Source organism: Papaver somniferum, chromosome 10 (assembly GCF_003573695.1).
Source record: "Papaver somniferum cultivar HN1 chromosome 10, ASM357369v1, whole genome shotgun sequence".
NCBI classification, from domain to species: domain Eukaryota; kingdom Viridiplantae; phylum Streptophyta; class Magnoliopsida; order Ranunculales; family Papaveraceae; genus Papaver; species Papaver somniferum.
The window spans coordinates 111380450-111446237 of NC_039367.1; the positions used below are offsets into that span (position 1 = coordinate 111380450).

The 65788-nt window shown below is 31.0% G+C and overlaps 1 protein-coding gene, 2 non-coding genes and 1 pseudogene across 3 annotated transcripts; 1 reads left to right on the top strand and 3 right to left on the bottom strand.

Moving 5' to 3' along the window:
• Positions 1-47976: 47976 nt before the first annotated feature.
• On the bottom strand, positions 47977-48612 carry LOC113316086. The gene has a single exon (XM_026564317.1). The coding sequence runs from the start codon at positions 48610-48612 to the stop codon at positions 47977-47979; it is 636 nt and encodes a 211-aa protein (XP_026420102.1).
• A 5114-nt stretch (positions 48613-53726) lies between these two features.
• Positions 53727-58008, bottom strand: LOC113316087 (annotated as a pseudogene).
• On the bottom strand, positions 55973-56045 carry TRNAT-UGU. The gene has a single exon. It is a non-coding gene; the product is annotated as a tRNA-Thr (tRNA).
• A 2320-nt stretch (positions 58009-60328) lies between the features above and the next one.
• TRNAF-GAA lies at positions 60329-60401 on the top strand. The gene has a single exon. It is a non-coding gene; the product is annotated as a tRNA-Phe (tRNA).
• The last annotated feature ends 5387 nt before the right edge of the window (positions 60402-65788 follow it).

Genomic DNA, 65788 nt, shown 5'->3' on the forward strand with positions numbered 1-65788 from the left:
AAAAAAAGAGTTCAAAAATGTTGAATTTTATATAAGTTAACTCAAAAAAGGCTACACCCTTCGTTATAAGTCTGAAATTGATTTCTGAAACTAAATTGTAAACTAGATAAACTCATCATTAACAAAAAAAAAACTTTGAAAAATGTTTTTAATCCCAAATAATATGTTCTAAGGCATTACGTCTAGTAAAAATTGCATTTTTATGTACGTTGATTCAAGAAAATATGAAGGAAGTCAAATTTCACAATAGAAGAAGGATGAAAGACCAGGCATAACTAATCCAAATCCTAACAAATTTCATCTATCTTGAATCAAATAGAAAGACAAAGCCAACACAAATGGAAGAGTTCATAAAATTTTGAATTTTATATACGTTAACTCAAAAAAGTCTACAAGTCGGAAATTGATTTCTGAGACTAAATCGTAAACTAGATAAACTCATCTTTAACAGGAAAGTTTGAAATTGTATTGTAATCACAAAAATATGTTTTAAAGCATTACGTCAAGTAAAATGGCATTTCTATGCACGTTGATTCAAGAAAATATGAAGGAAGCAAATTTCACAATAGAAGAAGGATGAAAGACCAGAAGAACTAATCCAAATCCTAAAAATTTCATCTATCTTGAATCAAATAGAAAGACAAGCCAACACAAAAAGAAAGAGTTCATAAAAATGTTGAATTTATATACGTTAACTCAAAAAAGCTACACACTTCGTTATAAGTCTGAAATTGATTTCTGAAACTAAATTGTAAACTAGATAAACTCATCTTTAACAGAAAAAGTTTGAAAAATGTATTGTAATCACAAATAATATGTTCTAAGGCATTACGTCTAGTAAAAATTGCATTTCTATGTACGTTGATTCAAGAAAATAAGGAAGGAAGTCAAATTTCACAATAGAAGAAGGATGAAAGACCAGCAGAACTAATCCAAATCTAACAAATTTCATCTATTTGAATCAAATGAAAGACAAAGCCAACACAAAAAAAGAGTTCATAAAAATGTTGAATTTTATACGTTAACTCAAAAAAGTCTACACACTTCGTTATAAGTCGAAATTGATTTCTGACTAAATTGTAAACTAGATAAACTCATCTTTAACAGAAAAAGTTTGAAAAATGTATTGTAATACAATTAATATGTTCTAAGGCATACGTCTAGTAAAAATTGCATTTCTATGTACGTTGATTCAAGAAAATATGAAGGAAGTCAAATTTCACATAGAAGAAGGATGAAAGACCAGTAGAACTAATCCAAATCCTAAAAATTTCATCTACTTGAATAGAAAGACAAAGCCAACACAAAAAGAAAGAGTTCATAAAAATGTTGAATTTTATATACGTTAACTCAAAAAAGTCTACACACTTCGTTATAAGTCTGAAATTGATTTCTGAACTAAATTGTAAACTAGATAAACTCATCTTTAACAGAAAAAGTTTGAAAAATGTATTGTAATCACAATAATATGTTCTAAGCAATGTCTAGTAAAAATTGCATTTCTATGTACGTTGATTCAAGAAAATATGAAGGAAGTCAAATTTCACAATAGAAGAAGGATGAAAGACCATGCAACTAATCCAAATCCTAAAAATTTCATCTATCTTGAATCAAATAGAAAGACAAAGCCAAACAAAAGAAAGAGTTCATAAAATTTGAATTTTATATACGTTAACTCAAAAAAGTCTACAAGTCGGAAATTGATTTCTGAGACTAAATTGTAAACTAGATAAACTCATCTTTAACAGAAAAAGTTTGAAAAATGTATTGTAATCACAAATAATATGTTCTAAGGCATTACGTCTAGTAAAAATTGCATTTCTATGTACGTTGATTCAAGAAAATATGAAGGAAGGTCAAATTTCACAATAGGAAGGATGAAAGACCAGAAGAACTAATCCAAATCCTAACAAATTTCATCTATCTTGAATCAAATAGAAAAGAGCCAAACACAAAAAGAAAGAGTTCATAAAAATGTTGAATTTTATATACGTTAACTCAAAAAGTCACACTTCGTTATAAGTCTGAAATTGATTTCAAACTAAAACTAGATAAACTCATCTTTAACAAAAAAGTTTGAAAAATGTATTGTAATCCAAATAATATGTTCTAAGGCATTACGTCTAGTAAAAATTGCATTTCTATGTACGTTGATTCAAGAAAATATGAAGGAAGTCAAATTTCACAATAGAAGAAGGATGAAAGACCATAGAACTAATCCAAATCTAACAAATTTCATCTATTTGAATCAAATAGAAAGACAAAGCCAAACAAAAAAAAGAGTTCATAAAAATGTTGAATTTTTATACGTTAACTCAAAAAAGTCTACACACTTCGTTATAAGTCGGAAATTGATTTCTGAGACTAAATTGTAAACTAGATAAACTCATCTTTAACAGAAAAAGTTTGAAAAATGTATTGTAATCACAATAATATGTTCTAAGGCATACTCTAGTAAAAATTGCATTTCTATGTACGTTGATTCAAGAAAATATGAAGGAAGTCAAATTTCACAATAGAAGAAGGATGAAAGACCAGAGAACTAATCCAAATCCTAACAAATTTCATCTATCTTGAATCAAATAGAAAGACAAAGCCAACACAAAAAAGAGTTCATAAAAATGTTGAATTTTTATACGTTAACTCAAAAAAGTCTACACACTTCGTTATAGTCGAAATTGATTTCTGAAACTAAATTGTAAACTAGATAAACTCATCTTTAACAGAAAAAGTTTGAAAAATGTATTGTAATCACAAATAATTTCTAAGGCATTACGTCTAGTAAAAATTGCATTTCTATGTACGTTGATTCAAGAAAATATGAAGGAAGTCAAATTTCACAATAGAAGAAGGATGAAAGACCAGCAGAACTAATCCAAATCCTAACAAATTTCATCTATCTTGAATCAAATAGAAAGACAAAGCCAACACAAAAAGAAAGAGTTCATAAAAATGTTGAATTTTTATACGTTAACTCAAAAAAGTCTACACACTTCGTTATAAGTCTGAAATTGATTTCTGAACTAAATTGTAAACTAGATAAACTCATCTTTAACAAAGAAAAGTTTGAAAAATGTATTGTAATACAATTAATATGTTCTAAGGCATACTCTAGTAAAAATTGCATTTCTATGTACGTTGATTCAAGAAAATATGAAGGAAGTCAAATTTCACATAGAAGAAGGATGAAAGACCATGAGAACTAATCCAAATCCTAAAAATTTCATCTATCTTGAATCAAATAGAAAGACAAAGCCAACACAAAAAGAAAGAGTTCATAAAAATGTTGAATTTTATATACGTTAACTCAAAAAAGTCTACACACTTCGTTATAGTCGGAAATTGATTTCTGAACTAAATTGTAAACTAGATAAACTCATCTTTAACAGAAAAAGTTTGAAAAATGTATTGTAATCACAAATAATATGTTCTAAGGCATTACGTCTAGTAAAAATTGCATTTCTATGTACGTTGATTCAAGAAAATATGAAGGAAGTCAAATTTCACAATAGAAGAAGGATGAAAGACCATGCAAACTAATCCAAATCCTAACAAATTTCATCTATCTTGAATCAAATAGAAAGACAAAGCCAACACAAGAAAGAGTTCATAAAATTTGAATTTTATATACGTTAACTCAAAAAAGTCTACAAGTCGGAAATTGATTTCTGAGACTAAATTGTAAACTAGATAAACTCATCTTTAACAGAAAAAGTTTGAAAAATGTATTGTAATCACAAATAATATGTTCTAAGCATTACGTCTAGTAAAAATTGCATTTCTATGTACGTTGATTCAAGAAAATATGAAGGAAGGAAAAATTTCACAAAGAAGGATGAAAGACCAGAAGAACTAATCCAAATCCTAACAAATTTCATCTATCTTGAATCAAATAGAAAAGAGCCAACACAAAAAGAAAGAGTTCATAAAAATGTTGAATTTTATATACGTTAACTCAAAAAAGCTACACACTTCGTTATAAGTCTGAAATTGATTTCTAAACTAATAGATAAACTCATCTTTAACTAGAAAAAAGTTTGAAAAATGTATTGTAATCACAAATAATATGTTCTAAGGCATTACGTCTAGTAAAAATTGCATTTCTATGTACGTTGATTCAAGAAAATATGAAGGAAGTCAAATTTCACAATAGAAGAAGGATGAAAGACCAAGAACTAATCCAAATCCTAACAAATTTCATCTATTGAATCAAATGAAAGACAAAGCCAAACAAAATAAAGAGTTCATAAAAATGTTGAATTTTATATACGTTAACTCAAAAAAGTCTACACACTTCGTTATAAGTCGGAAATTGATTTCTGAGACTAAATTGTAAACTAGATAAACTCATCTTTAACAGAAAAAGTTTGAAAAATGTATTGTAATTCAAAATAATATGTTCTAAGGCATACGTCTAGTAAAAATTGCATTTCTATGTACGTTGATTCAAGAAAATATGAAGGAAGTCAAATTTCACAATAGAAGAAGGATGAAAGACCATGAGAACTAATCCAAATCCTAACAAATTTCATCTATCTTGAATCAAATAGAAAGACAAAGCCAACACAAAAAAGAAAGAGTTCATAAAAATGTTGAATTTATATACGTTAACTCAAAAAGTCTACACACTTCGTTATAAGTCGGAAATTGATTTCTGAGACTAAATTGTAAACTAGATAAACTCATCTTTAACAGAAAAAGTTTGAAAAATGTATTGTAATCACAAATAATATGTTCTAAGGCATTACGTCTAGTAAAAATTGCATTTCTATGTACGTTGATTCAAGAAAATATGAAGGAAGTCAAATTTCACAATAGAAGAAGGATGAAAGACCAGCAGAACTAATCCAAATCCTAACAAATTTCATCTATTGAATCAAATAGAAAGACAAAGCCAACACAAAAAGAAAGAGTTCATAAAAATGTTGAATTTTATATGCGTTAACTCAAAAAAGTCTACACACTTCATTATAAGTCTGAAATTGATTTCTGAAACTAAATTGTAAACTAGATAAACTCATCTTTAACAAAAAAAAGTTTTAAAAATGTATTGTAATCCCAAATAATATGTTTTAAGGCATTACGTCTAGGAAAAATTGCATTTCTATGTACGTTGATTCAAGAAAATATGAAGGAAGTCAAATTTCACAATAGAAGAAGGATGAAAGACCATGCATAACTAATCCAATCCTAACAAATTTCATCTATCTTGAATCAATTAGAAAGACAAAGCCAACACAAATGAAAGAGTTCATAAAATTTTGAATTTTATATAGTTAACTCAAAAAAGTCTACAAGTCGGAAATTGATTTCATAGACTAAATCGTAAACTAGATAAACTCATCTTTAACAGGAAAAGTTTGAAAAATGTATTGTAATCACAAATAATATGTTCTAAAGCATTTCGTCAAGTAAAAATTGCATTTCTATGTACGTTGATTCAAGAAAATATGAAGGAAGGAAAATTTCACAGTAGAAGAAGGATGAAAGACCAAGAAGCACTAATCCAAATCCTAATAAATTTCATCTATCTTGAATCAAACCGAAAGACAGAGCAAACACAAAAAGAAATAGTTCATAAAAATGTTGGATCTATATAAGTTAACTCAAAAAAGGCTACACACTTCGTTATAAGTCTGAAATTGATTTCTGAAACTAAATTGTAAACTAGATAAACTCATCTTTAACAGAAAAAGTTTGAAAAATGTATTGTAATCACAAATAATATGTTCTAAGGCATTATGTCTAGTAAAAATTACATATCTATGTACATTGATTCAAGAAAATATGAAGGAAGTCAAATTTCACAATAGAAGAAGGATGAAAAACCAGCCAAAACAAATCCAAATTCTAACAAATTTCATTTATTTGAATCAAATTGAAAGACAAAGCCAATACAAAAATAAAGATTTCATAAAAATGTTGAATTTTTTATACGTTAACTCCAAAAAGTCTACACACTTCATTATAATCGGAAGTTGATTTCTGAGACTAAATCGTAAACTAGATAAACTCATCTTTAACAGAAAAAGTTTGAAAAATGTATTGTAATTACAATTAATATGTTCTAAGGAAATAGCTCTAGTAAAAATTGCATTTCGATGTACGTTGATTCAAGAAATATGAAGGAATTCAAATTTCACACTAGAAGAAGGTTGAAAGACCATGTAGAACTAATCCAAATCCGAACAAATTTAATCTATCTTGAATCAAATAGAAAGATAAAGCCAATACAAAAACAAAGAGTTCATAAAAATGTTGAATTTTATGTACGTTAACTTAAAAAAGTCTACACACTTCGTTATATCACAATTAATATGTTCTAAGGCATTACGTCTAGTAAAAATTGCATTTCTATGTACGTTGATTTAAGAAAATACGAAGGAAGACAAATTGCACAATAGAAGAAGGATGAAATACCAAGAATAACTAATCCAAATCCAAACAAATTTCATCTATCCTGAATCAAATAGAAAGACAAAGCCAACACAAAAAGAAAGAGTTCATAAAAATGTTGAATTTTATATACCTTAACTCAAAAAAGTTTACACACTTCGTTATAAGTCTGAGATTGATTTCTGAAACTAAATTGTAAACTAGATAAACTCATCTTTACAGAAAAAGTTTGAAAAATGTATTGTAGTCACAATTAATATGCTCTAAGGCATTACGTCTAGTAAAAATTGCATTTCTATGTACGTTGATTCAAGAAAATATGAAGGAAGTCAAATTTCACAATGGAAGAAGGATGAAAGACCATGCATAACTAATCTGAATCCTAACAAATTTCATCTATCTTGAATCAAATAAAAAGACAAAGCCAACAAAAAAAGAAAGAGTTCATAAAAATTTTGAATTTTATAAACCTCAACTCAAAAAAGTCTACACACTTCGTTATAAGTCGGAAATTGATTTCTGAGACTAAATCTTAAACTAGATAAACTCATCTTTAACAGAAAAAGTTTGAAAAAATGTATTGTAATCACAAATAATATATTCTAAAGCATTACGTCTAGTAAAAATTGCATTTCTATGAACGTTGATTCTAGAAAATATGAAGGAATGAAAATTTCCTAATATAAGAAGGATGAAACACCAAGAAGAACTAATCCAAATCCTAACAAATTTCATCAGTCTTGAATCAAACAGAAAGACAAAGCCAACACAAAAAGAAGGATTTGAGTTCATAAAAATGTTGAATTTTATATACGTTAACTCAAAAAAGTCTACACACTTCATTATAAGTCTGAAATTTATTTCTGAAACTAAATTGTAAACAAGATAAACTCTTCTTTAATAGAAAAAGTTTAAAAAATGTATTGTAGTCACAAATAATATGTTCTAAGGCATAACGTCTAGTAAAAATTACATTTCTATATACGTTGATTCAAGAAAATATGAAGGAAGTCAAATTTCACAATAGAAGAAGGATGAAAGACCAAGAAGAACTAATCCAAATCCAAACAAATTTCATCTATCCTGAATGAAATAGAAAGACAAAGACAACACAAAAAGAAAGAGTTCATAAAAATGTTGAATTTTATATACCTTAACTCAAAAAAGTCTACACACTTCGTTATAAGTCTGAGATTGATTTCTGAAACTAAATTGTAAACTAGATAAACTCATCTTTACAGAAAAAGTTTGAAAAATGCATTGTAGTCACAATTAATATGTTCTAAGGCATTACGTCTAATAAAAATTGCATTTCTATGTACGTTGATTCAAGAAAATATGAAGGAAGTCAAATTTCACAATGGAAGAAGGATGAAAGACCATGCATAACTAATCCGAATCCTAACAAATTTCATCTATCTTGAATCAAATAAAAATACAAAGCCAACAAAAAAAGAAAGAGTTCATAAAAATTTTGAATTTTATAAACGTCAACTCAAAAAAGTCTACACACTTCGTTATAAGTCGGAAATTGATTTCTGAAACTAAATCTTAAACTAGATAAACTCATCTTTGACAGAAAAAGTTTGAAAAAATGTATTGTAATCACAAATAATATATTCTAAAGCATTACGTCTAGTAAAAATTGCATTTCTATGAACGTTGATTCTATAAAATATGAAGGAAGGCAAATTTCCTAATATAAGAAGGATGAAACACCAAGAAGAACTAATCCAAATCCTAAAAAATTTCATCTATGTTGAATCAAATAGAAAGACAAATCCAACACAAAAATAAAGAGTTCATAAAAACGTTGAATTTTATATACGTTAACTCAAAAAAGTCGACACACTTCAAAATGTTGAATTTTATATACGTTAACTCAAAAAAGTCTACACACTTCGTTATATGTCTGAAACTAAATTTTAAACTAGATAAACTCATCCTTAACAGAAAAAGTTTAAAAAATATATTGTAAACACAAATAATATGTTCTAAGGAATTATATCTAGTAAAAATTGCATTTCTATGTACGTTGATTCAAGAAAATATGAAGGAAGTCAAATTTCACAATAGAAGAAGGATGAAAAACCATCCAGAACTAATCCAAATTCTAAAAAAATTCATCTATTTGAATCAAATTGAAAGACAAAGCCAATACACAAATAAAGAGTTCATAAAAATATTGAATTTTTTATTCGTTAACTCAAAAAAGTCTACACACTTCGTTATAAGTCGGAAGTTGATTTCTGAGACTAAATTGTAAAGTAGATAAACTCATCTTTAACAGAAAAAGTTTAAAAAACATATTGTAATCACAATTAATATGTTCTAAGGCATTACGTCTAGTAAAAATTGCATTTCTATGTACGTTGATTCAAGAAAATATGAAGGAAGGCAAATTTCACAGTAGAAGAAGGATGAAAGACCAAGAAGAACCAATCCAAATCCAAACAAATTTTATCTATCTTGAATCAAAAAGAAAGACAAAGCCAACACAAAAAGAAAGAGTTCATAAAAATGTTGAATTTTATATACCTTAACTCAAAAGTCTACAGACTTCGTTATAAGTCTGAGATTGATTTCTGAAACTAAATTGTAAACTAGATAAACTCATCTATACAGAAAAAGTTTGAAAAATGTATTGTAGCCACAATTAATATGTTCTAAGGCATTACGTCTAGTAAAAATTGCATTTCTATACGTTGATTCAAGAAAATATGAAGAAAGTCAAATTTCACAATGGAAACAGGATGAAAGGCCATGCATAACTAACAATCCAAATCCTAAAAATTTCATCTATCTTGTATCAAATAAAAAGACAAAGCCAACAAAAAAAGAAAGAGTTAAAAAAATTTGAATTTTATAAACGTCAACTCAAAAAATCTACACACTTCGTTATAAGTCGGAAATTGATTTCTGAGACTAAATCGTAAACTAGATAAACACATCTTTAACAGAAAAAGTTTGAAAAAATGTATTGTAATCACAAATAATATGTTCTAAAGCATTACGTCTAGTAAAAATTGCATTTCTATGAACGTTGATTCTAGAAAATATGAAGGAAGGAAAATTTCACAATATAAGAAGGATGAAACACCAAGAAGAACTAATCCAAATCTTAAGAAATTTCATCTATCTTGAATCAAACAGAAAGACAAAGCAGACACAAAAAGAAAGATTTGAGTTCATAAAAATGTTGAATTTTATATACGTTAACTCAAAAAAGTCTACACACTTCGTTATAAGTCTGAAATTGATTTCTGAAATTAAATTGTAAAAAAGATAAACTCATCTTTAATAGAAAAAATTTGAAAAATGTATTGTAATCACAATTAATATGTTCTAAGGCATTACGTCTAGTAAAATTTGCATTTCTATGTACGTTGATTCAAGAAAATACGAAGGAAGGCAAATTTCACAATAGAAGAAGGATGAAAGACCAAGAAGAACTAATCCAAATCCAAACAAATTTCACATATCCTGAATCAAATAGAAAGACAAAGCCAACACAAAAAGAAAGAGTTCATAAAAATGTTGAATTTCATATACCTTAACTCAAAAAGTTTACACACTTCGTTATAAGTCTGAGATTGATTTCTGAAACTAAATGTAAACTAGATAAACTCATCTTTACGAAAAAGTTTGAAAAATGTATTGTAGTCACAATTAATATGTTCTAAGGCATTACGTCTAGTAAAAATAGCATTTCTATGTACGTTGATTCAAGAAAATATGAAGGAAGTCAAATTTCAGAATAGAAGAAGGATGAAAGACCATGCATAACTAATCCGAATCCTATCAAATTTCATCTATCTTGAATCAAATAAAAAGACAAAGCCAACAAAAAAGAAAGAGTCCATAAAAAGTTTGAATTTTATAAACGTCAACTCAAAAAAGTCTACACACTTCGTTATAAGTCGGAAATTGATTTCTGAGACTAAATCTTAAACTAGATAAACTCATCTTTAACAGAAAAAGTTTGATAAAATGTATTGTAATCACAAATAATATATTCTAAAGCATTACGTCTAGTAAAAATTGCATTTCTATGAACGTTGATTCTAGAAAATATGAAGGAAGGAAAATTTCCTAATATAAGAAGGATGAAACACCAAGAAGAACTAATCCAAATCCTAACAAATTTCATCAATCTTGAATCAAACAGAAAGACAAAGCCAACACAAAAAGAATGATTTGAGTTCATAAAAATGTTGAATTTTATATACGTTAACTCAAAAAAGTCTACACACTTCGTTATAAGTCTGAAATGGATTTTTGAAATTAAATAGTAAACAAGATAAACTCTACTTTAATATAAAAGTTTAAAAAATGTATTGTAGTCACAAATAATATGTTCTAAGGCATAACGTCTAGAAAATTTGCATTTCTATATACGTTGATTCAAGAAAATATGAAGGAAGTCAAATTTCACAATAGAAGAAGGATGAAAGGCCATGCATAACTAATCTGAATCCTAACAAATTTCATCTATTGAATCAAATAGAAAGACAAAGCCAACACAAATGAAAGAGTTCATAAGATTTTGAATTTTATAAACGTCAACTCAAAAAGTATACAAGTCGGAAATTGATTTCTGAGACTAAATTGTAAACAAAATAAATTCATATTTAAAGAAAAATTTGAAAAATGTATTGTAAACACAGATAATATGTTCTAAGGAATTACGTCTAGTAAAAATTGCATTTCTATGTACGTTGATTCAAGAAAATATGAAGGAAGTCAAATTTCACATAGAAGAAGGATGAAAGACCAGCCAAAACTAATCCAAATTCTGACAAATTTCATCCATTTGAATCAAATTGAAAGACAAATCCAATACAAAAATAAAGAGTTCATAAAATATTGAATTTTTATTCATTAACTCAAAAAAGTCTACACATTTCGTTATAAGTCGGAAGTTGATTTCTGAGACTAAATTGTAAACTTGATAAACATCTTTAACAGAAAAAGTTTGAAAAATATATTGTAATCACAATAATATGTTCTAAGGCATTACGTCTAGTAAAAAATTGCATTTCTATGTACGTTGATTTAAGAAAATACGAAGGAAGGCAAATTTCACAATAGAAGACGGATGAAAAACCAAGAATAACTAATCCAAATCCAAACAAATTTCATCTATCCTGAATCAAATAGAAAGACAAAGCCAACACAAAAGAAAGAGTTCATAAAAATGTTGAATTTTATATACCTTAACTAAAATTTTTTTACACACTTCGTTATAAGTCTAAGATTGATTTCTGAAACTAAATTGTAAACTAGATAAATCATCTTTAAAGAAAAAGTTTGAAAATGTATTGTAGTCACAATTAATATGTTCTAAGGCATTAGTCTAGTAAAATTGCATTTCTATGTACGTTGATTCAAGAAAATATGAAGGAAGTCAAATTTCACAATGGAAGAAGGATGAAAGACCATGCATAACTAATCCGAATCCTAACAAATTTCATCTATCTTGAATCAAATAAAAATACAAAGCCAACAAAAAAAGAAAGAGTTCATAAAAATTTGAATTTTATAAACGTCAACTCAAAAAGTCTACACACTTCGTTATAAGTCGGAAATTGATTTCTGAAACTAAATCTTAAACTAGATAACCTCATCTTTGACAGAAAAAGTTTGAAAAAATGTATTGTAATCACAAATAATATATTCTAAAGCATTACGTCTAGTAAAAATTGCATTTCTATGAACGTTGATTCTATAAAATATGAAGGAAGGCAAATTTCCTAATATAAGAAGGATGAAACACCAAGAAGAACTAATCCAAATCCTAAAAAATTTCATCTATGTTGAATCAAATAGAAAGACAAATCCAACACAAAAATAAAGAGTTCATAAAAACGTTGAATTTTATATACGTTAACTCAAAAAAGTCGACACACTTCAAAATGTTGAATTTTATATACGTTAACTCAAAAAAGTCTACACACTTCGTTATATGTCTGAAACTAAATTTTAAACTAGATAAACTCATCCTTAACAGAAAAAGTTTAAAAAATATATTGTAAACACAAATAATATGTTCTAAGGAATTATATCTAGTAAAAATTGCATTTCTATGTACGTTGATTCAAGAAAATATGAAGGAAGTCAAATTTCACAATAGAAGAAGGATGAAAAACCATCCAGAACTAATCCAAATTCTAAAAAAATTCATCTATTTGAATCAAATTGAAAGACAAAGCCAATACACAAATAAAGAGTTCATAAAAATATTGAATTTTTTATTCGTTAACTCAAAAAAGTCTACACACTTCGTTATAAGTCGGAAGTTGATTTCTGAGACTAAATTGTAAAGTAGATAAACTCATCTTTAACAGAAAAAGTTTAAAAACATATTGTAATCACAATTAATATGTTCTAAGGCATTACGTCTAGTAAAATTGCATTTCTATGTACGTTGATTCAAGAAAAATATGAGGAAGGCAAATTTCACAGTAGAAGAAGGATGAAAGACCAAGAAGAACCAATCCAAATCCAAACAAATTTTATCTATCTGAATCAAAAGAAAGACAAAGCCAACACAAAAAGAAAGAGTTCATAAAAATGTTGAATTTTATATACCTTAACTCAAAAAAGTCTACAGACTTCGTTATAAGTCTGAGATTGATTTCTGAAACTAAATTGTAAACTAGTAAACTCATCTTTACAGAAAAGTTTGAAAAATGTATTGTAGCCACAATTAATATGTTCTAAGGCATTACGTCTAGTAAAAATTGCATTTCTATATACGTTGATCAAGAAAATATGAAGAAAGTCAAATTTCAATGGAAACAGGATGAAAGGCCATGCATAACTAATCCGAATCCTAACAAATTTCATCTATTGAATCAAATAAAAAGACAAAGCCAAAAAAAGAAAGAGTTCATAAAAAATTTGAATTTTATAAACGTCAACTCAAAAAATCTACACACTTCGTTATAAGTCGGAAATTGATTTCTGAGACTAAATCGTAAACTCGATAAACTCATCTTAACAGAAAAAGTTGAAAAAATGTATTGTAATCACAAATAAATGTTCTAAAGCATTACGTCTAGTAAAAATTGCATTTCTATGAACGTTGATTCTATAAAATATGAAGGAAGGAAAATTTCACAATATAAGAAGGATGATGAAACACCAAGAAGAACTAATCCAAATCTTAAGAAATTTCATCTATCTTGAATCAAACAGAAAGACAAAGCAGACACAAAAAGAAAGATTTGATTTCATAAAAATGTTGATTTTATATACGTTAACTCAAAAAAGTCTACCCACTTCGTTATAAGTCTGAAATTGATGATGAAATAAATTGTAAAAAAGATAAACTCATTTAATAGAAAAAAATTTGAAAAATGTATTGTAATCACAATTAATATGTTCTAAGGAATTACGTCTAGTAAAATTTGCATTTCTATGTACGTTGATTCAAGAAAATACGAAGGAAGGCAAATTTCACAATAGAAGAAGGATGAAAGACCAAGAAGAACTAATCCAAATCCAAACAATTTCACATATCCTGAATCAAATAGAAAGACAAAGCCAACACAAAAAGAAAGAGTTCTATAAAAATGTTGAATTTCATATTACTAACTCAAAAAAGTTACACACTTCGTTATAAGTCTGAGATGATTTCTGAAAACTAAATTGTAAAACTAGATAAACTCCTCTTTACAGAAAAGTTTGAAAAATGTATTGTAGTCACAATTAATATGTTCTAAGGCATTACGTCTAGTAAAAATAGCATTTTTATGTACGTTGATTCAAGAAAATATGAAGGAAGTCAAATTTCAGAATAGAAGAAGGATGAAAGACCATGCATAACTAATCTGAATCCTAAAAATTTCATTTATCTTGAATCAAATAAAAAGACAAAGCCAACAAAAAAGAAAGAGTCCATAAAAGTTTGAATTTTATAAACGTCAACTCAAAAAGTCTACACACTTCGTTATAAGTCGGAAATTGATTTCTGAGACTAAATCTTAAACTAGATAAACTCATCTTTAACAGAAAAAGTTTGAAAAATGTATTGTAATCACAAATAATATATTCTAAAGCATTACGTCTAGTAAAAATTGCATTTCTATGAACGTTGATTCTAGAAAATATGAAGGAAGGAAATTTCCTAATATAAGAAGGATGAAACACCAAGAAGAACTAATCCAAATCCTAACAAATTTCATCAATCTTGAATCAAACAGAAAGACAAAGCCAACACAAAAAGAAGGATTTGAGTTCATAAAATGTTGAATTTTATATACATTAACTCAAAAAAGTCTACACACTTCGTTATAGTCTGAAATGGATTTTTGAAATTAAATAGTAAACAAGATAAACTCTACTTTAATAAAAAGTTAAAAAATGTATTGTAGTCACAAATAATATGTTCTAAGGCATAACGTCTAGTAAAATTTGCATTTCTATATACGTTGATTCAAGAAAATATGAAGGAAGTCAAATTTCACAATAGAAGAAGGATGAAAGGCCATGCATAACTAATATGAATCCTAACAAATTTCATCTATCTTGAATCAAATAGAAAGACAAAGCCAACACAAATGAAAGAGTTCATAAGATTTTTGAATTTTATAAACGTCAACTCAAAAAAGTATACAAGTTGGAAATTGATTTCTGAGACTAAATTGTAAACAAAATAAATTCATATTTAATAGAAAAAGGTTGAAAAATGTATTGTAAACACAGATAATATGTTCTAAGGAATTACGTCTAGTAAGAATTGCATTTCTATGTACGTTGATTCAAGAAAATATGAAGGAAGTCAAATTTCACAATAGAAGAAGGATGAAAGACCAGCCAAAACTAATCCAAATTCTGACAAATTTCATCCATTTGAATCAAATTGAAAGACAAATCCAATACAAAAATAAAGAGTTCATAAAAATATTGAATTTTTTATTCATTAACTCAAAAAAGTCTACACATTTCGTTATAAGTCGGAAGTTGATTTCTGAGACTAAATTGTAAACTTGATAAACTCATCTTTAACAGAAAAAGTTTGAAAAATATATTGTAATCACAATTAATATGTTCTAAGGCATTACGTCTAGTAAAAATTGCATTTCTATGTACGTTGATTTAAGAAAATACGAAGGAAGGCAAATTTCACAATAGAAGACGGATGAAAAACCAAGAATAACTAATCCAAATCCAAACAAATTTCATCTATCCTGAATCAAATAGAAAGACAAAGCCAACACAAAAAGAAAGAGTTCATAAAAATGTTGAATTTTATATACCTTAACTAAAATTTTTTTACACACTTCGTTATAAGTCTAAGATTGATTTCTGAAACTAAATTGTAAACTAGATAAACTCATCTTTAAAGAAAAAGTTTGAAAAATGTATTGTAGTCACAATTAATATGTTCTAAGGCATTACGTCTAGTAAAAATTGCATTTCTATGTACGTTGATTCAAGAAAATATGAAGGAAGTCAAATTTCACAATGGAAGAAGGATGAAAGACCATGCATAACTAATCCGAATCCTAACAAATTTCATCTATCTTGAATCAAATAAAAATACAAAGCCAACAAAAAAAGAAAGAGTTCATAAAAATTTTGAATTTTATAAACGTCAACTCAAAAAAGTCTACACACTTCGTTATAAGTCGGAAATTGATTTCTGAAACTAAATCTTAAACTAGATAAACTCATCTTTGACAGAAAAAGTTTGAAAAAATGTATTGTAATCACAAATAATATATTCTAAAGCATTACGTCTAGTAAAAATTGCATTTCTATGAACGTTGATTCTATAAAATATGAAGGAAGGCAAATTTCCTAATATAAGAAGGATGAAACACCAAGAAGAACTAATCCAAATCCTAAAAAATTTCATCTATGTTGAATCAAATAGAAAGACAAATCCAACACAAAAATAAAGAGTTCATAAAAACGTTGAATTTTATATACGTTAACTCAAAAAAGTCGACACACTTCAAAATGTTGAATTTTATATACGTTAACTCAAAAAAGTCTACACACTTCGTTATATGTCTGAAACTAAATTTTAAACTAGATAAACTCATCCTTAACAGAAAAAGTTTAAAAAATGTATTGTAAACACAAATAATATGTTCTAAGGAATTACATCTAGTAAAAATTGCATTTCTATGTACGTTGATTCAAGAAAATATGAAGGAAGTCAAATTTCACAATAGAAGAAGGATGAAAAACCATCCAGAACTAATCCAAATTCTAAAAAAATTCATCTATTTGAATCAAATTGAAAGACAAAGCCAATACAAAAATAAAGAGTTCATAAAAATATTGAATTTTTTATTCGTTAACTCAAAAAAGTCTACACACTTCGTTATAAGTCGGAAGTCGATTTCTGAGACTAAATTGTAAAGTAGATAAACTCATCTTTAACAGAAAAAGTTTAAAAAACATATTGTAATCACAATTAATATGTTCTAAGGCATTACGTCTAGTAAAAATTGCATTTCTATGTACGTTGATTCAAGAAAATATGAAGGAAGGCAAATTTCACAGTAGAAGAAGGATGAAAGACCAAGAAGAACCAATCCAAATCCAAACAAATTTTATCTATCTTGAATCAAAAAGAAAGACAAAGCCAACACAAAAAGAAAGAGTTCATAAAAATGTTGAATTTTATATACCTTAACTCAAAAAAGTCTACAGACTTCGTTATAAGTCTGAGATTGATTTCTGAAACTAAATTGTAAACTAGATAAACTCATCTTTACAGAAAAAGTTTGAAAAATGTATTGTAGCCACAATTAATATGTTCTAAGGCATTACGTCTAGTAAAAATTGCATTTCTATATACGTTGATTCAAGAAAATATGAAGAAAGTCAAATTTCACAATGGAAACAGGATGAAAGGCCATGCATAACTAATCCGAATCCTAACAAATTTCATCTATCTTGAATCAAATAAAAAGACAAAGCCAACAAAAAAAGAAAGAGTTCATAAAAAATTTGAATTTTATAAACGTCAACTCAAAAAATCTACACACTTCGTTATAAGTCGGAAATTGATTTCTGAGACTAAATCGTAAACTAGATAAACTCATCTTTAACAGAAAAAGTTTGAAAAAATGTATTGTAATCACAAATAATATGTTCTAAAGCATTACGTCTAGTAAAAATTGCATTTCTATGAACGTTGATTCTATAAAATATGAAGGAAGGAAAATTTCACAATATAAGAAGGATGAAACACCAAGAAGAACTAATCCAAATCTTAAGAAATTTCATCTATCTTGAATCAAACAGAAAGACAAAGCAGACACAAAAAGAAAGATTTGAGTTCATAAAAATGTTGAATTTTATATACGTTAACTCAAAAAAGTCTACACACTTCGTTATAAGTCTGAAATTGATTTCTGAAATTAAATTGTAAAAAAGATAAACTCATCTTTAATAGAAAAAATTTGAAAAATGTATTGTAATCACAATTAATATGTTCTAAGGCATTACGTCTAGTAAAATTTGCATTTCTATGTACGTTGATTCAAGAAAATACGAAGGAAGGCAAATTTCACAATAGAAGAAGGATGAAAGACCAAGAAGAACTAATCCAAATCCAAACAAATTTCACATATCCTGAATCAAATAGAAAGACAAAGCCAACACAAAAAGAAAGAGTTCATAAAAATGTTGAATTTCATATACCTTAACTCAAAAAAGTTTACACACTTCGTTATAAGTCTGAGATTGATTTCTGAAACTAAATTGTAAACTAGATAAACTCATCTTTACAGAAAAAGTTTGAAAAATGTATTGTAGTCACAATTAATATGTTCTAAGGCATTACGTCTAGTAAAAATAGCATTTCTATGTACGTTGATTCAAGAAAATATGAAGGAAGTCAAATTTCAGAATAGAAGAAGGATGAAAGACCATGCATAACTAATCCGAATCCTATCAAATTTCATCTATCTTGAATCAAATAAAAAGACAAAGCCAACAAAAAAGAAAGAGTCCATAAAAAGTTTGAATTTTATAAACGTCAACTCAAAAAAGTCTACACACTTCGTTATAAGTCGGAAATTGATTTCTGAGACTAAATCTTAAACTAGATAAACTCATCTTTAACAGAAAAAGTTTGATAAAATGTATTGTAATCACAAATAATATATTCTAAAGCATTACGTCTAGTAAAAATTGCATTTCTATGAACGTTGATTCTAGAAAATATGAAGGAAGGAAAATTTCCTAATATAAGAAGGATGAAACACCAAGAAGAACTAATCCAAATCCTAACAAATTTCATCAATCTTGAATCAAACAGAAAGACAAAGCCAACACAAAAAGAATGATTTGAGTTCATAAAAATGTTGAATTTTATATACGTTAACTCAAAAAAGTCTACACACTTCGTTATAAGTCTGAAATGGATTTTTGAAATTAAATAGTAAACAAGATAAACTCTACTTTAATATAAAAAGTTTAAAAAATGTATTGTAGTCACAAATAATATGTTCTAAGGCATAACGTCTAGTAAAATTTGCATTTCTATATACGTTGATTCAAGAAAATATGAAGGAAGTCAAATTTCACAATAGAAGAAGGATGAAAGGCCATGCATAACTAATATGAATCCTAACAAATTTCATCTATCTTGAATCAAATAGAAAGACAAAGCCAACACAAATGAAAGAGTTCATAAGATTTTTGAATTTTATAAACGTCAACTCAAAAAAGTATACAAGTTGGAAATTGATTTCTGAGACTAAATTGTAAACAAAATAAATTCATATTTAATAGAAAAAGGTTGAAAAATGTATTGTAAACACAGATAATATGTTCTAAGGAATTACGTCTAGTAAGAATTGCATTTCTATGTACGTTGATTCAAGAAAATATGAAGGAAGTCAAATTTCACAATAGAAGAAGGATGAAAGACCAGCCAAAACTAATCCAAATTCTGACAAATTTCATCCATTTGAATCAAATTGAAAGACAAATCCAATACAAAAATAAAGAGTTCATAAAAATATTGAATTTTTTATTCATTAACTCAAAAAAGTCTACACATTTCGTTATAAGTCGGAAGTTGATTTCTGAGACTAAATTGTAAACTTGATAAACTCATCTTTAACAGAAAAAGTTTGAAAAATATATTGTAATCACAATTAATATGTTCTAAGGCATTACGTCTAGTAAAAATTGCATTTCTATGTACGTTGATTTAAGAAAATACGAAGGAAGGCAAATTTCACAATAGAAGACGGATGAAAAACCAAGAATAACTAATCCAAATCCAAACAAATTTCATCTATCCTGAATCAAATAGAAAGACAAAGCCAACACAAAAAGAAAGAGTTCATAAAAATGTTGAATTTTATATACCTTAACTAAAATTTTTTTACACACTTCGTTATAAGTCTAAGATTGATTTCTGAAACTAAATTGTAAACTAGATAAACTCATCTTTAAAGAAAAAGTTTGAAAAATGTATTGTAGTCACAATTAATATGTTCTAAGGCATTACGTCTAGTAAAAATTGCATTTCTATGTACGTTGATTCAAGAAAATATGAAGGAAGTCAAATTTCACAATGGAAGAAGGATGAAAGACCATGCATAACTAATCCGAATCCTAACAAATTTCATCTATCTTGAATCAAATAAAAATACAAAGCCAACAAAAAAAGAAAGAGTTCATAAAAATTTTGAATTTTATAAACGTCAACTCAAAAAAGTCTACACACTTCGTTATAAGTCGGAAATTGATTTCTGAAACTAAATCTTAAACTAGATAAACTCATCTTTGACAGAAAAAGTTTGAAAAAATGTATTGTAATCACAAATAATATATTCTAAAGCATTACGTCTAGTAAAAATTGCATTTCTATGAACGTTGATTCTATAAAATATGAAGGAAGGCAAATTTCCTAATATAAGAAGGATGAAACACCAAGAAGAACTAATCCAAATCCTAAAAAATTTCATCTATGTTGAATCAAATAGAAAGACAAATCCAACACAAAATAAAGAGTTCATAAAACGTTGAATTTTATATACGTTAACTCAAAAAAGTCGACACACTTCAAAATGTTGAATTTTATATACGTTAACTCAAAAAGTCTACACACTTCGTTATATGTCTGAAACTAAATTTTAAACTAGATAACTCATCCTTAACAGAAAAGTTTAAAAAATGTATTGTAAACACAAATAATATGTTCTAAGGAATTACTCTAGTAAAAATTGCATTTCTATGTACGTTGATTCAAGAAAATATGAAGGAAGTCAAATTTCACAATAGAAGAAGGATGAAAAACCATCCAGAACTAATCCAAATTCTAAAAAAATTCATCTATTTGAATCAAATTGAAAGACAAAGCCAATACAAAATAAAGAGTTCATAAAATATTGAATTTTTTATTCGTTAACTCAAAAAAGTCTACACACTTCGTTATAAGTCGGAAGTCGATTTCTGAGACTAAATTGTAAAGTAGATAAACTCATCTTTAACAGAAAAAGTTTAAAAACATATTGTAATCACAATTAATATTTCTAAGGCATTACGTCTAGTAAAAATTGCATTTCTATGTACGTTGATTCAAGAAATATGAAGGAAGGCAAATTTCACAGTAGAAGAAGGATGAAAGACCAAGAAAACCATCCAAATCCAAACAAATTTTATCTATCTTGAATCAAAAAAAGACAAAGCCAACACAAAAAGAAAGAGTTCATAAAAATGTTGAATTTTATATACCTTAACTCAAAAAAGTCTACAGACTTCGTTATAAGTCTGAGATTGATTTCTGAAACTAAATTGTAAACTAGATAAACTCATCTTTACAGAAAAAGTTTGAAAATGTATTGTAGCCACAATTATATGTTCTAAGGCATTACGTCTAGTAAAAATTGCATTTCTATATACGTTGATTCAAGAAATATGAAGAAAGTCAAATTTCACAATGGAAACAGGATGAAAGGCCATGCATAACTAATCCGAATCCTAACAAATTCATCTATCTTGAATCAAATAAAAAGACAAAGCCAACAAAAAAGAAAGAGTTCATAAAAAATTTGAATTTTATAACGTCAACTCAAAATCTACACACACTTCGTTATAAGTCGGAAATTGATTTCTGAGACTAAATCGTAAACTATAAACTCATCTTTAACAGAAAAAGTTTGAAAAAATGTATTGTAATCACAAATAATATGTTCTAAAGCATTACGTCTAGTAAAAATTGCATTTCTATGAACGTTGATTCTAGAAAATATGAAGGAAGGAAAATTTCACAATATAAGAAGGATGAAACACCAAGAAGAACTATCCAAATCTTAAGAAATTTCATCTATCTTGAATCAACAGAAAGACAAGCAGACACAAAAAAAGATTTGAGTTCATAAAAATGTTGAATTTTATATACGTTAACTCAAAAAGTCTACACACACTTCGTTATAAGTCTGAAATTGATTTCTGAAATTAAATTGTAAAAAAGATAAACTCATCTTTAATAGAAAAAATTTGAAAAATGTATTGTAATCACAATTAATATGTTCTAAGGCATTACGTCTAGTAAAATTTGCATTTCTATGTACGTTGATTCAAGAAAATACGAAGGAAGGCAAATTTCACAATAGAAGAAGGATGAAAGACCAAGAAGAACTAATCCAAATCCAAACAAATTTCACATATCCTGAATCAAATAGAAAGACAAAGCCAACACAAAAAGAAAGAGTTCATAAAAATGTTGAATTTCATATACCTTAACTCAAAAAAGTTTACACACTTCGTTATAAGTCTGAGATTGATTTCTGAAACTAAATTGTAAACTAGATAAACTCATCTTTACAGAAAAAGTTTGAAAAATGTATTGTAGTCACAATTAATATGTTCTAAGGCATTACGTCTAGTAAAAATAGCATTTCTATGTACGTTGATTCAAGAAAATATGAAGGAAGTCAAATTTCAGAATAGAAGAAGGATGAAAGACCATGCATAACTAATCCGAATCCTAACAAATTTCATCTATCTTGAATCAAATAAAAAGACAAAGCCAACAAAAAAGAAAGAGTCCATAAAAAGTTTGAATTTTATAAACGTCAACTCAAAAAAGTCTACACACTTCGTTATAAGTCGGAAATTGATTTCGGAGACTAAATCTTAAACTAGATAAACTCATCTTTAACAGAAAAAGTTTGAAAAAATGTATTGTAATCACAAATAATATATTCTAAAGCATTACGTCTAGTAAAAATTGCATTTCTATGAACGTTGATTCTAGAAAATATGAAGGAAGGAAAATTTCCTAATATAAGAAGGATGAAACACCAAGAAGAACTAATCCAAATCCTAACAAATTTCATCTATCTTGAATCAAACATAAAGACAAAGCCAACACAAAAAGAAAGATTTGAGTTCATAAAAATGTTGAATTTTATATACGTTAACTCAAAAAAGTCTACATACTTCGTTATAAGTCTGAAATTGATTTCTGAAATTAAATTTTAAACAAGATAAACTCTTCTTTAATAGCAAAAGTTTGAAAAATGTATTGTAGTCACAAATAATATGTTCTAAGGCATAACGTCTAGTAAAAATTGCATTTCTATATACGTTGATTCAAGAAAATATGAAGGAAGTCAAATTTCACAATAGAAGAAGGATGAAAGGCCATGCATAACTAATATGAATCCTAACAAATTTCATCTATCTTGAATCAAATAGAAAGACAAAGCCAACACAAATGAAAGAGTTCATAAGATTTTTGAATTTTATAAACGTCAACTCAAAAAAGTATACAAGTTGGAAATTGATTTCTGAGACTAAATTGTAAACAAAATAAATTCATATTTAACAAAAAAGTTTGAAAAATGTATTGTAAACACAGATAATATGTTCTAAGGAATTACGTCTAGTAAAAATTGCATTTCTATGTACGTTGATTCAAGAAAATATGAAGGAAGTCAAATTTCACAATAGAAGAAGGATGAAAGACCAGCCAAAACTAATCCAAATTCTGACAAATTTCATCCATTTGAATCAAATTGAAAGACAAATCCAATACAAAAATAAAGAGTTCATAAAAATATTGAATTTTTTATTCATTAACTCAAAAAAGTCTACACATTTCGTTATAAGTCGGAAGTTGATTTCTGAGACTAAATTGTAAACTTGATAAACTCATCTTTAACAGAAAAAGTTTGAAAAATATATTGTAAACACAGATAATATGTTCTAAGGAATTACTTCTAGTACAAATTGCATTTCTATGTACGTTGATTCAAGAAAATATGAAGGAAGTCAAATTTCACAATAGAAGAAGGATGAAAGACAAGCCAGAACTAATCCAAATTCTAAAAAATTTCATCTATTTGAATCAAATTGAAAGACAAAGCCAATACAAAAATAAATAGTTCATAAAGATATTGAATTTTTTATTCTTAACTCAAAAAAGTCTACACACTTCGTTATAAGCAGGAAATTGATTTCTGAGACTAAATCGTAAACTAGATAAACTCATCTTTAACAGAAAAAGTTTGAAAAAATGTATTGTAATCACAAATAATATGTTCTAAACCATTACGTCTAGTAAAAATTGCATTTCTATGAACGTTGATTCTAGAAAATATGAAGGAAGGAAAATTTCACAATATAAGAAGGATGAAACACCAAGAAGAACTAATCCAAATCTTAAGAAATTTCATCTATCTTGAATCAAACAGAAAGACAAAGCCAACACAAAAAAAAAGATTTGAGTTCATAAAAATGTTGAATTTTATATAAGTTAACTCAAAAAAGTCTACACACTTCGTTATAAGTCTGAAATTGATTTCTGAAATTAAATTGTAAAAAAGATAAACTCATCTTTAATAGAAAAAGTTTGAAAAATGTATTGTAGTCACAAATAATATGTTCTAAGGCATAACGTCTAGTAAAAATTGCATTTCTATGTACGTTGATTCAAGAAAATATGAAGGAAGTCAAATTTCACAATAGAATAAGGATGAAAAACCAGCCAGAACTAATCCAAATTCTAACAAATTTCATCTATTTGAATCAAATTGAAAGACAAAGCCAATACAAAAATAAAGAGTTCATAAAAATATTGAATTTTGTATTCGTTAACTCTAAAAAATCTACACACTTCGTTATAAGTCGGAAGTTGATTTCTGAGACTAAATCTTAAACTAGATAAACTCATCTTTAACAGAAAAATTTGAAAAATGTATTGTAATCACAATTAATATGTTCTAAGGCATTACGTCTAGTAAAAATTGCATTTCTATGTACGTTGATTCAAGAAAATACGAAGGAAGGCAAATTTCAGAATAGAAGAAGGATGAAAGACCAAGAAGAACTAATCCAAATCCAAACAAATTTCACGTATCCTGAATCAAATAGAAAGACAAAGCCAACACAAAAAGAAAGAGTTCATAAAAATGTTGAATTTTATATACCTTAACTCAAAAAAGTTTACACACTTCGTTATAAGTCTGAGATTGATTTCTGAAACTAAATTGTAAACTAGATAAACTCATCTTTACAGAAAAAGTTTGAAAAATGTATTGTAGTCACAATTAATATGTTCTAAGGCATTACGTCTAGTAAAAATAGCATTTCTATGTACGTTGATTCAAGAAAATATGAAGGAAGTCAAATTTCACAATAGAAGAAGGATGAAAGACCATGCATAACTAATCTGAATCCTAACAAATTTCATCTATCTTGAATCAAATAAAAATACAAAGCCAACAAAAAAAGAAAGAGTCCATAAAAAGTTTGAATTTTATAAACGTCAACTCAAAAAAGTCTACACACTTCGTTATAAGTCGGAAATTGATTTCTGAGACTAAATCTTAAACTAGATAAACTCATCTTTAACATAAAAAGTTTGAAAAAATGTATTGTAATCACAAATAATATATTCTAAAGCATTACGTCTAGTAAAAATTGCATTTTTATGAACGTTGATTCTAGAAAATATGAAGGAAGGCAAATTTCCTAATATAAGAAGGATGAAACACCAAGAAGAACTAATCCAAATCCTAACAAATTTCATCTATCTTGAATCAAACATAAAGACAAAGCCAACACAAAAAGAAAGATTTGAGTTCATAAAAATGTTGAATTTTATATACGTTAACTCAAAAAAGTCTACATACTTCGTTATAAGTATGAAATTTATTTCTGAAATTAAATTGTAAACAAGATAAAATCTTATTTAATAGAAAAAGTTTGAAAAATGTATTGTAGTCACAAATAATATGTTCTAAGGCATAACGTCTAGTAAAAATTGCATTTCTATATACGTTGATTCAAGAAAATATGAAGGAAGTCAAATTTCACAATAGAAGAAGGATGAAAGGCCATGCATAACTAATATGAATCCTAAAAAATTTCATCTATCTTGAATCAAATAGAAAGACAAATCCAACACAAATGAAAGAGTTCATAAGATTTTGAATTTTATATACGTTAACTCAAAAAAGTCTACAAGTCGGAAATTGATTTCAGAGACTAAATTGTAAACTAAATAAACTCATCTTTAACATAAAAAGTTTGAAAAATGTATTGTAAACACAAATAATATGTTCTAAGGAATTACTTCTAGTACAAATTGCATTTCTATGTACGTTGATTCAAGAAAATATGAAGGAAGTCAAATTTCACAATAGAATAAGGATGAAAGACAAGCCAGAACTAATCCAAATTCTAACAAATTTCATCTATTTGAATCAAATTTAAAGACAAAGCCAATACAAAAATAAATAGTTCATAAAGATATTGAATTTTTTATTCTTAACTCAAAAAAGTCTACACACTTCGTTATAAGCAGGAAATTGATTTCTGAGACTAAATCGTAAACTAGATAAACTCATCTTTAACAAAAAAAGTTTGAAAAAATGTTCTAAAGCATTACATCTAGTAAAAATTGCATTTCTATGAACGTTGATTCTAGAAAATATGAAGGAAGGCAAATTTCACAATATAAGAAGGATGAAACACCAACCAGAACTAATCAAAATTCTAACAAATTTCATTTATTTGAATCAAATTGAAAGACAAAGCCAATACAAAAATAAAGATTTCATAAAAATATTGAATTTTTTATTCGTTAACTCAAAAACGTCTACACACTTCGTTATAAGTCGGAAGTTGATTTCTGAGACTAAATTGTAAAGTAGATAAACTCATCTTTAACAGAAAAAGTTTTAAAAACGTATTGTAATCACAATTAATATGTTCTAAGGTATTATTTCTAATAAAAATTGCATTTCTATGTACGTTGATTCAAGAAAATATGAAGGAAGGCAAATTTCACAGTAGAAGAAGGATGAAAGACCAAGAAGAACTAATCCAAATCCAAAGAAATTTTATCTATCTTGAATCAAAAAGAAAGACAAAGCCAACACAAAAATAAAGAGTTCATAAAAATGTTGAATTTTATATACCTTAACTCAAAAAAGTCTACACACTTCGTTATAAGTCTGAGATTGATTTCTGAAACTAAATTGTAAACTAGATAAACTCATCTTTACAGAAAAATTTCGAAAAATGTATTGTAGTCACAATTAATATGTTCTAAGGCATTACGTCTAGTAAAAATTGCATTTCTATGTACGTTGATTTAAGAAAATATGAAGAAAGGAAAATTTCACAATAGAAGAAGGATGAAAGACCAAGAAGAACTAATCCAAATCCTAACAAATTTCATCTATCGTGAATCAAATAGAAAGACAAGGCCAACACAAAAATAAAGAGTTCATAAAAATGTTGAATTTTATATACCTTAACTCAAAAAAGTCTACACACTTCGTTATATGTCTGAAATTGATTTCTGAAACTAAATTTTAAACAAGATAAACTCATCCTTAACAGAAAAAGTTTGAAAAATGTATTGTAAACACAAATAATATGTTCTAAGGAATTACGTCTAGTAAAAATTGCATTTCTATGTACGTTGATTCAAGAAAATATGAAGGAAGTCAAATTTCACAATAGAAGAAGGATGAAAAACCAGCCAGAACTAATCAAAATTCTAACGAATTTCATCTTTTTGAATCAAATTGAAAGACAAAGCCAATACAAAAATAAAGAGTTCATAAAAATATTGAATTTTTTATTCGTTAACTCAAAAAAGTCTACACACTTCGTTATAAGTTTGAAATTGATTTCTGAAACTAAATTGTAAACTAGATAAACTCATCTTTAACAGAAAAAGTTTGAAAAATGTATTGTAGTCAAAAATAATATGTTCTAAGGCATAACGTCTAGTAAAAATTGCATTTCTATATACGTTGATTCAAGAAAATATGAAGGAAGTCAAATTACACAATAGAAGAAGGATGAAAGACCATGCATAGCTAATCTGAATCTTAACAAATTTCATCTATCTTGAATCAAATAAAAAGACAAAGCCAACAAAAAAAAGAAAGAGTTCATAAAAATTTTGAATTTTATAAACGTCACCTCAAAAAAGTCTACACACTTCGTTATAAGTCGGAAATTGATTTCTGAGACTAAATCATAAACTAGATAAACTCATCTTTAACAGAAAAAGTTTGAAAAAATGTATTGTAATCACAAATAATATGTTCTAAAGCAATATGTCTAGTAAAAATTGCATTTCTATGAACGTTGATTCTAGAAAATATGAAGGAAGGCAAATTTCAAAATATAAGAAGGATGAAACACCAAGAAGAACTAATACAAATCCTAACAAATTTCATCTATCTTGAATCAAACAGAAAGACAAAGCCCACACAAAAAGAAAGATTTGAGTTCATAAAAATGTTGAATTTTATATACATTAACTAAAAAAAGTCTACACACTTTGTTATAAGTATGAAATTGATTTCTGAAGTTAAATTGTAAACAAGATAAACTCATCTTTAATAGAAAATTTTGAAAAATGTATTGTAGTCACAAATAATATGTTCTAAGGCATAACGTCTAGTAAAAATTGCATTTCTATATACGTTGATTCAAGGAAATATGAAGGAAGTCGAATTTCACATTAGAAGAAGGATGAAAGGCCATGCATAACTAATCTGAATCCTAACAAATTTCATCTATCTTGAATCAAATAGAAAGACAAAGCCAACACAAATGAAAGAGTTCATAAAATTTTGAATTTTATATACGTTAACTCAAAAAAGTCTACAAGTCGGAAATTGATTTCTGAGACTAAATTGTAAACTAAATAAACTCATCTTTAACAGAAAAAGTTTGAAAAATGGATTGTAATCACAATTAATATGTTCTAAGGCATTACGTCTAGTAAAAATTACATTTCTATGTACGTTGATTTAAGAAAATATGAAGGAAGGAAAATTTCACAATAGAAGAAGGATGAAATACCAAGAAGAACTAATCCAAATCCAAACAAATTTCATCTATCTTGAATCAAATAGAAAGACAAAGCCAACACAAAAAGAAAGAGTTCATAAAAATGTTGTATTTTATATACCTTAACTCAAAAAGTCTACAAACTTCGTTATAAGTCTGAAATTGATTTCTGAAACTAAATTGTAAACTAAATAAACTCATCTTTAACAGAAAAAGTTTGAAAAATGGATTGTAATCACAATTAATTTGTTCTAAGGCATAACGTCTGGTAAAAATTGCATTTCTATATACGTTGATTCAAGAAAATATGAAGGAAGTCAAATTTCAAAATAGAAGAAGGATGAAAGACCATGCATAACTAGTCCGAATCCTAAAAAATTTCATCTACCTTGAATCAAATAAAAAGACAAAGCCAACAAAAAAAGAAAGAGTTCATAAAAATTTTGAATTTTATAAACGTCAACTCAAAAAAGTCTATAGACTTCGTTATAAGTCGGAAATTGATTTCTGAGACTAAATCGTAAACTAGATAAACTCATCTTTAACAGAAAAAGTTTGAAAAAATGTATTGCAATCACAAATAATGTGTTCTAAAGCATTACGTCTAGTAAAAATTGCATTTCTATGTACGTTGATTCTAGAAAATATGAAGGCAGGCAAATTTCACAATATAAGAAGGATGAAAGACCAAGAAGAACTAATCCAAATCCTAACAAATTTCATCTATCTTGAATCAAACAGAAATACAAAGCCAACACAAAAAGAAAGTGTTGAGTTCATAAAAATGTTGAATTTTATATACGTTAACTCAAAAAAGTCTACACACTTCGTTATAAGTCTGAAATTGATTTCTGAAACTAAATTGTAAACAAGCTAAACTCATCTTTAATATAAAAAGTTTGAAAAATGTATTGTAGTCACAAATAATATGTTCCAAGGCATAACGTCTAGTAAAAATTGCATTTCTATGTACGTTGATTCAAGAAAATAAAAAGGAAGTCAAATTTCACAATAGAAGAAGGATGAAAGACCATGCAGAACTAATCCAAATCTTAACACATTTCATCTATCTTGAATCAAATAAAAAGACAAAGCCAACAAAAAAAGAAAGAGTTCATAAAAAAATTTGAATTTTATAAACGTTAACTCAAAAAAGTCTACACACTTCGTTGTAAGTCGGAAATTGATTTCTGAGACTAAATCGTAAACTAGATAAACTCATCTTTAACAGAAAACGTTCGAAAAATGTATTGTAATCACAAATAATATGTTCTAAAGCATTACGTCTAGTAAAAATTGCATTTATATGTACGTTGATTCAAGAAAATATGAAAGAAGGCAAATTTCACAATATAAGAAGGATGAAAGACCAAGAAGAACTAATCCAAATCCTAACAAATTTCATCTATATTGAATCAAATAGAAAGAAAAATCCAACACAAAAAGATAGAGTTCATAAAAATGTTGAATTTTCTATACGTTAACTCAAAAAAGTCTACACACTTCGTTATAAGTCGGAAATTGATTTCTGAGAATAAATCGTAAACTAGATAAACTCATCTTTAACAGAAAAAGTTTGAATAATGTTTTGTAATCACAATTAATATGATCTAAGGCAGTACGTCTAGTAAAAATTGCATTTCTATGTATGTTGATTCAAGAAAAATTGAAGGAAGTCAAATTTCACAATAGAATAAGGATGAATGACCATGCAGAACTAATCTAAATCCTAACAAATTTCATATATCTTGAATCAAATAGAAAGACAAATCCAACACAAAAACAAAGAGTTCATAAAATTTTTGAATTTTATATATGTTAACTAAAAAAAGTCTACACACTTCGTTATAATTCGGAAATTGATTTCTGAGACTAAATCGTAAACTAGATAAACTCATCTTTAATAGAAAAAGTTTGAAAAATATATTGTAATCACAAATAATATGTTCTAAAGCATTACGTCTAGTAAAAATTGCGTTTCTATGTACGTTGATTCAAGAAAATATGAAGGAAGGGAAATTTCACAATAGAAGAAGGATAAAAGACCAAGAATAACTAATCCAAACAAATTTCATCTATCTTGAATCAAATAGAAAGCAAAGCCAACACAAAAAGAAAGAGTTCATAAAAATTTTGAATTTTATTTACGTTAACTCAAAAAAGTCTACACACTTCGTTATAAGTCGGAAATTGATTTCTGAGACTAAATCGTAAACAAGATAAACTCATCTTTAACAAAAAAAGTTTGAAAAATGTATTGTAATCACAATTAATATGTTCTAAGGCAGTACGTCTAGTAAGAATTGCATTTCTATGTACGTTGATTCAAGAAAATATGAAGGAAGTCAAATTTCACAATAGAAGAAGGATGAAAGACCATCCAGAACTAATCCAAATTCTAAAAAATTTCATCAATTTGAATCAAATTGAAATACAAAGCCAATACAAAAATAAAGAGTTCATAAAAATAATGAATTTTTTATACGTTAACTCAAAAAAGTCACACACTTCGTTATAAGTCGAAAATTGATTTCTGAGACTAAATCGTAAACTAGATAAACTCATCTTTAACAGAAAAAGTTTGAAAAATCTATTGTAATCAAAAATAATATGTTCGAAGGCATTACGTCTAGTAAAAATTGCATTTCTATGTACGTTGATTCAAGAAAATATGAAGGAAGTCAAATTTCACAATAGAAGAAGGATGAAGGACAGCCAGAACTAATCCAAATTCTAACAAAGTTCATCAATTTGAATCAAATTGAAATACAAAGACAATACAAAAATAAAGAGTTCATAAAAATATTGAATTTTTTATATGTTATCTCAAAAAGGTTACACACTTCGTTATAATTCGTAAGTTGATTTCTGAGACTAAATTGTAAACTAGATAAAGTCATCTTTAACAGAAAAAGTTTGAAAAATGTATTGTAATCACAATTAATATGTTCTAAGACAGTACGTCTAGTAAAAATTGCATTTCTATGTATGTTGATTCAAGAAAAAATGAAGGAAGTCAAATTTCACAATATAAGAAGGATGAAAGACCAAGAAGAACTAATCCAAATCCTAACAAATTTCATCTATCTTGAATCAAAAGGAAAGACAAAGCCAACACAAAAAGAAAGAGATCATAAAAATGTTGAATTTTATATACATTAACCTAAAAAAGTCTACACGCTTCGTTATAAGTCGGAAATCGATTTTTGAGACTAAATTGTAAACTAGATAAACTCATTTTTAACAGAAAAAGTTTGAAAAATGTATTGTAATTACAATTAATATGTCCTAAGGCAATAAATTGAGCAAAAATTGCACTTCTATGTATGTTGATTCAAGAATATATGAAGGAAGTCAAATTTCACACTAGAAGAAGGATGAAAGACCATGCAGAGCTAATCCAAATCCTTCCAAATTTCATCTATCTTGAATCAAATAGAAAGACAAAGGCAACACAAAAAAAAGAGATCATAAAAATGTTGAATTTTATATACGTTAACTCAAAAAAGTCTACACACTTCGTTATATGTCTGAAATTGATTTCTGAGACTAAATCGTAAACTAGATAAACTCATCTTTAACAGAAAAAGTTCGAAAAATGTATTGTAGTCACAAATAATATGTTCTAAGGCATTACGTCTAGTAAAAATTGCATTTCTATGTACGTTGATTTAAGAAAATATGAAGGAAATCAAATTTCACAATAGAAGAAGGATAAAATACCAGCCAGAACTAATCCAAATTCTAACAAATTTCATCTATTTGAATCAACTTGAAAGACAAAGCCAACACAAAAAGAAAGAGTTCATAAAAATTTTGAATTTTTTATACGTTAACTCAAAAAAGTCTACACACTTCGTTATAAGTCGGAAGTTGATTTCTGAGACGAAATTGTAAACTAGATAAAATCATCTTTAAAAGAAAAAGTTTGAAAAATGTATTGTAATCACAATTAATCTGTTCTAAGGCAGTACGTCTAGTAAAAATTGCATTTCTATGTATGTTGATTCAAGAAAATATGACGGAAGTCAAATTTCACAATAGAAGAAGGATGAATGACCATGAAGAACTAATCCAAATCCTAACAAATTTCATCTATATTGAATCAAATAGAAAGACAAAGCCAACACAAAAAGAAAGAGTTCATAAAAATATGGAATTTTATATACGGTAACTCAAAAAAGTCTACACACTTCGTTATAAGTCCGAAATTGATTTCTGAGACTAAATTGTAAACTAGATAAACTCATCTTCAACATAAAAAGTTTTAAAAATTTGTTGTAATCACAAACAATATGTTCTAAAGCATTACGTCTAGTAAAAATTGCATTTCTATGTACGTTGATTCAGGAAAATATGAAGGAAGGCAAATTTCACAACAGAAGAAGGATGAAAGACCAAGAAGAACTAGTCCAAATCCTAACAAATTTCTTCTATCTTGAATCAAATATAAAGAAAAAACCAAAAGAAAAAGAAAGAGTTCATAAAAATGTTGAATTTTATATACGTTAACTAAAAAAAGTCAACACACTTCGTTATAAGTCGAAAATTGATTTCTGAGACTAAATCGTAAACTTGATAAACTCATCTTTCACATAAAAAAGTTTGAAAAATGTATTGTAATCACAAATAATATGTTCTAAAGCATTACGTCTAGTAAAAATTGCATTTCTATGTACGTTGATTCAAGAAAATATGAAGGAAGGCAAATTTCACAATAGAAGAAGGATGAAAGACCAAGAAGAACTGATCCAAAACCAAACAAATTTCATCTACCTTGAATCAAATAGAAAGACAAAGCCAACACAAAAATAAAGAGTTCGTAAAAATGTTGAATTTTATTTGCGTTAACTCAAAAAAGTCTACACACTTCGTTATAAGTCTGAAATTATTTCTGAGACTAAATTGTAACTTAGATAAACTCATTTTTAAGTTAAAAAGTTTGAAAAATGTATTGTAATTACAATTAATATGTTCTAAGGCAATGCGTCTAGTAAAAATTGTATTTCTATGTACGTTGATCCAAGAAAATATGAAGGAAGTCTAATTTCACAATAGAAGAAGGATGAAAGACCAAGAAGAACTAATCCAAATCCTAACAAATTTCATATATCTTGAATCAAATAGAAAGACAAAGCCAACACAAAAAGAAAGAGTTCATAAAAATGTTGAATTTTATTTACGTTAACTCAAAAAAGTCTACACACTTTGTTATAAGTCGTAAATTGGTTTCTGAGACTAAATTGTAAACTAGATAAACTCATTTTTAACAGAAAAAGTTTGAAAAATGTATTGTAATTACAATTAATATGTTCTAAGGCAATACGTCTAGTAAAAATTGTATTTCTATGTACGTTGATCCAAGAAAATATGAAGGAAGTCTAATTTCACAATAGAAGAAGGATGAAAGACCAAGAAGAACTAATTCAAATCCTAACAAATTTCATCTATCTTGAATCAAATAGAAAGACAAAGCCAACACAAAAAGAAAGAGTTCATAAATATGTTAATGTTTTATACATTAACTCAAAAAAGTCTGCACACTTCGTTATAAGTCGGAAATTGATTTCTTAGACTAAATGGTAAACTAGATAAACTCATCTTTAATAGGAAAAAGTTTGAAAAATATATTGTAATTACAATTAATATGTTCTAAGGCAATACGTCTAGTAAAAATTGTATTTCTATGTACGTTGATTCAAGAAAATATGAAGGAAGTCAAATTTCACAATAGAAGATGGATGAAAGACCAAGCATAACTAATCTAAATCCTAACAAATTTCATCTATCTTGAATCAAATAGAAAGAGAAATCCAACACAAAAAGAAAGAGTTCATATAAATGTTGAATTTTATGTACGTTAACCCAAAAAAATTTACACACTTCGTTATAAGTTGGAAATTGGTTTCAGAGACTAAATTGTAAACTAGATAAACTCATCTTTAATAGAAAAAGTTTGAAAAATGTATTGTAATCACAAAAAATATGTTCTAAGGCATTACGTTTAGTAAAAATTGCATTTCTGTGTACGTTGATTCAAGAAAATATGCAGGAAGAAAAATTTCACAATAGAAGAAGGATGAAAGACCAAGAAGAACTAATCCAAATTCTAACAAATTTCATCTATCTTGAATCAAATAGAAAGAGAAAGCCAGCACAAAAAGAAAGAGTTCATAAAAATGTTGAATTTTATATACGTTAATTAAAAAAGTATGGAGAGACCCTTTTTTCTTTCATCTATAGAATTGCCTCATCATCCAGGCCATCTTAGGATGCGTCAGGATGATTGAAGCACTTGTTAATGATCCTAGCACCTCTAATCAGAGTCATGCTAAGAAGCTTTCGTTTGCTGATACAGTTAAGAAGAGGGTAACCCTAAATCCAACATCTGTTGATATTTCAAAGCTACCTAACCCTACTTTGGTTGATGGAGAACCTGCTCTTGAGATTCCTAATGATTTCTTCCAAGAGGGTTGTAAACCTTTTCAAAACAGTTTTATTGCTAGGTTAGATGCTACGGGTTTAAAATTCAATGATGTTAAGCAAAACCTAGAAGATCAATGGAAGCTTGGCGTGAATAGGTGTAAGTTTGTGCCAATGAGTAAAGGTTTTTTTTTGTTATTATGTTATCTAGTTCAGATGATAAGGAGAAGATTCGTGCTTCAAACTGGTTTGTCAATCATCATGCGTTGAAGTTAATAGATTGGTACCCAGGGTTCAATTCAGAAAAGCAAAAGACTTCTCAGGCAGCTGTGTGGGTGCGTTTTTCAGGGTTTCCAATGGAGTTATGGACAGAAAACTCGCTTCTTTCAATGGGAAAAACTTTTGGAACACCAATTGTGGTGGATCAAAATAACCCTAAATCTAGATTATGGACACTTTGCTTCTGTTTTGGTGGATATTGATTTTGCAAAACATATCCCTGAGCGTATTGCTTTAACTGCAGGTGGTAGAAAATTTTGGCAATATCAGGATATTCCTAATGCTCCTAAGTTCTGTTTTGCTTGTAATATCATAGGGCATATTGATGATGAGTGTAAAAAGAAGAATAATGCATCTTCTAGTAAAGAGAAAGCTACACAGGTTGAAGGTGTTCCATTGGCTAATAAGAAGAAAGGGAATAACCAACAATGGCAGGTTAAACAAAAGAAAAATGATGATGCAATTGGAGCCAAAGAAGATATTGCTGCACGTAATAATTCTGTCAATGCAGGCCATGCAATTACGCCAGTTCAGTCTGGTAATCGGTCCGTGGGTGTTTTGGCAAAAGATAAAAACGCTCCTCCTGAAGTTGGTACAAGTAATGAGCAGCATCAAACTAGTGTTGATGAAGATAACCGGTTGGAAACGGAGCTTGCTAAATCTGCTGCTGAGTATCGTGAAGTTTAGATGAAGTTTATTCAGTGCAAGAATGCTATTGCAGCTAAGGAGGCTTTAGCTGTTCGTAAGAATCAGGAACCAAAATCTGCTCATGCAGACCATGCAGTTATTACGCAGGTAAACAGGCCAATGCAAACTTAATCTGTGACTTCCGTGTCTAGGCTAAGTACTAAGGATGGAAAGTCGACCAAACAAGATATTGGTATTCAGGCCGTGAATAAGCAAAACAGCTCAGTGTCCAAGCAAAATACGGAATCTCAGTCTGTCACTAAGTTCGTGTTCACGCAGGATACTATTTTTTAGTCAGCGTCCGAGAAGGGTAATACCATTCAGTCCGTATCCAACAAGTCCGGGCCATTAAAACTTAACGCTACTGCTGGTAGTGTTGGTTTGGAATCAGGCGTTGGCACTTCTAATAATGAATGGACACCAGTAAAGGGTAAAAATTCGCTTAATAAAGGTACTCCTTTATCTTTTACTCCTTTTGAGAATGAGTTTACTCCTTTTGTGGATGCATTATTGCAAACTGAAGTTATGGTTAACAACAAATATGCTGTACTATCATCTGAGTTAGGCCTTGATAATGTTAATATTGAGGAGGAGGAGGAACAAGTTTTGGAATCTAGTGACTCAGATGTTAGTATGGGATCTAAAGATTGGGGAGAAGTTGATGTTAGCAAGGAAAAAAGCTAGGAAAGTTTCCAAACAGGCTGCTAAAATCATAGCAAAGCGTTTTTTGCAATCTGATTCAAGTTTGGAATCTTCTCCCAGGAAGTCTAATGAGGATTCTCCAAGTCGTGACACTAACATGGAAATTCAAGCCGGGTTGGTTGATACTGTTTTTGATATGAATAATATTTTGTCTAAGGAAGAATTAGAGGTGGCAAGCAATATTCAGATTGAATATGTGCGTGCTAAGTTCATTAGAAGTCTAGCTTTTAGACAAGATTATTTCAAAGAAAAGAAGGAGCAAATGGAAAGAATGAATCCAAAGACAAAATTCCCTAGTAATTTTTCTCCTATTAAGCTTGTTCCTGGTAACTTTGCCACTGAAGCTGAAGATGGAGAGTTTTATGTGGATGAAGATGAAGATATCTTGGGTAATTATGCTTTTGATACGGATATTATGGCTGAAATTTTTTCCAAGAGCAAATCGTATAGAGTTGGTAGCAACAGAAGTAATTTGAAAGGGGTTGGCTATAGATATAGGTAGCTTCTTTTAATTTACTAGTTTGAGGTTATTACTTTAGTTATTTCTTAGAAGTTATTTAGACCCCTTTGGTTTATGGGGGTAGGGAGTTTTGTGCTCCAATTTGGTAATTATTGTAATTACGTTTTTTTGTTATAATAAACTTTGGACTTAACAAAAAAAAAAAAACTCAAAAAAGTCTACACACTTCGTTATAAGTCGGAAATTGATTTCTGAGACTAAATCGTAAACTAGATAAACTCATCTTTAACACAAAAAGTTTGAAAAATGTATTGCAATTACGATTAACATGTTCTAAGGCAATACCTCTAGTAAAAATTGCATTTCTATGTACGTTGATTCAAGAAAATATGAAGGAAGTCAAATTTCACTATAGAAGAAAGATGAAAGACCATGAAGAACTAATCCAAATCCTAACAATTTTCATCTATCTTGAATCAATTAGAAAGACAAAGCCAACACAAAAAGAAAGAGTTCATAAAATTTTTGAATTTTATATACGTTAACTGAAAAAAGTCTACACACTTCGTTATAATTCGGAAATTAATATCTGAGACTAAATCGTAAACTAGATAAACTCATCTTTAAAAGAAAAAGTTTTAAAAATGTATTGAAATCACAATTAATATGTTCTAAGGCAGTACGTCTAGTAAAAATTGCATTTCTATGTACATTGATTCAAGAAAATATGAAGGAAGTCAAATTTCACAATAGAAGAAGGATAAATGACCATGCAGAACTAATCCAAATCCTTACAAATTTCATCTATCTTGAATCGAATAGAAAGACAAAGCCAACACAAAAAGAAAGAGTTCATAAAAATGTGGAATTTTATATACGTTAACTCAAAAAAGTCTACACACTTCGTTATAAGTCCGAAATTGATTTCTGAGACTAAATTGTAAACTAGATAAACTCATCTTCAACATAAAAAGTTTGAAAAATGTATTGTAATCACAAATAGTATGTTCTAAGGCATTACGTCTAGTAAAAATTGCATTTCTATGTACGTTGATTCAAGAAAATATGAAATTAGGAAAGTTTCACAATAGAAGAAGGATGAAAGAACAAAAAGAACTAATCCAAATCCTAACAAATTTATTCTATCTTGAATCAAATATAAAGACAAAACCAAAAGAAAAAGAAAGAGTTCATAAAAATGTTGAATTTTATATACGTTAACTCAAAAAAGTCTACACACTTCGTTATAAGTCTGAAATTGATTTTTTGAAACTAAATTGTAAACTAGATAAACTCTACTTTAACAAAAAAAGTTTGAAAAATGTATTGTAATCACAAATAATATGTTCTAAGGCATTACGTCTAGTAAAAATTGCATTTCTATGTATGTTCATTTAAGAAAAAAATGAAGGAAGTCAAATTTCACAATAGAAGAAGGATGAATGACCATGCATAACTAATCCAAATCCTAACAAATTTCATCTATCTTGAATCAAATAGAGAGACAAAGCCAACACAAAATGAAAGAGTTCATAAATTTTTTGAATTGTATATACGTTAACTAAAAAAAGTCTACACACTTCGTTATACGTCGGAAATTTATTTATGAGACTAAATCGTAAACTAGATAAACTCATCTTTAACAGAAAAAGTTTGAAAAATGTATTGTAATCACAAATAATATGTTCTAAAGCATTACATCTAGTAAAAATTGCATTTCTATGTACGTTGATTCAAGAAAATATGAAGGAATGCAAATTTCACAATAGAAGAAGGATGAAAGACCAAGAATAACTAATCCAAATCCAAACAAATTTCATCTATCTTGAAACAAATATAAAGAAAAAGCCAACAGAAAAAGAAAGAGTTCATAAAAATGTTGAATTTTATAAGCGTTAACTCAAAAAAGTCTACACACTTCGTTATAAGTCGGAAATTGATTTCTGAGACTAAATTGTAAACTAGATAAACTCATCTTTAACATAAAAAGTTTGAAAAATGTATTGAAATCACAAATAATACGTTCTAAGGCATTACATCTAGTAAGAATTGCATTTCTATGTACGTTGATTTAAGAAAATACGAAATTAGGAAAATTTCACAAGAGAAGAAGGATGAAAGACCAAGAAGAAATAATCCAAATCCTAACAAATTTCATCTATCTTGAATCAAATATAAAGACAAAACCAACACAAAAAGAAAGAGTTCATAAAAATGTTGAATTTTATATACGTTAACTCAAAAAAGTCTACGCACTTCGTTATAAGTCTGAAATTGATTTCTGAAACTAAATTGTAAACTAGATAAACTCATTTTTAACAGAAAATTATAGGATCTTATAGAGGTGGTTCTAGTAGAGGTTATTATAGAGGAGGGAACTCTACTGGTGGTAATTCCATAATCTGAATAGTACTTGCCTGCTCTAGTTCCTCCTTAGTCAAAATATTATCCATACCGAAAAATGTATTGTAATCACAATTAATATGTTCTAAGGCAGTACGTCGAGTAAAAATTGCATTTCTATGTACGTTGATTCAAGAAAATATGAAGGAAGTCAAATTTCACAATAGAAGAAGGATGAAAGACCATGCAGTACTAATCCAAATCCTAACAAATTTCATTTATCTTGAATCAAATAGAAAGGCAAACCAACACAAAAAGAAAGAGTTCATAAAATGTTGAATTTTATATGGGTTATTTAATGTTTGGTACCCAGCAAATGTCCAACACCTATATAATTGGACATAATCTAGGTGTGAGTGGTTTGGATTTTTGGAAGCCGGTGGAAATTCAAAAAAAGCCAAAGTTTTGTTCGAAATGCAAGATAATTGGACATAATGATCAGGAATGTATGAAGCAAGCAATAGTCTCTCCTGTTCAGCAAAATATTGTGCCTGCACAACAGACGACTAATGCTAATCAATCTCAAACTTCTGGAGATAGGCGTAGCAGCGATGGCATTCAAGGTAACATGGGCAATCAGGGTAACAATGGCGGTCAAGTTAACAATGTTGTGGGTGAATGGAAAGTTGCTAGACGTAAGAAGGGTAAGAATGCTCCAAAAATTCTAGTGGTTCCTGAAGTGGTGGTTACTAAGGTGGTGGAAGCTAATAAGTTGGGGTATAATGCTCAGCTGGTGAAGGCTCAGCAATTGGAGGTTGCTTATACAAAGTCCAAAGCTGATTTTGAATCTGCCGTTGTTGAATTGGCGAGAACTAAATATGTGTAGGATTCGAATTCAGTTTTAGTTCAAAGTGGGTGAAACTAGGCCACTGGTTTCTAAGTCAGGTTTGGTTGGATCTGGGATTCCCAATCCTGATAGGACTCTTGTCGCACCTTCGACTCCTCTTTGTGATCAATTATTGGCTGGGGATTTGGTCGTGACAAATAAATTTGATGTTCTCAATTCAGTTCATGTTGTGGAAAGTTCCAGTGATGCTCAATTTAGAGATGAACAGGAAATTAAGAGGGCTCGTATGCTTTCTTTACACAAGTTGGTTAATAATTCTAATACAGTTAGAAACAGTTTGCAAAACTTGGGCTCTGATATCTTGCCAGGATCGGAAACTGCCGCATCCAACTTAACAAATCGTATTATAAGAGAGAATTCACCAGGTCTGAATGCTGGTGTTTCTTCGCAGCTGGTTAATAACTCCTCAAACTCTAGTTTATAATTCGTGTTCTTTTTTGGAACATAAATGGTTTTGCACATGATGAGTCGCGATGCAAGTTACAAGATTTACTTAAAGAGTTTAAGCCTGATATATTTTGTCTTGCAGAACCAAAGGTACACTGTACTCTTACATTCTTGCGAGGTTTATATGTTGATAGCTATAAAAGAAAAGTTATACATAATTCAGTTGGTAGGTCTAAAGGAAACTTATGGATTTTCTGGTCCATGGACATTGCCACTCCGGTGGTGGTTAATTCCAGTAGACAAGCTATTACAATAAAACCTGAGGATGTTTTCATATCCTTTGTTCATGCTAGTTGTTTCCAGGTTACTCATAGAAGTTGACGGCAGCAACTTTCTTCTTTTGATAATAATATTCCCTGGTTGGTCATGGGAGATTTTAATTGTGTACTTCGTAATGATGAGAAGAAAGGGGGTTGTACTCTGTGTACTTCAGCTATTAATGAGTTCAGTGATTGGTTGGATGACAACAACCTTTTTGAAACTGACTCTTTGGGTTCTAAATACACTTGGGCCAATGGTCAATCAGGTGTTCATAGAATTCTTTGCAAGTTGGATCGAGCTGTGATTAATGAGGCATGGCTTACGAAGTTTGAGAATTGGCGGTGTAAAGCTCTTCCTCGTGAAGTTTCTGACTATTCTACTCTTATAGGATATCCTTTTGTGATTTCAAGACCTAAAAGAGCACCTTTTAGAGTGAAAAGAATGTGGTTCACTCATCCAGATTTCATGAGTATGGTTATGGAGAGTTGGAATGCTCCTGTTTCGGGTTCTCCTGATTATATTTATCCATACAAGCTTAAGAGATTAAAGGCTGCCATGAAGGAGTGGAATTTTAGGGTCTTTGGTAATGTTAATGCTAGACTCAGACATGCTAAATTAAATTTGGAAGTTTCTCTTCGTATTTCTGATGAGGATCCGGAAGACATAACGAAGCTGAATTTTGCTAAGGAGGCTTCGGTTACACTTCAGGAAATCCGTATGCGTCAATCCATTATGTTGAAGCAAAAATCACGAAATAAATGGCTTAAGGAGGGTGCGAGTAATACCTCTTTTTTTCATGCCAATATTCATACTCGAAGGAGCAGCAATATGATTTCAGAATTGGTGGATGATGATGGGAATGTTATCTCTAATTGTGACCAGATTAGAGATTACACCGTGTCTTATTTTGAGTCTAAATTTAATGGGGTAAAACTTCCAATTGATGAGCAATTATTTCATTATGAGCATGACACTATTTCTACGGAGGAAAGCCATAGAATGGATGCGATTCCTACTTATGATGAAATAAAGGCCGATGTTTATGATCTTGATGTTGATAGTGCCCCTGGACCTGATGGTTTCTCCGGTTGCTTTTATAGACATTGTTGGGACGTGATACAACAAGACCTTTATAATGCTATTACTTATTGTTGGCAACACCAAAGGATTCCTAATGGGGTAAATTCTAGTCTTCTAATTTTATTGGCCAAGGTAAGGGGTGCTAATACTCTCCGTAATTTTCGGCCTATTGGTCTTAGTAATTTTTTCTTTAAATTTTTTACTAAGATCCTTGCTATGAGACTTGGTAGTGTTCTTTATAAGCTTGTTTCAGAGGAACAAGTTGCTTTTATGAAGGGAAGAAATATTCATGAGAACACCAGTGTGGCGTCGGAGATGGTGAATGATATGAAAACTAAGCGTAAAGGTGGCAATGTGGGTCTAAAGATGGATATTACTCAATCTTTTGACACTGTTAGCTGGTCTTTTGTCTTAGAGGTGTTTCGTAGGTATGGTTTTTCCCAATAATGGTGTTCTTGGATATATTCGGTGCTTAGCTCAGCTCGTATTTATATCCTTCTCAATGGTAGTCCGGAGGGTTTTTTCAAAATTAATAGAGGTTTGCGTCAAGGTGATCCTTTGTCCCCTCTTATTTTTGTGTTGATTGAAGATGTTCTAAGTAGAAATCTTACGAAGCTATTTCTTGAGAAGAAAATGACTCCCATGCTTTCGAAAAAAGGTATTTCTCCTACTCATCTCTTTTTTGCTGACGACATAATGATTTTTTGAAAAGGCAACCTGAGGAGTTTGCATAATCTCCTTGAGTTGCTTGGGAAATATCAAACGGCCTCGGGCCAAACGGTTTGTCGTCAAAAGAGTAAGGTTTATTATGGTGGTGGAACCTCAAGTCGTTGTAGAACTATCACTGATTTGCTTGGTATGGAAGTCTCTACCTTCCCAGACAGGTATTTGGGAGTTCAAATTATGCCTGGAGCTGTAAAATATGGTCACATTAGCAATGTAGTTGATAAGATTAAAAAGCAACTCTCTTTTTAGAAAGGAAAAATGCTCTCTTTTCAAGATCGGGTTGTTCTTATTAATTCCGTGATTTGTAGTTATGCCATTCACAACATGGATGTTTATAAGTGGCCTCAGAAGTTCATTCAGTAGGTGGAAAGGGCTATACGCAATTTCCTTTGGTCCGGAGATGCTGATACTGCAAGAAAATTTGTTGTGGGCTACGACAAAATCTGTTTCCCTGTGAAGGAAGGTGGTTTGGGAATTACTAGAATGGCTGTTACAAATAGAGCGCTTCTAATGAAATTCTGGTGGAATATACGTTCTTCTACAAAAAAAAAGTGGGCTCGTTTTTTATGGGCTAAGTATACTACTCGTGCCGGCATAATTAAACAGTATGGCGTAAACTCTTCAATTCTTTCTGGCGTCAGGCTTGTGCATACTATTGTGGACAAAAATACCAAGGTCCTGCTTGGTGATGGGAGAACTACTTCACTGTACTTCGATGTTTGGTATGGTAATGCAAGCATTGCTGACATGCTTGGTGAAAATGATCTTGATGGTACTGTCATGGTTTGTGATGTTCTTGTTAATAACAATTGGAAGCTGCAGGGTATTCACGCACAAAATTTGGTCCGAGATGGAGTTGACATTCATAACTTGCCAGTTCTACAAGGTGGAACAGATTGCAGGGTTTGGATGCCAGAACTGGATGGTATTTTCCCAGTTTCTTCAGCGAAACAACTCATAAGGAAAAAGTTCGCAATTTTAGAGGTATATGGGCTTCTGTGAAGGAAAGCTATTCACCCCAAACTAGCTGCCCAGAACTGGAAAATTGCTAGAGCAGCTTGTGCAACTCAAGAAAAACTCAAGAGCAGGTGTAAATTTGAGTTAGCAAACAGGCGCTACTTGTGCAAATCTGATGAGGAATCACTGGAGCATATTTTATGGACCTTTTCTTCTGCGACAAGAATCTGGGAATGGATTTCAGGTATTTTTAACCTTAGGCCTCATTTTGATATTGTTACTTCCTACAAGTCATCTAAAGGTAGAAGTAAGATTATCAAAGAACTGTGGCTGTTAGAAAATTTAGTGATCCGTTCTGAACTTTGGCAGTCAAGGAATTTTTCCTATTTTCATAAAAATTCAGTTAACCTCCATTTTTTCAAGCAGTGTGTTTTTCACTTGGTACACGATTACTCAGTCCGTTTGAAGAGCTTTATGCACAACTCTACAGCAGATTTGGAAGTGCTCAATTTTTTCCGTGTAAGACACAGGCAGGTGAAACAAACATAGCCAATTGAATGTTTTTGGTCGCCTCCGGATAGGGATGAAATCTTATTGTGTTGTGATGGGGATGCAAAGGGGAACCCTGGAGTTGCGGGTGCAGGTGTAGTAGTGCGAGATCATGATTGTAATTTTATTGGGGCAATGAGTATTGGCCTGGGAAGAACGAATAACTACTTGGCGGAACTTTATGGCATAATTGTTGGTTTAGAATGGGCTTTGAAGTGGAATGTCCGAAGAGTTTTGGTCCGTTCTGATTCAGTCAGTGCGGTTATGGCTTTCACGACTTCAAATGTACCCTGGTTTGCTATACAGAGATGGAAAAGGATTCAAGAGAGTTATGATTCAATTCGGTTTGTGCATACCTACCGTGAAGCAAATTTTGCAGCTGATTTTATGGAAAAAAGAGGGTGTCTTATTAGGAATAGAGAAGGTTTGAACTATGATGAGAGACCTTATTTTCTTAATTCCCTAGAATATCCATATGTTTCCTATTTCAGATTTAAGTAGTTTGTAAGTTTTTGGGGTCTTTTGACCTCTTTTCTTGTAAGGTCTCTGTACATATTTGCTATTCATCAATATAATTTTTGGACTTAACAAAAAAATAATAATCCAACACCTAGCCTTGGTACCTGATATTTGAAATATTAAGGGTTGGTACCTACACCTGCCGTTGACCGTTAATGTCAACGTTTGACCATGCTTTAATTTGTTTTTCATGATTTGTATTAAAATATTATTCCATTTTATGAAATTACCCCGACAACAGAAATATATCTTCTTCCCCCTCTTACTCGGTCTGCAACAACCGCCGTTATAGTGTCGCAGATACCAATTGGAACCTGGTTTCTACTTTTTCATGAACCACCATCTATGGATTCAATCGATTTTATCGACTAGGGAGTTGAAGTCCTTGCCGCCTGTTCTCAAGTGCCTTAGAGGATTTTCATCTTAATGAGTGATGGGTTTCTTGTACTGATACTAATCTTGATTAAATGAAGAACATGATGTAATATCAGAGACATTGGGTGTTGAATGAAACTAGTTTAGGCATTTTCGGATTGGTGTTCTTTGAATGATTTTTTTTTTTTAGGAATTGTTATTGTTAAAATTGGTTGATGTAGTTGATAAGAAAGAATAATTGTTGCAGAAGATGTTGATATTTGATATGTTTAGTGAACTGTTTGTGACGGAGAGGATGTTTCATTTTCATTTTAGATAAATCAAACTCACTCTTGTTATGTTGCTCTTGGAGGTAATTAGATTTTTAGTACTCAATTTTGATTTCAATGTGAAAGCTTTTTTGGTGTTGGTTTTCATTTATATTTGAGTAGAGATTTGATGAAAGGTTTAACTTTTTTTGTTAATTGGATTGGATTCGTAATTCATGAATGGGGTTTTCAAATTAAGTAAGACTAATGTGAATTTGGGTATGGATTTTCACTGTCACCATTTGAAGCTTGTTTATGTCGCATTTTATTCATTGCATCAATGGCAAACTCTATTGAATGAAGATTAAGAATAGATAATTGGTAATAGCATACATCTCTCATGGTTTCTTCACCGGCAGAAAGTCGCCCACACAGAGACAGAGGTGCTCATTGAAAGAGACGAGGTAGAAAAAGTAGGGTTTTCAATGGGTATAAATTTGTAAGTTACAATTTAATAAATAATTTAAAAAATAAATTGAAATTGGTCAAACGAAAATTTTAACGGTCAACTGTTTGTTTTAGGTACCAACCCTTAATATTTCAAATGTTGGGTACTAAAGCTAGGTGTTAGACGTTTACTGAGTACCAAACGTTAAATAACCCATGTTATATACGTTAACTCAAAAAAGTCTACACACTTCGTTATAAGTCGGCAATTGATTTCTTAGACTAAATGGTAAACTAGATAAACTCATCTTTAACAAAACAAGTTTGAAAAATGTATTGTAATTACAATTAATATGTTCTAAGGCAATACATCTAGTAAAAATTGCATTTCTATGTACGTTGATTCAAGAAAGTATGAAGGAAGTCAAATTTCACAATAGAAGAAGGATGAAAGACCAAGCAGAACTAATCCAAATCCTAACAAATTTCATCTATCTTGAATCAAATAGAAAGAGAAAGCCAACACAAAAAGAAAGAGTTCATAAAAATGTTGAATCTTATATACGTTAACTCAAAAAAGTCTACACACTTCGTTATAAATCGGAAATTGGTTTCAGAGACTAAATTGTAAACTAGATAAACTCATCTTTAACAGAAAAAGTTTAAAAAATGTATTGTAATCACAAATAATATGTTCTAAGGATAATACGTCTAGTAAAAATTGCCTTTCTGTGTACGTTGATTCAATAAAATATGAAGGAAGGAAAATTTCACAATAGAAGAAGGATGAAAGACCAAGAAGAACTAATCCATATCTTAACAAGTTTCATCTATCTTGAATCAAATAGAAAGACAAATCCAACACAAAAAGAAATAGTTCATAAAAATGTTGAATTATATATACGTTAACTCAAAAAAGTCTACACACTTCGTTATAAGTCGGAAATTGATTTCTGAGACTAAATTGTAAACTAGATAAACTCATCTTTAACACAAAAAGTTTGAAAAATGTATTATAATTACAATTAATATGTTATAAGGAAATACCTCTAGTAAAAATTGCATTTCTATGTACGTTGATTCAAGAATATACGAAGGAAGTCAAATTTCACAATAGAAGAAGGACGAAAGACCAAGCAGAACTAGTCCAAATCCTAACAAATTTCATCTATCTTGAATCAAATAGAAAGACAAAGCCAACACAAAAAGAAAGAGTTCATAAAAATGTTGAATTCTATATACGTTAACTCAAAAAAGTCTACACACTTCGTTATAAGTCAGAAATTTATTTCTGAGTTTTGATTTTGATAAGTCAAAAATTTGTATTAATAGATAACAAATTTACAAAGAAGAGTTCACAAGAAAAGAGGTCACAGCAACCCCAAAAACTTGTAAACTACTTGAATCTATAATAAGCAACATTTGGATATTCAACTGAAATCAAAAAATCAGGTCTTCCATCATAATGTAAACCTTCCTCCTCATTGAGAAGACATCCCCGTTTAGCCATAGAATCCGCAGAGAAGTTCGCCTCCCTATAGGTATGAATAAACCTTATTGTATCATAGCTTCTACAAACTGCTACCTACATTTGATTAGCAAACCAAGGAATATTGGTTCTCTTAAAAGCTTCAATAACACTATAAGAATCAGACCGAATGCAAATTCACCTAACTCTCCATCTTACAACCCATTCCATACCCACCAAAATACCATAAAATTCTGCCAAATAATTAGTTGTAACTCCCAGGCCTATAGACATAGCACCAAGAACTAAACAACGCGCATTTCTTGCCACCACACCAGCTCCCGCAACACCAGGATTCCTTCTTGACGCCCCATCACAACAAAGTTGAATCTCATTCTCCCTCCCGAGGTTCCCAAAAACATTCAGTTGGTTGAAGAAATTTCACCCTTCTATGATTAATACGGAAATAATCAAGAATAATTACATCTTCAGCATTGTTTCGCATGAAGCCTTTGAGCCGAACAACAAACTCTTGGATCAATTTCAACACACGCTTGAAGAAAATACTCCAGTTTGGTTGTTGACGTTGAAACACAGCCTTATTACGCACAACCCACAGTTCTGATCTTATGACGAGATTAGCAATAAGCCACATGTCACGTATCATTGTGCTCCTCTCTTTAGCTGCTTTGCAAGACACTACAAGGTTAGCATTAGGAATTAAATCAAAGATATCATCAATCCAATTCCACGCCCGGCCAGCAAAGGTGCAATGGAATAGAACATGCTCAAGCGTTTCATCTGCCACACCACACAGGCTGCAACGGTTGGCAAGTTGAATCTTAAACCTGTTTTGGATAATGTCGTAAGTAGCGCAAGCACCACGAAGAAATTTCCAGTTCTGGGAAGCTAAGGTAGGGTGAACTTCCTTCCTCCATAAAAGATTCGCGCCTGCAAACATGCTATATTTCTGACGAATTAACTCTCTAGCTGAGCTAACAGTGAAGTTTCCTTTGAGGTCCGGCATCCAAATCCTTGAAGAAATTGATTTCTGAGACTAAATCGTAAACTAGATAAACTCATCTTTAACAGAAAAAGTTTGAAAAATGTATTGTAATTACAAATAGTATGTTCCAAAGCATTACGTCTAGTAAAAATTGCATTTCTATGTACGTTGATTCAAGAAAATATGAAGGAAGGCAAATTTCACAATAGAATAAGGATGAAAGACCAAGAAGAACTAATCCAAATCCTAAAAAATTTCATCTATCTTGAATCAAATAGAAAGACAAAGCCAACACAAAAAGAAAGAGTTCATGAAAATGTTGAATTTTATATACGTTAACTCAAAAAAGTCTACAGACTTCGTTATAAGTCTGAAATTGATTTCTGAAACTAAATTGTAAACTAGATAAACTCATCTTTAACAGAAAAAGTTTGAAACATTTATTGTAATCACAAATAATATGTTCTAAGGCATTACGTCTAGTAAAAATTGCATTTCTATGTACGTTGATTCAAGAAAATATGAAGGAAGTCAAATTTCGCAATAGAAGAAGGATGAAAGACCAGCCAGAACTAATCCAAATTCTAACAAATTTCATCTATTTGAATCAAATTTAAAGACAAAGCCAACACAAAAATAAAGAGTTCATAAAAATGTTGATTTTTTATACGTTAACCCAAAAAAGTCTACACACTTCGATATATGTCGGAAGTTGATTTAATGTATTGTAATCACAATTAATATATTCTAAAGCAATACCTCTAGTAAAAATTGCATTTCTCTGTATGTTGATTCAAAAATATATGAAGGAAGTCAAATTTCACAATAGAAGAAGGACGAAAGAGCAAGCAAAACTAATAAAAATCCTAACAAATTTCATCTATCTTGAATCAAATAAAAAGGCAAAGCCAACACAAAAAGAAAGAGTTCATAAAAATGTTGAAGTTTATATACGTTAACTCAAAAAAGTCTACACACTTCGTTATAAGTCGAAAAATGATTTCTGAGACTAAATTGTAAACTAGATAAACTCATCTTTAACATAAAAAGTTTGAAAAATGTATTGTAATCACAAATAATATGTTCGAAGGCAATACCTATAGTAAAAATTGCATTTCTATGTAAGTTGATTCAAGAAAATACGAAATTAGGAAAATTTCACAATAGAAGAAGGATGAAAGACCAAGAAGAACTAATCCAAATCCTAAAAAATTTCCTCTATCTTGAATCAAATAGAAAGACAAAATCATCACAGAAAAAGAAAGAGTTCATAAAAATGTTGAATTTTATATACGTTAACTCAAAAAAGTCTACACACTTCGTTATAAGTCCGAAATTGATTTCTGAGACTAAATTACTTCCAAGATGGTTATCGGAAATAATGGTTATCGAATATCCATGATCAACCTTCTATGAAATAGCCTTTCCTAAATCAGTAGAATCCAGCCATTGAACTTACTGAAAAAATTGTAGTCATTTAAACCTGACTGCATTTTCCAACTGAAATGGAATATTACTACCGAAATTGCATTGTACATCCAGAATATACCTAAGAAGACATGATCCCAGGCGGATACTTGACATGTACCCCCTCTTCCAGGTCCGTCACAAGGGAAACGAAAACCCAGATTTGCTTTATCAGGTATCAAACGGGAACTACGAGCAAATAGAACACCTTTCAGTAGTATTAATACCGTTACATGGATCGTAAATGCATGAATGTGATGTACCAAAAAATCCGCGGTTCCGAATGGAATAGGGAACAAAGCTACTTTACCGCCTACTGCTATTAAACCACTACCCCCCAAGTCAAGCTGGTGTTTGTTGTTGCACCAGGAGCTTTTGCACCAGGTGCTAAAGCGTGAGTGTTTTATACCCATTGAGCAAAGACGGGTTGTAATTGAATTGCGGTATCTGAAAACATATCTTGTGGACGCCCTAAAGCGCTCATGGTATCATTATGAATATACAAACCAAAACTGTGAAAGCCTAGAAATATACATGCCCAGTTGAGATGTGATATGATTGCATCGCGGTGCCTAAGGACACGATCTAATAGATCGTTGTATCAAGTAGTTGGATCATAATCTCTTACCATAAAAATGGTTGCATGTGCAGCAGCACCAACTATGAGAAATCCACCGATCCACATGTGATGTGTGAACAACGAAAGTACTGTACCATAGTCAGTAGCGAGTTATGGATAATGAGGCATGGCATACATATGGTGAGATACAACAATGGTTAAAGAGCCTAACATAGCTAAATTTAGAGATAATTGAGCATGCCATGACGTTGTTAGGATTTCATAGAGCCTTTATGGCCCTGGCCTGTAAATGGACCTTTATGAGCCTCTAAAATATCTTTCAGGCCATGACCAATCCCCAGTTAGTCTTATACATGTGACCGGCTATCAGGAAAAGAATTTCAATAGCTAAATGATGGTGTGAAATATCGGTCAGCCATAGACCCCATGTTACTGGATCTAATCCTCTGCGAAAATTAAGAAATTCGGTATATTTTAACCAATTCAAGGTGAAAAACGGGGTTGCTCCCTCGGCAAAACTTGGATAAAGTTGAGCCAAAAGATCCGGTTCAAGATAAATTCATGAGGAAGTGGGATCTACTCCAGCATCTAGAAATTGGTTAATTGGTAAAGAGACATGTATTTGGTGTCCCTCCCAAGAAAGAGATCCAAGTCCTAGTAACCCCGATAAATGGTGATTCAACATGGATTCTACATCTTGGAACCAAGCCAACTTTGGAGCAGCTTTGTGATAATGGAACCAACCAGCAAAAAAAATTAATGCCGGAAAGACCAATGCACCAATTGCAATACAATAGAGTTGTAATTCACTAGTTATTCCAGACGCTCTCCAAATCTGAAAAACCCAGAGGTTATTTGTATTCCTCAGAAACCACCACCCACATCACCATTCAATATTTCTTGGCCCACGATTGGCCAAACCACCTGAGCGCTGGGTCTAATGTGAGTAGGATCGCTTAGCCATGCTTCATAATTGGAAAAACGGGCACCGTGGAAATACATGCCACTCAGCCAAAAAAATATGATGGAGAGTTGACCGAAATGGGCACTAAATATTTTTCGGGAGATCTCCTCCAAATCACTGGTATGGCTATCGAAATCGTAAGCATCGGCATGTAGGTTCCAGATCCAAGTGGTAGTATCATGGACTTTAGCTATTGTTCTTGAGAAATGACCTGGTCTGGCCCATTCCTCGAAAGAAGTTCTTACGGGATCCCGATCCACCAAAATTTTAACTTCTGGTTCCGGCGAATGAATAATCATTGAGTCCTCCTCTTTCCGGACAACACATACACAGAGACCTGCCAAAAGTCAAGTAATTAGTGAACTTCTGAAATCTATTTATAATTAGTTCATTTCCTTCCTATCTCCCAGCTATTTATTTTGTTTAGTTATTTACTAGAGCAATTATGATCTGGAAGTCGATCCGGGGCAAGTGTTCGGATCTATTATGACATAGCCATGAGGTGCTCAACGTACCTTTATAATATTTGAAAATCCTTTCCTGGCTTCGTCTTGACACAAAAACTTTTTTTTTTTCATATGCAAATTACAGATGCTTAGATGGAGTTGCTTCGTATCTTACATGGAACTACGACTATTGCTCGATTCCAAATCACTTCATTGGGGCAGTCATGAATAAGACCCCAGTATCCATATTCAAAGGATTTTTTTAGTTTGGATAGCAAAAAGGGATTCAAACCGCCGCGTGATCTTCAACCAATTATGCGCTTCAATATAATTACATGGAGTAAGCGCTATAGCTTGTTTCCAACACTCAGCCGCTTGATCGGACCAAGCTTCCGCAATTTCAGAATCTCCCTGCCAAATAGCATGTTCTCCTCGGTCGGAATAGGTGGGTCGATTCCTTCCCTTAGAACCGTACTTGAGAGTTTCCTACCTCATACGACTAAACAATCAATTATTTTGGTGTCCCATCTTAATCGACCCTATCTAACTAAATAAGATTTTTCATAAATCTATCCCATTTTTGTTTCTCAGGTTAACCGGAAGGGGTTAATTACATTTACATAAGTTTTAAACTTGCATTTTTATTCAAAATAAATTTTATCTTTTCTCCTACCTTCAGAAAAACGAAACCCACTATCCTATCTTTTTCTGAAAGGTAACTATCTCAGTTTCATTTTCATATAGAATCTTTGTAAAAGACTTTCCTCTCTAAGAAAGAAAGGACTTACTATCTTTGGTATCTGATGCTACACCGCTGCTCAATACCTTAGTGGATCAAGTCTATTACATAAGTTGATTCCTAACTTATATCTCATATCATGACATAAGTAAGCAGTTTTTCTTATTGTATCGGCCAAAAATTTCACTAATTGATCTTTACGGCGCTTCCTCTATCAATTAGATCTTTTATCTATCCATAGAATATAGTATTATAGGCACATCCATTTCTTCATTTTTTGCTTTTATGAAGTCTCTTTCTTTGCTACAACTAATAAAAATCGTTGCTTTATACGATACATATGTACAAAGCCTATCCTCTAGTATTTACTAGCGTATTTTATCTTTCTTTCCCTCTTTCTTTAGCGGAGATAGTCGCATGTAATGACAGATCACGTCCATATTATTAAAAGCTTGTGGTAAGAATGGATTTCGTTCTAGTGCCCGGAAATAATATTCCAAAGCTTTTGTATGTTCTCTGTTACTTGTGTGGATAAGGCCTATGTTATACATTATATAACTTCGATCATAGGGATCAATTTCTAGTCTCATAGCTTCATAATAATTCTGTAAAGCTTCCGCATAATTTCCTTCGGATTGAGCTGACATCCGTTGCGGTCGTTCATTCTATTCAAAGAATCCCCGTTTCAGAACCGTATGTGAGATTTTCATCTCATACGGCTCCTCCCTTCTGTGCATAATGAATGATAATAATCCATGGAACCAAAAGAATATCGAAATATTCTCATTATGAACTGACATGGACTAGTGTTTTTACAAGAAATCTCTAGTCAGCCTTCCTGCAAAAGGTCTTTTCTTAACACTAATCGTGTTGTTGCTAGATAGAAAAGGTTACTCCAACAATTTATTTGTCCTCAACGCCCCCCTATTTCTAGGAATTAGTCACTTCAACAGTCTTTGATGGTTATATAGGTATCCAAAGTACAAACGAGATGGATGTTTGTTGTCCCAACCATTCTTGTTAGTTCCGATCCCGATAAGGAAAGGGATAATTTATAACAAAGTTTTTTTTGTTGATTCCTAGGTGTAGTGCTTCTTCCCCTATGCCTCATATTGGTTGGTACTGATGGAGTAGGATTGACCTCTAATACAGAAAGAACCTATAGGTGTAACCTTTCATTCAATACTAGATTAGAAAATTGAAGCATCTGAGGCTGCATCAATCAGGGATACACAATAGAAGGAATTGTTCTATTTCCAAACTTCACCTTCAAGATGCGTAGATTTTTTTAAGGTTTATTTCAATAAACGCGTTTTGTTTTATGCCGAATCCAACCCTGCGTGCCTTTACTCGTAAGACAGAGAACACTAAATAAAATCAAATCACACCATCTCTATAATAGGTAAATGCCTATTTTTCAACGGAAGTTGTCGGAATTATGCGTAATAAGATATTGGCCACAATTGAAGAGGTCTTATCAATAAAATTTCCATTTATCCGTGATCTAGGCATAGTTCGCAATCCATTCTATAATTCTTCTCATTACCTCGCATGGGAAAAGAATCCCACAAACAAAGGAATTGTACAGGAAGAAATAACATAAAAAAAGACTCGTTCTAAACATGAAATTAATATTTCCTACAGATTATGATAACTCGAGATGTTTTTTATTGGATTATGATTCAAACAAGGAAAAAGAATAAAATAATCGTTCTATGATCAAAATACCACCCCATTCGTTTTCATATTTCGAATTGTTATAATCGGTTGGTCGTACCTATACTGCAAAAATAAATATGAATGGCTCGCTATTCACCCGATTTCTGGGTCATAATCATAAAATTTTGTAGGAGAGATGGCCGAGTGGTTGAAGGAGTAGCATTGGAACTTCTATGTAGGCTTTTGTTTACCGAGGGTTCGAATCCCTCTCTTTCCTTACCTTTGCCTAATTCAAGAGTGTTATTGACCACAATGGATCAAATAACAAACAAACAAGGAATAGGATTATTCTAAGAGGTAGACCTTTCTTTGAAATGAATTCTTTATTCCTAATTGGGGTGGTACGAAAAATATTGATAAAGGGTAGCCAAGACATAAAAATATCCCCGCGGATCCATTTATGATACATGAAATGGGAAAAATATCCGGATCACACCCCTTAGCTTCGGTCAATTTACTTCGACGAAAAGGGGGCAAAATTCTCCGAATCCTTGCCTTGCTATTTGAGTTAGGTTCAAGTCTGAAGGGAATAATATTCTACGACCAGCAATTCGTTTATTTTCAAGCCGACCCACTTACTATCTATTATTTGATTGACTAACCCTTTATATTGGGATGAATGAAGAGTCAAATGTTTTGGCAATTCTTCATGGGAGGATGAATCAAGATAATTTTGAATCAGAGCTTTGGATTTTTGTTCATCCCTCGTCGTAATAATATCTCGGGGTTTGCAGCGATAACTTGGTATATCTACTATATGGCCATTAACTAAAATATGTCTATGGTTAACTAATTGCCGAGATCCAGGAATGGTCGAAGCCATACCCAATCGAAAAAGTATGTTCTCCAAACGCATTTCAAGTAATTGTAGTACTTGACCAGTTGACCCTTTGGCTTTTCCGGCGATACGAACATATTTAAGTAATTGTCGCTATGTCAGACCATAATGAAACCGCAATTTTTGTTTTTCTTCTAGACGAATACGATATTGAGACTTTTTCCCAGAGCGCGATTGATTTCTAAGATCATTTCCGGCTTTAGGCCTTTTACTAGTTAGTCCCGGTAAAGCCCCCAAACGGAGTATTTTTTTGAAACGAGGCCCTCGGTAACGAGACATAAAAACTCCTTTTTTTATTTACAGAATAAACCTAAATTAAGACTGAACTAAACGATAAACGAAAAAAAATATATATTGAAGTTAAGTACTGTACTACAAAGAAGAATGAGATGAATTGTATCAATATTCAGACTCTTTTGTATATATAGCAAGGTAAGGAGACTTTGTCTTAATTTGTTCTGTAGAGATCTAACCAACTGCTTGAATTTGTTTTTTATTCATAGTTGGAAGTTCTTACGACATAATAGATCCGCTATTTTTGAGAAAAGGAAAGAAGTCTTTTCATAATTCCTTGAGTTCAAGGAGACATTATTAATCATGTAATAAAGTATAAAATATAAGAGAGAAAAGCCGGCTATCGGAATCAAACCGATGACCATCGCATTACAAATGCGATGCTCTAACCTCTGAGCTAAGCGGGCACACTACTTAGCTCTTAGCTATTCAAAATAGATAATGAATATGAATAGAGAAAAAATGAATACTGAATAGAATGTTATTCTATAAAAATATAATATAACATACGAATTAATATAACGATAAATAGAGTGATATATGATATCAAAATTTTCAGTGGGAAGAAATTCTACATTTTTCTTTTCCATGATTCTCTTTTATATTTATAATTTATATGAATATGATTATCAATATCTTAATTCTAAATTATTAGAAATTAAGAAAAAATATGGCATTCTAAAAAAAGAATCGAACGTTCAAGTATTTAAAATCGGGTAGGAAAAGTGCGAGGAAGAGAGGAATATATATGTGGTATATATCCATCCATATTGAATTGCGGATACATCAATGATAGAATCATTTCTGATTAAACCAAATGTAGGTCCTTCAATATAGAAAAAGGGGTAAATAAGAAAGAAATAAAAGAAATCAAAGAGGAGTAAAGAGATAAACTTTTTAGATAGATAAGCTGTATGTAATGAATTCAACGGTTAACGGTTCCAGCATAAACGAAAGAAATAAGGGATGGCATCCCAGCGAGATCTTCGGCTCAAACTAAAAAGGGGATATGGCGAAATCGGTAGACGCTACGGACTTGATTGAATTGAGACTTGGTATGGAAACCTACTAAGTGATAACTTTCAAATTCATAGAAACCATGGAATTAAAAATGGGCAATCCTGAGCCAAATCCTGTTTTCAGAAAAAAACTAAGGGATTTCTGAAAGCGAGAATAAAAAAAGGATAGGTGCATAGACTCAATGGAAGTTGTTCTAATGAATGGAGTTGACTGCGTTGGTAGATGACTCCTTCTATTCAATTTGAATTTAAACTCCATAAAGAATGAGGGATAAACCTACGATACGTACGTATACGTACTGAAATATCAAAGATTCTATTAATGTCGCCCTAAAAAATTTTTTACATAAAAAAAAGGAATAATTTTTGTGAATCTATTCCAAGTTGAAGGAATAATCGAATATTCAGTAATCAAACCATTCACTCCATAGTCTAATATATCTTTTGATGAACTGATTAATCAGACGAGAATAAAGATAGAGTCCTGTTCTACATGTCAATATCAATACAGACAACAATGAAATTTATAGTAAGAGGAAAATCCGCCGACTTTATAAATCGTGAGGGTTCAAGTCCCTCTATCCCCACAAAAAGGCCCGTTTTACTCCCTAACTGTTTATTTATACTTCTACTCTTTTTTCTTTTCCGCAGCGCCCGAAAATTAGCTATATTTCTCATTCACTATATTATTTCACAAAAGGATCGGAGCAGAAAAGCCTCTCTCGTATCACAAGTCTTGTGGTATATATGTACAACGGAAACTCTATGATCAAGGAATCCCTGTTTGAATCATTCACAGTTCACATCATTATTTTCAACTCTAAAAGTTTTCTTTTTTGAAGATTCCGGAAATTTCAGGGACTGGGTAAGATTTTGTAATGTTTTTTTATTCTCTTGAATTGACATATACCCAAGTCCTCTAGTAGGATGGTTTTTTTTTTGCTAGGTAAAAATGGTTTATTGAAGCAAAAAAACGTAATTACAAGAATTACAAAAAGGGAGGCTCGAGGCCTCCCCACCCCCATAAACCAAAGGGGCAAAAAAAATAGCAATAAAATAGCACTAAAAGCTCATAAAATAAGCTTTTAAACACAAATAAATAACTAAAAGAGGAAAACTAGAAACATTAAAACCGTCTGCGCCCCTTAGTTCCCACTCTAAAATTCCTGTTCTTTGGTATAAGCTCAGCAATTATTTGTGTCAAGTCAGGATCACCGTAATGCCCGTTGTGTTCATCTTCATAAACATCATCTTCATAATCCTCTTCATCCGAAGCATAGTTACTGCCAGGAACAAGCTTAATAGGAGATTGTTTCTTACTAGAAGATTGATCCTTATTTTTAACTTTCATTCTATCCAATAAATCCTTTTTTTTCCTTGTAAAAATCTTGTCTGTAGGCTGTACTGCTAATGAACTTAGCACGAGCTTCCTCATTCTCAATTGTACATGCCTCTTCAAGCTCCTCTTTGGTTAAAATATTTTCCAAATCAAAGTAACTTCCAGAAATTTCCATCTCTAGAGATAAAAGAGAAACCTCACGTGGAGATTTCAAAGCGTCCAAACGAGCACGGAAATCAGCTGATTGTTTCTTTAAAACCGGCCCAATCCCTGGCTGCGAAACACCAAGCCCATCTGTTTGATTTGGACCCGACTTCTCAAAACTGGACTCGCAAGCAATAAGCGAACTAGAATCCTTGGATCTAGCCTTCCTAGCCACTTTCTTTGCTTCCTTTCTAGCTATAATGTCCGCATCAACTTCGCCCCAGTCCTTAGAACCAATTCTACCATCCGAATCCTCAATATTTTCTTCTATTTCTTTTTCCTCCTCATTCTCACTATCCCCCTTAATAGTCTCGGTATCAAGGCCTAACCCGCTGGTAAGAACATCAAAAGTATTACGATTTACAACCAACTCAGAACAAAATACATCGTTCACAATTATAGTAAATTTAAAAGGAGAGCCCTTATTCTTAGTTCCAACTTGCTGCCAGTCGTTTGTAGCTTGTATATTCACGGACCTTGACTGAGTTTTATTCTCAGAATTCTTTTGAGATACGGACCCTTGGTGATACAACACTGACACGGAATCAGAAATAGCTGCGGACTGAGCTTCCTTACCAGTTTTATACTTTTGCTTGGTCACGGAATTTGTCATGGCTTGAGTTTCCACATGTTGCAAAACTACTGTACCATCCTTGTTTACAGTTTTAGAAATTCTACAAGCATCAAGATCCTCTTGTACATCAATAGCGTTTTTACATTTAATCAAATTCATTTGAGATTCACGAAACTGAACTTCAAAGTTTGCAAGATCTTTCTTCAATTGTTCAGCACTTTTTGAAGCATTAGAAATATTTGGAATAGGATCATCGCCTGCAAAATCAGTCACCAGCAAACTGTTAACTGAACCTGCATGCGCTGCATGGGTATTAGCAGCATTATCACGTATATTTGTAGCAGCTGCATTACTATCTTTGTTCTGGTTATCTAAAGAAAACTGTTTATCAACAGAAGTAGCGTGAGAGGCTTGAGAAGCCCCAACAACATCAGTAGAACGTTCAGCTAAAACTGGGATAACTGGAGTTTGTTTCCCCTTGTTTTTATCTGCCGCAACTTTCCATTCCATGCCAGGAGGATTATCATTCCTTATTATAGGAACTTTCTCAACTTCAGCCAACTGAAGTTGATTATTTTTTGCTTTACGACTTGAATTCTTTCTACAATCTTCATCACAGTGTCCAATAATGGAGCACTTTGTACAAAACTTGGGTTGCTTATGTATATCCATATATAGCCAAAATTCTATTCCATTGGCTTTTAGCAATATTCTTTCAGGGATGTGCTTTGAAAAATCAATATCAATAAGAACTGAAGCAAAATAACCATATTCCAACCTTAGGGTTTTATCATCAACTACAATTGGAGTGCCAAAGCTCTTACCAATTGATAATAACGATTTTTCAGTCCATAACTCCATTAGTAATTCAGGAAACATTACCCATACAGCTGCATGAGAAGTATGCTGTTTATTTGGATTAAAACTAGGATACCAATCTTGTAGTTGAAGAACTTGATTTTTGACAATGGCTTTAGGACCGTTACGAATCCTCTCCTTGTCTGCTGCCGTTGATAACATAATAATGAAGAACCCTTTGCGCATAGGTAGAAACTTAACATCCTGTCCAAGTTTCCATTGTTCAACAAGAGAATGTTTCACCTCGGGAAACTTCATTCCCGTGAAATCCAGACGAGCTATGAAGCTATGTTGAAAGGGTTTACAACCTTCCTTGAAGAAATCCAAAGGGATTTCCAAAGCTGGTTCTCCCTCTTTCAGAGTTGGATTTGGAAGGGAGGAGAGATCAATAACCGTAGGGTTTAGGGTTTTCTTACCCTTAAGAATATCCGCAAAAGAACTAGAAACCCCAACAAGTTTGTTCGCACCAAAAGATATGGATGGAGACGTAACATCCTTGTTATTAGAAACTGAAACATGTTGTTCTCCCATTGCTGATCATCCAAAGATGATCAAACACGGGAGAAATCTAGGAAAAAAGCTAAAACCCCTAAAAACTTAAGCAAATCGCTAGCACTTAGGAGAGAGAAAATATTCACAAAATAAAGCAGAGGACTGAAAATCCTCTAGTAAGATGGGGATGGTGCCTCAAGAAGGGTTGGGATAGCTCAGTTGGTAGAGCAGAGGACTGAAAATCCTCGTGTCACCAGTTCAAATCTGGTTCCTGACATTGAGTATCTACTGTTAAGTTCCTGCCATTGAGCATCCATTATTAACCACAGGTTAATAATAGATACTCATACAAATTCGATATGAATCAGCATACACACATGCTTTCGTCCGAATTTCTAGAGAGAGAAAATCCTACCCTTTTTCTTAAAGTTTGTATAAAAAAAGGAAAAGAATAAGGGAAAAGAAAAAATACAGGTTGAGTAAGAAATTAGGCTAAGATAAGAAGTGGGCCTTTATTATATGGATCTCGTCGTTCTTTTTTTGATTATATGGCATGGCGGGTTCCTCCTAACATTCTAAACATTAATAGTGAAAAAAAGAATTACAATATGAAGTTAGTTGCTTCTAAAAACCCAAGACTATATATAGTCTCGAGGGGTGTGGAAAGATCCGACTAGACAATGTGAAATTAAGATCCAGTACAAGTGGAATCCTATCCTCTTTTATTTCTTCGTTTTTTTTTTCATATTCCATTTCGTTATTCCCCTTACGTGACTTTCGAGAGCCTATCTAACTGATGTGTGTGGTACAAAGTTCATGGTACATAACTAATTTTATTCATCTTATTAGCCCGGCTCGCCCGAAATAAATAGAATATCTTCCAAATTTGGGAATCTCAATGAGGACCCATTTTTTTGCGCATCCATATCCATATATAGGAAAAAGAGTTCGATTACTCTAGAAGAGACTGTAAAAAAATTCCTTGGATATCTCGCGGCGTAAAAAGAAAATTAGGTTCTTACCATTCAATGAGCATCTTGTATTTCATAGAATTTTGGAGCAATATAATCCTTAGGTAAGGGCCATCCTATCCAACTTTCAGGCATCAAAATACGTTTCAGGCGTGGATGATTATCATAAGAGATTCCCAACATATCATAAGATTCCCGTTCTTGGAAATCCGCACTTTTCCAAATCCAAAAAACAGATGGAATTCTGGGATTTATCCTTGGGGAAAATACTTTTATGCATACCTCCTCTGGCTGATCCACACCATACTCTATTCTCGTAAGATGATACACACTAGCTAAGAGTCTGCTTGGTGCTAGATCATAGGCACACTGAGAGCGTAGATAATTATAACCATATACATATGAAATGACAGCAATGGAATGCCAATCCTCGGGCTTTATTTGTAAAGTTTCGACTCCTTGGTAATCGAAGCCTAAAGATCTATGAACTAACCCATGCTTGACTAGCCAAGCAGACAAACGACCCTGCATATTTTTAGTCTCTCCCGGATTTTTATTTGTATAAGTAGTTCACGTTTACGATGAAATTTTTGAAAATTGAAGTGAAGGGCATTTGCTATTCTTCTGCACAAAAGAAAAGCAGTCTCCCTAATTCACTAATTCATGGGAAGATACTGAACTTTGGTATTTTAAAAATGTTTCATAAGGTATCTCTGAAGTAGATCGCGATTGATAGAGTAATCCTTGATCATAATTTTTAGTATGCGTGCTACGTCCAACATAAAACTTGTGAGTGGTAGTGAAACATCGATTATTCTGTTGAGACCCAAATCTATCTTCGTATATTTCTCGAGATACCTTCTTACGAAGTTTTGTTATATCATCGATAACTGCCTCCGATTTAGGTGGCAACCCGGCAAATAAACATCCACAAGAATTAGCTTATCAACTCCTCGAACAGTATTATAAGAATCAGTACTGAACATCCGTCATGTAATAGTGAAGGCTCCCATAGTAATTACATATTTTGGTTCAGGCATTTTCTCATATAATCTTACTAAAGAGGGAGTCAATTTCATTGTTACTGTGCCGGCTGTTAAAATTAAGTCCGCTTGCCTAGGACTCGATCTTGGTACCAAGCCATAACGATCAAAGTCGAAGCGCGAGCCTATTAATGAAGCAAATTCAATAAAGCAACAACTGGTACCATACAGAAGCGGCCATAAACTGGAGAGTCTTGACCAATTTGAAAGATCATTTAATGTAGTTGAAATAACTGAATTTTGGGTTGTTTGATCAAGTACCGGAAACTCAATGGAATTCATAACTGTCTCAATGTCATTTTTTTCTTCTTTATTTTTTTTATTGTCTGAATATTCAAGAGCTAAGACCATTCCAACGCTCCTTTTCGCCATGCATAAATTAAACCAACAATTAGGATAAGCACGAAAATTAAATCTTCTATAAAAACGGATACACCCAATACATCGAAACTCATTTCCCATGGGTAAAGAAAAACCGTTTCAACATCAAAAACAACCAAAACCAGAGCAAACATATAATAACGAATTCAGAATTGTAACCAAGCGTCGCCCATTGGTTATATGCCTGATTCATAACTAGAAAGTTTCTCCGGTCCTTCGCGAGTCGGGGCTAAAACCCCGGAAATGAAAAAAAATCCAAAATAGGAATAAGACTTGATATTATTAGAAATACCCAGAAAATGTCATATTCGTAAAGCAGAAACATAGATGCACTCCAATGAATGTGGAAAAAATATATACCGTATTCCTCGATTCGATCTGGAATTTGAATTAAGCTATAAATGTTTAGTCAAAATACCAATGAATTTTGATTGAACTCCCCAGTTTTTTTGTTGTGGGTCATTCTTGTTTCAAGGTTCATCGAGTGGAGTCCTATTTTCACTTATTTCAATTCCATTTCGATATGCTAGAGACATATTATGCTCTTATTACAAACTTATCATTTTTATCTTGTCTCATATTTTCTCTAAAAAAAAGAGAAAAAAGAATTACATATTTTTCAGTTATAATTTATAGAAAATTTTTATTAAGATTAAATTAAGATACTATTAAGAATATTAAGAATTCTATATGGATGTTATGTATTTTATGAATATTCATATAATAAAACGAAGGGTATTGGTTTATTTTTTTCATTAAGATCCAATCCAGTTAGAGGATTGTTGTTTCTATTGATTAGATACGGAAACTGAATGCATCGCCCTATTCTATTTTTTATCCTTGTTCTAGACTTAATGGATTTTATTCAATGCCTTGAATTGAGAGAAACCCTTACATATAATAATCCTAGGGTTTTATCCCCAATTTACCATTTTTTAGTCTGTACTACCTCGACCTGCAACCCGTCTCCCTAAAAAAGAATCGAGTTATGAAATTAAAGCTCGAAGTCTTAAAAGAAGAATATAGAATATCGGTCTTTAGTACTTGACTTGAAATGGGTCCGAAAAGGCGGTAATACTTATTAATGTAATAAAAATTAGTTTTAAAGTAAGACCAACCACTGGGTTAGCCTTCATGCAAAAAAATATTTATTTTGAACGAACCCTACACAACGAAGTATATCACAACGGGAAAGTAAGACGAGTCCTAAATAATTTACAGAATAAACTTCTTCTAATTGAATCGCGCTTTATCAAATCTAATGATTTGACAGACCAAATCCCCCAAACAACTCATGGAAATAGACAGGGATGCAAACACTAATAGAGTTAGGAAACATTTATTATCTCTGAAATAACGAATTGAGTTCTGCTCCCGAAAAAACGATGAGTTGGGGGCTTCTTAACTCGTCCAAATGCAAAAAGGAGACCTCAAACTTCTTGCATAAAGTCAGCATCGGTAGAATTGGAATGGTGAGCAATTGGGTTGGGGTATATTGAGATCTATAAAAAGATATTTTGTACAAAAAGAAAAGGAATATCACAAACCTTTTGATCCTGGATAGGAAAACATGAAAAATTTGTGTGTAATTCATCCACAAAGAAGAAAGGACGAGTTTTTTATCCGAGATCAAAAAAATACCGATTGGGCCCACTGAAATGAATTTTTTCCGTTTCATGCTCACCCACGGGGGTTGCTCAGAGCATGTGATAATTATTCTATTTCGATGGGCCAAACGACCGTCCGACTACAACCAACAAACAAGATTGAAGAAATGAAAACTATACAAATTTTTAGGGCTATAATAAACAGAATTTCCTTTTTTATTGGGGCACACCTATTTTTTATGAAATTTCATTCATAGCCTCTACTCGCGTCCTAGCTCGTCTGACGGCTAAATTCGCTTCAATTGTTTGTCTCTTGCCCCCTCAACCCGACTTAAGTTAGCTTCAGCTATTTCAAGAGCTTTCTGAGCTTCTTGTGGATCAATGTCACTACCCTTCTCCGCATCATTTACTAAGATGGTAATCTCATTATTTCCTACTCTAGCAAAACCACCCATCAGAGCGATTTTTAACCATTGGTCATTAAGGCGTAGTCTCAAAATACCTATATCTACAGCTGTGGCAATAAGGGCGTGATTTGGTAATACACCGATTTGGCCACTATTAGTAGATAAAACAATTTCTTTCACTTCTGAATCCCAAACAATTTGATTCGGGGTTAGTACACAAATATTTAAGGTCATTTCTTCAATTTTCTCTCCACTTCTATGTTCACAGCCTTCGCGGTAGCTTCATCGATGTTACCTACCGAATAAAAGGCCTGCTTAGGAAGACCATCTAATTCTCCGGAGAGGATTAATTGAAACCCCCTAATGGTTTTTTCTAGACCAACATATTTCCCTGGAGAGCCCGTAAATACTTCTGCTACGAATAAGGGTTGTGATAAGAAACGCTCAATTTTTCGTGCTCTTGCTACGGTTAAACGATCCTCTTAAGATAATTCGTCCAACCCAAGGATAGATATAATATCCTGAAGTTCTTTGTAACGTTGTGAAGTTTGCTTAACTCTTTCGCAATTTCATAATGTTCTCCACCAACGATGCGAGGTTGGAGCATATTTGACGTACTATCAAGAGGATCTACTGCTGGATAGATACCTTTTGAAGCTAGTCCTCTTGATAATACGGTAGTAGCATCTAAATGTGCAAATATTGTGGCAGGGGCAGGGTCGGTCAAATCGTCCGCATGTACATAAACTGCTTGAATAGAAGTTATAGACCCCTCTTTGGTAGAAGTAATTCTTTCTTCTACATTTATAAGCCCCATAAGCCCGTTGCTTTTTATTTCCCTACTTTTATCCATGTGGGGGTATCTTACCCTGTTTTTTTAAGAGATAAGATAACCTAACTACTAAATAAATAATTGTTCCGATGGAACCTTTTACCAGAGATTGACCCTTGATATACAGGCCAAGCCATAAATTCCTTTCTATTCACTATTATCTTTAGACCAGATAGTTTAAAGTTAAGGTAAAAGGATGAATCTGCTCTTAGGAATCATTAAATCCCGTAAATAATTGTTCTGATGGATCGTGGATATTATTTGGGATGTAAGAACCAAATAATTCTTTGTGTTGGAACAAAATATTTCTAAACCCCCCTCGGAATAGGTTATTCTTTTTTATTTCAAAAGGGATATTGATGTGTTGCCTTGAATGATACACTAATCCTTTGAATCCGGTACCAACAGGTATCATCCCCCCCC

What these genes read in the sequence shown, in the direction of transcription:
- LOC113316086 (XM_026564317.1), bottom strand. Translation starts at nt 48,612, where the DNA reads ATGCCGGACCTCAAAGGAAACTTCACTGTTAGCTCAGCTAGAGAGTTA.